The sequence below is a fragment of the Musa acuminata genome, chromosome BXJ2-10 (assembly GCF_036884655.1).
Source record: "Musa acuminata AAA Group cultivar baxijiao chromosome BXJ2-10, Cavendish_Baxijiao_AAA, whole genome shotgun sequence".
In the NCBI taxonomy this organism is placed as follows: Eukaryota; Viridiplantae; Streptophyta; class Magnoliopsida; order Zingiberales; family Musaceae; genus Musa; species Musa acuminata.
Genome location: NC_088347.1, coordinates 9791616 through 9863704, shown reverse-complemented (window position 1 = coordinate 9863704; position 72089 = coordinate 9791616). Strand labels below are relative to the sequence as shown.

General features: G+C 38.6%; 1 protein-coding gene across 3 annotated transcripts; it reads right to left on the bottom strand.

The window, feature by feature from the left end:
- Positions 1-30521: 30521 nt before the first annotated feature.
- On the bottom strand, positions 30522-66625 carry LOC135585557 (uncharacterized). 3 transcript variants are annotated; one of them, XM_065127729.1, is made up of 13 exons: positions 66409-66614; positions 64182-64229; positions 64028-64076; positions 63855-63903; positions 62136-62206; positions 60423-60481; positions 60060-60158; positions 42469-42526; positions 34733-34869; positions 34606-34662; positions 32473-32570; positions 31036-31235; positions 30522-30947 (listed from the first exon to the last, which is right to left on the bottom strand). In XM_065127729.1, exons 1-13 carry the CDS (start codon positions 66502-66504, stop codon positions 30877-30879), a joined length of 1092 nt encoding a protein of 363 aa, XP_064983801.1. In that variant the 5' UTR covers positions 66505-66614; the 3' UTR covers positions 30522-30876. The 3 variants fall into 3 exon arrangements, with proteins under 3 accessions (XP_064983801.1, XP_064983802.1, XP_064983803.1); XM_065127730.1 differs by lacking the exon at positions 34606-34662 and having other exon boundaries at positions 66409-66615; XM_065127731.1 differs by lacking the exons at positions 30522-30947; positions 31036-31235; positions 32473-32570; positions 34606-34662; positions 34733-34869 and adding an exon at positions 39332-40035 and having other exon boundaries at positions 66409-66625.
- Between the last annotated feature and the right edge of the window lie 5464 nt (positions 66626-72089).

Sequence of the window (72089 nt, the reverse complement as noted above, 5' to 3'; positions counted from 1 at the left end):
GGCTTCAAGCCCTCAATGAAGGTCCTCAATAGCTATTTTTGAGACCAATCATGAGTTTGATTAGATAACCTTTCAAACCTGGTTTGATACTCCTGAATGGTAAAGGTTTGTCGGATCTTTGCTAGTTGTCTGTCAATATTCTCGTAATCGGTTGGTTTGAAGCGGATCAGCAGTCCTTGTTTGAATTGTCGCCATGAAAGGACTCCATAAGTATGTTCAAACTAGTCAAACCACTGTATAGCATCCCCTTCAAGATGTATAGCTATAATTTTCACCATAGATGCATCCGCAGTTTTATAGTACCGAAAATATCACTCCACGCGTGAGCTCCAACCAATCGGGTCTCCTTCTTCCCATCTAGGGAAGTCCGGTCTCATGAATGGATAGTTGGGGTTGGTCATAGAGCTTCCCCTCTCTTGGAAGTCATATCTTTGGGCTTGGTACGATTAGGCAAAGCTCTCTCCTTGATATGATTTCTTCGGGCTTAGTGGTCGGCCCAATCTGAGTTCGGTAAAGAGCGTCAGAATCTTATCCTCCATTCGCGCCTCGAAGGCTTCGAATTTAGCATTGATTACCTCCTCATATGCCATACTATATGCCATCAAATCTGTGATGTTAAGATCTCTCTTTTATTGTCGGGTTAAAGGCATGTATTGGTTGAGAGAGGTGATGGTCGAAATGGTTGGTAGATTGGTGAATGTAGGCTATGGTTAAGCTTGTTTTGTGGCTATTTTGGGTGCAGTTTGAGGGTGTGGTTTGGTGGAGTTTAAGGGCTGTAGATGAAAGTTTTGGATCTATGGTAGATGGTAGCAAAGGTTTGATAGAAATAAGTGGAAGTTACAGCAAGTATGTGCTATCTTGTAAGAGTAGAATTGTCGTCGAAGAAACAACGGTTTCTCGACGTAATTTCCACCAAAAACTTAAGAGAATTGAGGAGGGAATTGATAGCAAAATCACAGTTTATATGACAGCAAGGATATCTAATTTAATCAAGAAAATTTTGGCAGTATAATAGGAAGGAAATTGGTGCAAGTTGCGATTGCAGAATTCTCGTCGGAAATTTCAGTGGGTTACGACGAAAATTTACAGCAACACATAATCATTTTTAGAGATGAATTTCTAAATATACCAATCTTAGATGGAAGCCAAGATGATCTATAAAGTGTATAAGAAAATTTTATTCAAAAAATATTACAAATAGATGAGTTAAGGCAACAATATGCGGCTAAAATTTTCTGCAGCACAGATTTTTAAGTATAGCAGATTGGACATAAAAGATTAGTGGTTTATATTGAGAATTTTTTGATGAAACTAAAGGAAATTCTACTGTTAGGAAGTGTCAAATCTATCATAAAAATTTCGTAGAAATTTGGATAGAAACAACATAGTATCAAGATCAAACAAACAGTGTTATACGGCTGAAATTTTATAGTGCAGATTTTCAAGTATAGCAGATTAGATGTAAAATATCAATGGTTTATATTGAGAATTTTTTGACAAAACCAAAGGAAATCTGCTGTTAGGAAATGTCAAAGATGTCATAAAAATTTCGTAGAGATTTGAATAGAAAAAACACAGTAGCAAGATCAAACAGACGGTGCTATATGTTTGGAATTCTGCAATGTATCTTTCGTCGTAGAGATGAAAACTTTATGACGAAAAGTTTATGCAGCAATATAGGAATAATTTTTTTGAAATTTTTAAATAAGGATAACTAAATTGCAGCAGCAGTAAGGTAGAAAACTAGAACCTCTTGCAATTCACGGGGAGATCAAAGGATGATCCGTGGTGGTGGAGATGACGGCAGAATTTGGCAACGATCTCTTAAGCAATTGTGGGAATTGCTTTGGGCGGTTGTGGAGGGTTGATGGATGGCTGTGGAAGGGCAGCGAGATGCCAAGAATGCTACTCTAATACCAGGTGTTAGAACACTTGCAGATTCTAAACTTGGGGTTGATCTCTTTAGGGGATCGGCCTCCTTGGAACTCTATAGGGGTTCCTCCCTCCAAGTTGCTGCTCAAAGGCTGCAGAAAAGATTCATCTATTGCTTATCAAAAGAGAAGGAATACATAGCTATTTATAGGGTTTCTAAACCCTAACTCCTAATAGGACTCCTACTCAAGACTCCTACTTCTAACCAACTCCTAATATGACTTCTACTCAAGACTCCTATTCCTTTACAACTTCTAATTCATCTCTAAGAAACAACCTCCTAACCCTAGCTGACCTATTCACCTCTTTAATAGGGGTCGGCTTAGGTAGGTTTTACATGAATGTCCCTCTCAATTAGGACTCTCATAGCTAGAGTCCTAACATTTTCCTTTTGGATAGTTTATAGATTATGGCATTTTATACAAGAACCTAAACTATCATGATATTCAGTTTTTAACTTATCAAAATTACAAGTAAGACTATCATGCTCCTTTTCTAACAATTTGTATTTTCTACTAATAATCTTGCATTCATCAAATAAGTCATGGAAGGCATTTAATAACTCATCAAATGATAAATCTGCATCAATTAAATTTGTTACCACCTCTCTGATAGCCATTAAAGCGTAATGAGCAACTTGCTCGGTGTTGGACTCCTCTTCTTTGGACGCGCTCGAGTTATCTCATGTTACTTTGAACGCCTTCTTCTTTGATGTTCTCTTCTTGGCTTTGGGACAATCACTTTTGTAGTGTCCTGACTTTTTGCACTCGTAGTAAATAACTTGGTCCTTTTTGGGTTCAAGTTTATTTTTTGTGTCATTTTTAAACTTGTTTCTCTTAATGAATTTTTTGAATTTCCTTGTTAGAAGTGCCAAGTCATCGTCACAGTCCTCATCACTTGAGTTTTCTCTCAAGTGGTCATCTAAAGTTCTAAGTGTCATATCCTTCCTGTTCTTTGGAAGGATGTCTTCTTGCTCTTCATGAGCCTTGCATGTCATTTCATAGGTCATTAATGACCCGATTAGTTCTTCAAGAGGGAAGTTGTTTAAATCTTCAACCTCTTGAATAGCAGTGACTTTAGGGTCCCAACTTTTAGGAAGGGATCTTAGAATTTTATTTACGAGCTAAAAATTCGAAAAACTTTTGCCGAGTCCTTTTAGACCATTGACGACATCCGTGAAACGGGAGTACATGTCGTCAATAGTCTCGCTTGGTTTCATTCAAAAAAGTTCGAAAGAGTGTATCAAAAGATTGATTTTTGACTTTTTCACTCTTCTTGTGTCTTCGTGAGTCACTTCGAGTGTATGTCAAATATCAAATGCGGTTTCACAAATCGAAACACGATTAAACTCATTTTTATCAAGCGCACAAAATAAGGCATTCATAGCCTTTGTATTAAGAGTGAAAGTCTTCTTCTCCAATTCATTCTGATCGATCATTGGAAGAGAAGACTTCGAAAATCCATTTTCGACAAGATTCCAAAGTTCAAAATCCATTGAAATAAAGAAGATCCTCATTCGATTCTTCCAATAGGTGTAGTCCGTCCCATTGAACATGGGTGGACGTGTAATAGAATGGCAGTCTTGGTTTTCGGCGTATGCCATCTCTCTTGGGTTTTAATCCATTTGAGAGTTAACCCCACTATGATACCAATTGTTAGGATCAAGAGCACTAAGAGGGGGGAGGTGAATTAGTGCAGCGGAAAATTTTTGACGATTAAAACTACGTTCATATGATAAGAGTGATTTCGGAAGAAAAGCCGATTCGTAAATCACTTTAACTTGTGATCAAGCAAGATGCAGTTAAAGCGAATCGATAAAGGTAATTTGCAGTTATGATGGAAATCATTATGTAAGCGCAAACTGAAATATGATGTTCATATGATAAAACTAATTTTGGTCTAAACACCGATTCGAAAAATACTGAACTTTGAAACACGATCGTAAATGCGCAAAAGGCAGTAAGCTATTGAGGAGGTTTGCAGTAAAGATAATATGCTCAAAGTAAAAGCAAACCAAAGAGCACCGCGATTTTAGAGTGGTTCGGTCAATCTTGACCTACATCCACTTCTGGCTTCCTCCACCGACGTCCACTAGAGGCCTTCCTTCAATAGGCGAAGGCCAATCACCCTTTTACGGTTTCATTCCTTTTGACGGGCTTAGGAGACAACCCTTACAGAATTTTCTCTCCTCTCTTGAAAGATCAGAACTTAGAAGAACAGAGAGAGGAGAACTTCTAACTCATACAACATTTTTTAGCTCTAAAAATCACAGAGTAAGATCAGGATTTTGGTGTTTTTTGTTACCCTTTTATTACTAAAAGAGTGGGGTATTTATAGGCTCCAACCTAGTTTGAATTCCGAGCTCAAAACTGTCAATTCCTGGAATTCCGAGGTCTGGCGGTTGCACCGCTTGACTGGGGCGGTTGCACCGCTTGGCAGAGCTCGAAGACTGAGCCTCTGGGTGGTGCCACCTCCTGTTAGGGGTGGTTCCACCTCCAGCCAGAGCTCGGAGACCGAGCTCAGGAGGTGCCACCGCCTGACTGGGGCGGTTGCACCGCCCAGCCAGAGCTTAGAGACCGAGCTCAGGCGGTTGCACCTCTATCAGAGGCGACTGCACAGCCCAACCAAAGCTCGGAGACTGAGCCCTGGGCGGTGCCACCGCCGACCCAAGCGGTGCCACCTCTGGCCAAGAAATCTAGGTCCGAATGGGCTGATCCATTCGGCCCAATTTGGGTCTATTAAGGGCCCAATTGCCCCAAGATTAATTTAATGGGATCACCTCCCATTTCTATCTTAATCATTGTTCTAACTATGATTTTTCTTAAGACATTTACTGCAACTTGCTCCGGTGCATCAATCGCTTCTTCCAGTGAGCTTCCGGCGAACTTCCGTCGATCATCCGATGAACCCTCGGTGATGCTCCTGCGGACTTCCAGCAAACTCCTGGACTTGCGACGATCCACTTGGCGAGTTCCAATGAGCTTCTTTTGGCAAGCTCCTAGACTTCTCAGATTTGTTCCCGCAGAACCTACGATGACCATCCGGATTTCCGTTGAACTCTCGAACTCCCACCGTGATCATAGTCTTGACTCCGGCGCAACTCCTGCTGCATGTCTTACTTTCATCGTAGTTAATCCTGCACACTTATCTCAACATATGGATTAGATAATAAATGACAATTTATGTCATCATCAAAATCCGAGATTCAATAGAAAGAAGATTGTTAGTGGATGCCGATGGCCTCGACGGAAGAGGAATCGGTGGAGTAGATGTAGGTCACAACGACCAAACCACTATAAATTGGTTTGTATTCTTGTTTTGCTTTTAATTCTCATATTGCAAACTGATTTAATTATTTTATTTGCTCATTACATTTTTGCAAATGCTTTAAAGTTCAACAATTTCCGAGATCGGTTTTCGACGAATGAAGATTTTACAAAACTGACATTTTTATCCGCTACACTAATTCACCCCCCCCCCCCCCCCCTCTCTTAGTGCCGACTCGTTCCTATTGGGAAATCATGGGGGCAACATCACATGTGCAACGAAAAAACAAGAAAACAAAATCCCTAATTTTCAAAAAATGTTCGTCATCGTACAAAGATTGGTGCACAAAAATCCGTGAAACAAACTATGTATAGATTAGATTGTGTTACTTAGGGAGATCATATATCCCTATTTCCTTGCAGATCTCTAGGAGAGGGTGAAGGAGGTCAAGCGTCCTCCTCTCTAGCGGTGATCCACACAGTAGGGCTACAACGACGCTCCTCAAAACTTCAGGCCTACTCTAAGGTGAAGAGGGGGAGGAGAATAGGAGAGGCAAGCAAAGGCTCTAGCTTATGAGCCACTAAATTCCTCCTATTTATAGAGGTCTCCTGTCAAACCCTAATGGATCCTCCCCTAGTGGGTATTTGATCTGCATCCAATTACCCAAGCCTTTTAGATTAGTGGATCTCTATTCAATAATCTCTCATGGGCTCTTATTGGATCTCGTCCATGGGATCCAATAATTCAGGGGCTTATTAGATATCCAATAAGATAGGGGCTCCGGCGGATATCTTATATCCGAACCTCTATTCATCGCAATGCCTACCATATGTGTGTGACCCTCTAGGCCCAATATCGACCTAGCCGTGAGTCATACTTGTCAGAACTCCTTCTAACTTAGTGAATTATTATCTCTATAATATTTCACTCGACTCATCGACTACGGACGTACTAGGCCACTATGCTGTAGTCCCTAAACAATATAGGGAAATCTAATCCATTGAACATGTTTGTCCTCAATTACCGTATACATATAGTCCCTCATCCATCTAATATCCCAGAGACTGTATATCGACCATGGTACTATCAGACCCATACGGTTTCTTCTCGAGTCTCGCTCTAATCGAATTCTCCTGGAGAACTCTTTATCTCTCAATTCGAATGACCATGGCCAGGGATTTGTCTAAGCAAGAACACATGGGATATTTCTCTCATGATGTCGAGAGTGGATGATCCTCTATCGATACTCAATAGCCCTCTTAAGGTCGACTACCACTCCCAATGACCAGCTGTACTAGATCTGGGACATCCAAACCTATAAGTCTTATATCAAAGAGTAGAGCACTCATACAGGACATCCTTAGTGTCTCAAGTCTAAGGATTAGATACACCACTAGGACTACGGAATCATTGTCTAACAATAAGGCATCATCAACCATCTAGTATTCCATAAGCGGATCAATCAGTAAACTCATTCTCCAATGAGCACTTGTATTGTATCCCTAGTGTCCCCATATGAGCAGCTATGAGACCAACTACATCCATCATATGGATGGGTATATAGCACACCAGTTTGTCCGGTTATCACGATGTCCCTCTCGAGTAACCTATGACCGGGATTATTTAGGATCTGTGTTTAAAGGTGAATTGATCTCATTATCATAATCTCGTCATGATTTGATTCCCATTGCACAGATCCAAGGACATTACAATACATATATGCATATATCTAATAGTTAATATAAAGTGATAAATGCCAAAATATAATAAGCAAAAAATATTCCATGTCAAGTCACACGTGCCATCACTTACGTGATTGGCTTGTTGGGCACCTATGACTAGCAGTTTATAACATAGCTTAGATCAAAAAAGGTAAATCGATTAAAGTAAGAGGAATCGGACATTAGGCCGGAGGAAACATGTAAGAAGATTAGATGTTGGGCCGGAGGATCGGTCGACGTGTTAGTAGAAGGCTTCGGTCCATGAATTTGAGCATCGGACCAAGAAGATCGGACATTGCACTAAGGAGAACGGATGTTGCGTGAAGATAACATGCTGATTGGACAATATGCCAAAGGAGAGTATAATGCACCGAAGGATCGGACGAAGTGCTAGAAGAACCAATGATATGCCAAATAACATAGTATTCACTTGTAATCGATTATGTCTAGATCGAGTTAGTTTAGAGTCTAATTGAGTTAGTTTATAATATATATAATTAGGCCAACTCAATTAGGGACCAATTGTGCCCAAGTTTGGGCTGTGTTGGGCTAAGTGAAAGGCCCAAACAATAACCCAACAAGTGGAACCATCGGTGGCATAGTCTCTGAGATTGTGTCAAGCGATAGTACCGCTAGTCTGGGTGATGGTACCACCCGACTATGTCTTTGAGACTGTTAGGCAGTGGTACCGCCAGTACCCTGAAAACCAAGGTTGATACTCTTTTAGACTCCAGGTTTGAATCCACTTGAGGCCTATAAATAACCCTCTCATCCCTGGTTAACACACATAAGCACAGAGAGCTTAAAAGTTAGAAAACACTATAGCAATCACTTGAGAGATCCCCTCCTCTAGTTCTAAGTTTCGAATTCTGTTTAGGGAGGAGTGAGTACTTGTAAAAGGTTGTCTCCTAAACCTGTGAAAAGGAGAAGAGGGGTATAAAAGGGTAGTTGATCTTCGCCCGTTGAAAGAAGATCGGTAGTGGAAGCTGGTGGCCTTGAGTGACGAGGAATCGAGAGTGGATGTAAGTCACGATGACCGAACCACTATAACAATATGGTTTGTATTTTCTTCATACTTTTTCCTTATATTGCAAATTGAATTCTTACTTTCACTACGCTTCCATATGCTTTCAAGTTAAGCATCTTTCCGATACGTTTTTATCGTATGAAGATTTCTAACTCAACGTAATTTTATCACTACACTAATTCAACCCCCCTCTCTTAGTGCCGACTCGATCCTAATAGGGTGGAGTTCTTATAATCTTATAACTTTACAATCAAGCACAAATCTAGTGTTCAAAATGTAGTTGCTGACGCATTGAGCAAAAAATATTCTTTATTATTAGCAATAGAAGTCAAAGTGGTTGGATTTGAGACATTCAAAGATCTATATCAGAATGATGTGGATTTTGGCTCAATATGGTAGAATTACAAATCAGGTTCCTTTTATTAATTTTCTATCTTTGATGGGTTTCTTTTTCGAGCTAATACCTTATGTGTTCTATCTTGTTCTTTGAGATAAGTAATTCCAATTGAAGCTCATGGTGGTGTTTTGGGAGGACATTTCGGTAGGGACAAGACTCTAGCTCTTGTTCAATCAAATTTCTATTAGCCTATGATGTTCAGAGATATGGAGAGACATGTAAAGCAATGTCGAGTGTGTCATTTGGTAAAAATAAGAAGTCAAAATTCTGGTTTGTACACTTCATTGCTAGTGCCAAATGCTCCATGGGAGGATGTGAGTCTTGATTTCGTTTTGGGAATGCCAAGAACTGTAAGGAATAAGGATTCTATCATGGTTGTTGACAAATTTTCAAAAATGTCTCACTTTGTTCCTTGCAATAAATCAAATGATGCATCTCATATTACTTATTTGTATTTTAAGGAGATTGTTAAATTACATGGTATTCTAAGAACTATAGTATTTGATCGAGATTCATAATTTCTTAGTCATTTTTAGAGAACTCTTTGGAGGAAGTTGGGTACTTCTTTGAATTTCAGTAGCTCGCATCATCCATAAACCGATGGGTAAACTAAAGTAATAAACAGAAGCTTCGGAAACTTACTTAGAAGCTATGTTGGTCAAAATATTAAGCATTGGGATCTCATTCTTCCACAAATTGAGTTTGCCTATAATCGTTCTATGCATCATAGCATTGGTAAGAGTCCTTTTGAGGTTGTTTATGATGCTAATCTTACTGGTCCTTTAGACTTGGTCCCTCATTCGACAACTAAGCAATTTAGTGGAGATGCTGATGAGAGAGTTAAGTAGATAAAGAAGCTGCATAAGGGTGTTAAAGCAACCATAGAAATGCAAAATGAGAGGTATATGCAAGCTGCCAACAAACACATAAAACATGTAGAGTTTAATGCAGGTGATTTAGTCTGGATTCATCTAAGGAGGGAGAGGTTTCCACAGGGCAAATTTGGATAATTGAAACTAAAGGAAGGAGAGGTTTCAATTGGAAAATTGAAACCAAATTTGGAAAATTCAAGGTGTTTAAAAGAATTGGCAAAAATGCTTATGAGATCGAGTTACTTGAAGATTACGGAGTGTCCCTAATATTTAATGTGGTTGATTTAAGTCTTTTTCTTAATCAAATTGATGAAACAAACAAGGATTAAGGACAAGACTTTTTCAACCAGGAGAGATTGACACAGGACTACCTAATTTGCTACAATCTTCTCATATGGACCTTTCTGATGCTATGATATTTTTTTCAGCTCATAATGTTGCCTCATAATTGTCAACTCAGCCCACTCAAATAGGTTAACTCATAAGCACATTCCTTAGATAAAGTTACAGCTGTTTCAAGGGGCTTTTCTTTATGACCAAGGAATGCATTAAAGAAGTTGGTTACTAGCTATAAAATACTTAATTTCAAAATTTCCTATGCATGAAGGGTTGTTTCATGCACTAGTACTTATTTTGGTGTTTAAGGGTTAGAAAGGGGTTTTTAGAAACTGATAATATTAGCATAAGCTCTCTTGGAGTTCTCTCTTAAACTCTGTATCTCTTGGATGCTTTCTTGAGTTGTGAGTCTTTTATTTTTAGTTCTGAATCCTTATTTAATTTCCTTGGGGTGGTAAACTTTGTGTATCCCTTTGTGATTATAAACTTGGTGGTGAGTTAATTTTCGATCTTATTGAAGTATTATCGTGAGTTCGTTTATTTTTTATCTAAAAACTTATTCTAGCAAATACAATTGTACTATCGATTTTTCTTTCGAAATCCATTCTACATTTACCCTCCAGTATTAGTCCTATATTTTTATATGTTTATTTATTCAAAAATTATTTTTATTTTTTATAATTTTTGAAATACCTTCTGACTAAATACCATGAAATATGCTGTAAAACAAGTCATATTAGTAGTTGACTCACCTACAAGCAGAAAGAATGTAATCGATTTCACAATAAAAATTAGAAAAATTACATATTCCTTTATGTAGTTAATGTTGAATCTCAGATTTTGATGATGAAGTCAATTGTCAATTGTTATCTAATCCATATGTTGAGATAAGTGTGCTGGATTAACTACAATGGGAGTAAAACATGCAGTAAAAGTTGCGCTGGAGTCAAGACCATGATCACGTTGGGGGTTCAAGAGTTTGACGGAAGTCCAAACGGTCGTCGGAGGTTCTACGGGAAAAAATCCGAGAAGTCCAGGAGCTTGCCAAAGAAGCTCATCAGAACTCGCTAAGTGGATCGTCGCAAGTCCAGGAGTTTGCTTGAAGTCCACCAAAGCATCGCCGAAGGTTCATCAGATGTTCACCGGAAGTTCGCCGAAAGCTCACCGAAAGAAGCGGTGGCAATTGGGCCCTTGATAGACCCAAATCTTGATGGCACGTGTGAGTGATGGCACGTGTGACTTGATACAGAATCTTTTTTCTTATTATATTTTGGCGTATATCACTTTATAACTATTGCATAAATGCATATATATATATTGTGATGTCCTTGGATTTGTGCAATGGGAATCGAATCGTGATGAGATCACGATAATGAGATCGATTCACCTTTAAACACATATCCTAAATAATCCCGGTCATAGGTTACTCGAGAGGGACATCGTGATAACCAGATAGACTGGTGTGCTGTATACCCATCCATATGATGGATGCAGCTGGTCTCATAGCGGCTCGTGTAGGGACACTAGGGATACAGTACAGGTGCTCATTGGAGAATGAGTTCACTGATTGATCCGCTTACGAAATGCTGGATGGTTAATGATGCCTTATTGTCAGACAGCAATTCTATAGTCCTAGTGGTGTATCTGGTCCTTAGACTTGAGACACCAAGGTTGTCCTGTATGAGTGCTCCACTCTTTGATACCAGACTTATAGGTTTGGCTGTCCCAGATCTAGTACAGCTGGTCATTGGGTGTGGTAGTCGACCTTACGAGGGCTATTGAGTGTCGACAGAGGATCATCCACTCTCGGCATCATGAGAGGAATATCCCATGTGTTCTTGCTCAAACAAATCCCTGGTTAGGGTCATTCGGGTTGAGAGAGAAAGAGTTCTCCGGGAGAATCCGATTAGAGCGAGACTTGAGTAGAAACCGTATGGGTCTGACAGCACCATGCTCGATATACGATCTCTGGGATATTAGATGGATGAGGGACTATAGGTACATGGTAACTGAGGACAGACAGGTCCAATGGATTGGATTCCCCTGTATCGTCTGGGGACTACGGCGTAGTGGCCTAGTACGTCCGTAGTCGATGAGTCGAGTGAATTATTACAGAGATAATAATTCACTGAGTTAGAAGGAGTTCTGACAGGTATGACTCACGGCCAGCTCGATATTGGGCCTAGAGGGTCACACACATATGGTAGGAATTGCGATGAGTAGAGGTTCGGATATGAGATATCCGACGGAGCCCTTGTCTTATTGGATGCAGATCCAATACCCACTAGGGAAGGACCCATTAGGGTTTGACATGGGATCTCTATAAATAGGAGGGATTCACAGCCTCATAGGCTAGAGTCATTGCTTGCCCTTCCTATTCTCCTCTCCCTCTCCACCTCAGAGTAGGCCTGGAGTTTTGAGGAGCGTCGTCGCAACCCTGCTGTGTGGATCACCACTAGAGAGGAGGACGCTTGACCTCCTTCACCCTCTCCTAAGGATCTGCAAGGAAACAGGGATATACGATCTCCCTAGGTAACACAATCTCTATACGCAGTTTTGTGTTTTGCGGACTTTTTGCGCACCAATCTTCGCACGACGACGAACATCTTTTTGGGAATCGGGGATTTTTGTTTTCTTTTTCTTCCGCTGCACATATGATGTCGCCCCCCATGATTTCCCAACAGCGGTGGCACCGCCTAGAGGCTCAGTCTCCGAGCTGCCAAGCGATTGTACCACCCCAGTCAAGAGGTAGTACCGCCAGGACCCCGGAAATCCGAGAAAAGATATTTTTGAGCTCCAAATTCAATCCATTTTGGGGCCTATATATACCCCACCCTTTCCTACATGAAAGGGCACCGAAAATCCAATCTTACTCTATGATTTTTAAAGCTTAAAAGTGTTGTAAAGGCTAGAAGTTCTCCTCCCTCTTTTCTTCCAAGTTTTGATCTTTCAAGAAAGGAGAGAAAAGTTTGTAAGGGTTGTCTCCTAAGCCTGTCAAAAGGAGTGAAACTGTAAAAGGGTGGTTGGCCTTCGCCTATTGAAGGAAGGCCTCTAGTGGACGTCGGTGACCTCATCGAAAGAGGAAGCCAAAAGTGGATGTAGGTCAAGATTGACTGAACCACTCTAAATCTCAATTTGCATTTACTTTCTATTTTCTATCTTAACTGCAAACTGCCTTCATAGCTTTACTTTAACTGCACTTCGCCTAATCTAAGTTAAAGCAACTACCGAATCGGCTTTCATGCCGAAATCGCTTTTATCGTACGAACGTCGTATTTCAGTTTACAATTACATTATATTCTCTATCTTAACCGCAAACTGCCTCTATATCTTTACTTTAACTGCATCTCGCTTGATCATAAGTTAAAGTGATTTTTGAATCGGCTTTCTTACCGAAATCGTTTTTATCATACAAACGTCGTTTTAAATCGTCGAAAGTTTTCCGCTGCACTAATTCACCCCCCCCCCCCCCCCCCCTCTCTTAGTGCTCTTGATCCTAACAATTAGTATTAGAGCGGGGTTAACTCTCAAACGGATTAAAACCCAAGAGAGATAGCATACGCCGGAAACCAAGAGGGCCACTCTATTACACGTCCACCCATGTTCAATGGGACGGACTACACCTATTGGAAGATCCGAATGAGGATCTTCCTTATTTCAATGGATTTTGAACTTTGGAATCTTATCGAAAATGGATTTTCGAAGTCTTCTCTTCCGATGATCGATTGGAATGAATTGGAGAAGAAGACTTTTGTGTTGAATCTCGGGTTTTGATAATGAAGTCAATTGTCATTTGTTATCTAATCTATGTGTTGAGATAAGTGTGCAGGATTAACTACGATAAGAGTAAGACAAGCAGCAGGTGTTGCGCCGGAGTCAAGATCAGGATCACGTTGGGAGTTCGAGAGTTCGACGGAAGTTCGGACGGTCGTCGGAGGTTCAGAGAGAACAGATCCGAGAAGTCCAAAAGCTTGCCAAGCGAAGCTCATCGGAACTCGCCAAGTGGATCGTCGCAAAGTCCAGGAGTATGCCGGATGTCCGCAGAAGGATCACCGAGGGTTATCGGTTGATCGACGGAAGTTGGCCGGAAACTCGCCGGAAGAAGCGATTGACGCATCGGAGCAAAGCTGCAGAAGTTGTCTTAGAGTTAATCGTAGTTAGCATGATGATTAAGCATGAAAATGGGAGGTGATCCCATTAGCTTAATCTTGGGGCAATTGGGCCCCTGAAAAGATTCAAAGTGGGCCGAATGGAGTGAACCATTCGGACCCAGATTGCACCAGGAGGTGCAACCGCCCCAGCCAGGAGGTGCAACCGCCTGGGCTGTGGGGTTGGGAGGTGCAACCGCCCCAGCCAGGAGGTGCAACCGCCTGGGCTGTGGGGTTGGGAGGTGCAACCGCCCCAGCCAGGAGGTGCAACCGCCTGGGCTGTGGGGTTGAGAGGTGCAACCGCCCCAGCCAAGAGGTTGCACCGCCAGAGCTCAAGTTCCGAGCTCTGCCAGGCGATGCAACCACCGAGCTCAGTCTTCGAGCTCTGGCAGAGAGGTGCATCAGCCTGAGCTAAGTCTCGAGCTCTGCCAGGTGATGGATTCACCAAGCTCAGTCTTCGAGCTCTGGCAGAGAGGTGCATCAGCCTGAGCTCAGTTTGGAGCTCTCCCAGGTGATGCAACCACCGAGCTCAGATTTCGAGCTCTGCCAGGTGATGCAACCACCAAGCTCAGTCTTCGAGCTCTGCCAGGTGATGCAACCATCGAGCTCAGTCTTCGAGCTCTGGCAGAGAAGAGCAATCGGCTGAGCTCAGTCTTCGAGCTCTACCAGGCGGTGCCACCTCTCCAGTTGAGAGGTGCAACCGCCTGATCCCAGAATTCTGGGATTTGATCGATTTGATCGTTTTGAGCTCGAATTTTGAATTGGGTTGGGGCCTATAAATACCCCACCCATTCAGCACTGAAAAGATACAGACCAATACCGAAATCTTGATCTTTTCTGTGATTCTAAGAGCTCAAAAGTGTTGTAAAGCCTTTAAGTCTCCTCCTTCTGTTCTTCAAGTTTTCAATTGTAAAGTGAGGAGAGAAAGGTCTGTAAAGGTTGTCTCCTAAGCCTGTCAAAAGGAGAAGAAATTGTAAGAGGGAAGTTTGGCCTTCGCCCATTGAAGGAAGGCACCTAGTTGATGTCGGCAACCTCATCGGTGGAGGAAGCCAAAAGTGGAGTAGGTCAAGGCTGACCGAACCACTCTAAATCTCTGGTTTGCGTTTATTTTCGAGCACTTTATCATTACTGCAAACCTCCCTCATCACTACTGCTCTCTGCGCTTTCACGAACAAATTCTAAGTGCTGTTCTTCCAAATCTGCATTCAGACGTAAACTCGTGTTTTCATACAGTACAGTTTACGTTTACGTTTGATTCTGCAGAACTGTTTTTCGTGCTTTTACGAACGAGCCGTTTTTGCAGTTTACGCTTACATTTTAATCCTATTAATAACTGCAATCTGTCCTCTGTGATTTTACGAACGAGTTTCAACATTTAGACGCAAAACTGCATTCAGACGTAAATCGGCTTTCCTCGCTCAATCGTCAGATTTCAGTTCATGTTTACATCTTGATTTCAACTGCATACTGCCTTCTGCGAGTATACAAACGAGTTTCAACGTTTAGACGTAAATCTGCGTTTAGACGTAAAACTACGTTTAGACGTAAATCTGCGTTTAGACGTAAAATTGCGTTTAGACGTAAAACTGCGTTTAGACGTAAAACTGCGTTTAGACGTAAATCTACGTTTAGACGTAAATCTGCGTTTAGACGTAAATCTGAGTTTAGACGCAAAACTGCGCTTAGACGCAAAACTGCGCTTAGACGCAAAACTGCGCTTAAACGCAATCTGCGCTTAGACACAAACTGCACCTAGATACAAACTGCGAATTTGCTTTTGGATCATAATAGTTTTTGAACGAACGCAGCTTTTGGTTTTTAAATTAATATAAGATTTCCGCTGCACTAATTCACCCCCCCCCTCTTAGTGCTCTTGATCCTAACAATTGGTATCAGAGCAAGGTTAACTCTCTAAAGGATTAAAACCCAAGAGAGATGGCATACGCCGGAAACCAAGAGGGGCATTCGATTACACGTCCACCCATGTTCAGTGGAACGGACTACACTTACTGGAAGACCCGAATGAGGATCTTTCTTATTTCTATGGATTTTGAACTGTGGAACCTTGTTGAAAATGGATTTTTAAAATCTTCTCTTCCAATGATCGATTGGAACGATTTGGAGAAGAAGGCTTTCGCTCTTAATGCAAAGGCTATGAATGCCTTATTTTGCGCACTTGATAAAAACGAGTTTAATCGTGTTTCAACTTGCGAAACTGCTTTTGATATTTGGCACACACTTGAAGTGACCCACGAGGGCACAAGTAGAGTGAAAGAGTCAAAAATCAATCTGTTGCTGCATTCTTTTGAACTTTTCCGAATGAAACCGAGTGAAACCATTGGCGACATGTTTACCCGTTTCACGGATGTCGTCAACGGTCTAAAAGGACTCGGAAAGAGTTTTTCGGATTTTGAGCTTGTTAATAAGATACTAAGATCCCTTCCTAAGAGTTGGGATCCTAAAGTCACCGCCATTCAAGAGGCAAAAGATCTGCGAAATTTCCCTCTTGAAGAACTAATCGGGTCATTAATGACCTACGAAATGACCTGCAAAGCTCATGAAGAGCAAGAAGACATCCTTCCAAAGAACAGGAAGGATATGGCACTTAAAACTTCTGAATGCCACTTGAGAGAAAACTCAAGTGATGAGGACTGTGATGATGACTTAGCATTTTTGACAAGAAAGTTTAAGAAGTTCTTCAAAAGAAACAAGTTTAAAAACGATGTGAAAAATAAACTTGAACCTAAGAAGGACCAAGTGATCTGCTACGAATGTAAAAAGCCGGGACATTACAAAAGTGATTGTCCCCAAGTCAAGAAAAGAACAACAAAGAAGAAGGCGCTCCAAGCAACATGGGATGATTCGAGCGCATCTGAGGAAGAAGAATCCAACACCGAGCAAGTTGCTCATTACGCCTTTATGGCTATCGAAGAGGAGGTAACGAATTTATTAGATGCTGATTTATCTTTCGATGAATTATTAAATGCCTTCCATGATTTATTTGATGAATGCAAAGTTATAAATAGAAAATACAAGTTGCTAAAAAAGGTACATGATAATCTTACTTATGAGTTTGATAAATTAAAAGTCGAACATCATGATAGTTTAAAGTCATGTATCAAATGTCATGATTTAGAAACTATACAAAAAGAAAACTTGCTACTTAAGGACACCTTGAAGAAATTCGAGGTTGGTAGCAAGTCATTAAACATGATCCTTACAAACAAGGGTCATGCTCCCAAAAGAAGTGGGATTGGATTTGTGAGAGGTCCTCACCGAAATCCAACTACCTTTGTAAAAGGCCCCATCTTACACATTCATCACCAAACCAAGTGCAACTTTTGTTGCAAATCTGGACACAAGACACATTGTTGTCCATTCAAGAAAATAAGTCCAAACAAATTAATTTGGGTTCCTAAAGGAACCATGATAAACTCTATGCAACATGATAGAAAATGTAGATCTATTTATGAGGCACCCAAAAGCAAATGGGTTCCTAAAGATCATCCGTTCCTATGAAAACATTAAAAGTCTAGGCCGGAGCAAGAAATAATGTTCTGCTCCTTGACTCTCAATGGTCAGAAACCAAGAATCAAAAAGGAACTCGCAACGCTTAAGTAACAAGTGAAAGCTGTGAAATCACAAATACGATACAATTACAAACATATGATATCCAAATTCACATACCCCCCCTGATCTTCAAAACCTGTTCATCTACAAATTAATTCTTGCAGAAACCAAATATGTCATGATCTAAAAAGGGACACCAAACAAACATACATATACACGTTAAAAGATCTATCTTACAAAGAGCTTCTTCCTTAAATAAAAACTCATACAAAATCATGTAACAAACATCAATTGCTCTGAAACTCTCCTCAAGGCAAAGGCTCCCTAATCAAATCATCCTAAGTACTCACCTGCTGCCGGCGGTGGCACCTCTCCAGCTGGCGGTTGCACCTCCAGCCATCACGGGTTGCCAGAGGTTGCACCGCTCCAGCCAGAGGTGCAACCGCCAGCAGCTCTGCCCTTTAAAATCACGCTAGGGCCGGCTAAGGAACCGACCCCAACTCACCCCCATTTCCTCCTCTACTCTTCCAAGTCTCCTCCATTCCCATTTCACTCCTCTAAGCCTTCCAAATACCTCCTATTTCGGAGCAAAACATCAAGAATCCTTCCTTCTCTTGAAGATTTCACAAAGGTACTCTCTAAGAAGCTCTTAAATTCTGCTTTGTTCTTTATTTACTTTAGCTCATCATCATCCCTCTAAACAGCAGTAGTAATGGGATCTAGAAGATCCTCAAGGGACAAGGGAAAGAGGAGAGTAGTAGAAGAGTTTGATCTCACTCTTTTTTATTCCAAAAACCATGCTGAAAAATTTCTCTCCTTCGAACTAAGAAGCATCAATAAGGGAAAATACGTAGATCTGAATGAACTAAGAGATGTAGAGACTATCCATTGGTTTGCAAACCTAAATCTACTTCCCATCTTGCAGATCAACGAACCCATTTATCCTAGACTAGTTAGATTGTTTTACAACAACATGCAAAAAGATGATGAAGAAAGGATATCAACCTATCTCTTAGGACAACACATCTCAATCACTGATAGATTCATTTGTGATATGATAGGTATTCCCATGAAAAGCATAGGACTTTATTTCAAAGGATCATGGGATGAAAAAACTATTGAAACATCCTACGTTGAAGCCTTAGGAACAATCCTTGCCAATCCTAACATAGAATCTATTCCTAAAAGTTGTGAACATCTAATGCCCTTCAACACTAAGATACTTCATCATATCATGACTAGTATAATTCTTCCTAAGAATACCATCATGATGAAGTGAGTCAATTGGAATTAGGAATTATGTACCTAATCATGAAACAACGTGACATTTGTCTTGGCTATCTGATCCAACAAAACATGTTGGAATTATCTACGAAAGATATGATGCTCCCATATGGTGGAATTATTACTAGAATAATGAAAGCTTACGACATTCAAATACCACTAGAAGAAGAAGTAATGAAATCAGATAGATTCAGCATAATAAACAAAAATCTACTTCACCGACTAAGATGTCACTATAGAAACGGTAACTGGGTTAGAATGCCTAGAAGAACTGATCCTCCTCAGCCTGAACCTGAACCTGAACCAGAGCCGGAAACCCCAGTCTTTAGGAGTACCCACTCTCCTCCGATCTGTCCCTTTGAGGAAATACATCCGGTTGAGCAAACTCACACATCATCCATCGAAGATATCGGGATTCGGATGGACCGATTTGAACAAAGACAAGAAAGGCTTGAACTTCGACAAGATCAAATCCTAACCGAGCTGCAGCAAATCCATCGACAATTTAACTCTTTACTTAGGCACTTTAATCTTCCACCTCATGAATAAGCTTGTATGAACATATGATGTTTTTGATATGACATGTTGTAAACTCCTTATGATATTCATGAAAGACTTTGTCTTTATGGTTACCTGATATGCTGTACATATGTTACCCTGATATGGTTATCCTTGTTTGTGTAAGCATATTTGCAAACATCTCTTGTTGTTTATCTCGGTTTTTGCACTGAAACTAAAAAGGTTTTAAAAGCCTATGCCTTGAAAATATGAAGCAACATACCAATGAAAGTTGATAAGTCAGCAGTATGACATTGATATGGTTGCTATTGCTAATATGATTGCTATCATGCTATGTATCAAGATATCAAACAAAAATTTGCATCATACGAGCTGATATCTTACCATGTGATGCAATGCTATACTTGCTGAAATAAAAATCTTGCTATATGATACAATGCTGAAATAAAAATCTTGCTATGCAATATGGTAGAATACTGCACTTGAAATGATTGTGTTGCTATATCAAAAGCTTAACACTCAAAAATCAAACACATTGATATTAGACCTTACTCTATACGAGATCATGTCACTAATCATGATGTAACCATAGAGTTTATTGATACCAAACATCAACTGGCTGATATCTTCACAAAACCCCTATGTGAAGAACAATTTGATTACATAAGAAGAGAATTAGGAATGTTGATGTGTCCGAATACTTAAACTAGTTAAAATTATTTTTCGGATGTTATTACTATTACATGCCTTGACAACGCTTGATCAAATAACATTTTGCAATTTATGTGACAAACCAAATGCATGTAAGAAGTTCATTTTTCGGGTTGTATGCTAAAAATGGGATGTTCCCGTACACTCTTATGAAAACTCTTTGAAAAATGACTTTCCTCCGTCAAGCAAAAACAATAAAGAGATATATGTGTCATGACTTCCTTTATATGCTTGATAATGCTATCATGCTTTTTGTTGATGACAAAGGGGGAGAAAACATATGAATTGATAAACATATGAATTGATAAACTTGCTATGTCATAACTAAACTGCCATAATCATATGTCATAGTTGCAAATACTTGAGTGATGCTATAAACAATGTTATGCCATCCTTGCATCACCAAGAGATATGTGAACATGTGCTATAGTTTGCATCATATCTTGATTTGATATTCTATAGAAAATGCAAACTTGCTAAAAAATCTCAAATGTGAGCATCATGTAAAAAGTCCTTTGTAGCTTTATATGATTACATGATGAATGGTTACAAACACAATCATACAAACTTGATGATGTATGTCATGCCTTGACATAATTCTTGAAGAGATACATCATGATGGGCATCATGATGGGAGCATTGATAAGTTTAACTGATCTAACTTATCAATACGTCACTTGAATTCTCGGTCTTGAATTCAAGGTTGACTTATCTCAACTATGGCATATAGATAGGGGGAGTTAAGGACAACTCCTTTATCAATTGATTGTCATCATCAAAAAGGGGGAGATTGTTGAATCTCGGGTTTTGATGATGAAGTCAATTGTCATTTGTTATCTAATCTATGTGTTGAGATAAGTGTGCAGGATTAACTACGATAAGAGTAAGACAAGCAGCAGGTGTTGCGCCGGAGTCAAGATCAGGATCACGTTGGGAGTTCGAGAGTTCGACGGAAGTTCGGACGGTCGTCGGAGGTTCAGAGAGAACAGATCCGAGAAGTCCAGAAGCTTGCCAAGCGAAACTCATCGGAACTCGCCAAGTGGATCGTCGCAAAGTCCAGGAGTATGCCGGATGTCCGCAGAAGGATCACCGAGGGTTATCGGTTGATCGACGGAAGTTGGCCGGAAACTCGCCGGAAGAAGCGATTGACGCATCGGAGCAAAGCTGCAGAAGTTGTCTTAGAGTTAATCGTAGTTAGCATGATGATTAAGCATGAAAATGGGAGGTGATCCCATTAGCTTAATCTTGGGGCAATTGGGCCCCTGAAAAGATTCAAAGTGGGCCGAATGGAGTGAACCATTCGGACCCAGATTGCACCAGGAGGTGCAACCGCCCCAGCCAGGAGGTGCAACCGCCTGGGCTGTGGGGTTGGGAGGTGCAACCGCCCCAGCCAGGAGGTGCAACCGCCTGGGCTGTGGGGTTGGGAGGTGCAACCGCCCCAGCCAGGAGGTGCAACCGCCTGGGCTGTGGGGTTGAGAGGTGCAACCGCCCCAGCCAAGAGGTTGCACCGCCAGAGCTCAAGTTCCGAGCTCTGCCAGGCGATGCAACCACCGAGCTCAGTCTTCGAGCTCTGGCAGAGAGGTGCATCAGCCTGAGCTAAGTCTCGAGCTCTGCCAGGTGATGGATTCACCAAGCTCAGTCTTCGAGCTCTGGCAGAGAGGTGCATCAGCCTGAGCTCAGTTTGGAGCTCTCCCAGGTGATGCAACCACCGAGCTCAGATTTCGAGCTCTGCCAGGTGATGCAACCACCAAGCTCAGTCTTCGAGCTCTGCCAGGTGATGCAACCATCGAGCTCAGTCTTCGAGCTCTGGCAGAGAAGAGCAATCGGCTGAGCTCAGTCTTCAAGCTCTACCAGGTGGTGCCACCTCTCCAGTTGAGAGGTGCAACCGCCTGATCCCAGAATTCTGGGATTTGATCGATTTGATCGTTTTGAGCTCGAATTTTGAATTGGGTTGGGGCCTATAAATACCCCACCCATTCAGCACTGAAAAGATACAGACCAATACCGAAATCTTGATCTTTTCTGTGATTCTAAGAGCTCAAAAGTGTTGTAAAGCCTTTAAGTCTCCTCCTTCTGTTCTTCAAGTTTTCAATTGTAAAGTGAGGAGAGAAAGGTCTGTAAAGGTTGTCTCCTAAGCCTGTCAAAAGGAGAAGAAATTGTAAGAGGGAAGTTTGGCCTTCGCCCATTGAAGGAAGGCACCTAGTTGACGTCGGCAACCTCATCGGTGGAGGAAGCCAAAAGTGGAGTAGGTCAAGGCTGACCGAACCACTCTAAATCTCTGGTTTGCGTTTATTTTCGAGCACTTTATCATTACTGCAAACCTCCCTCATCACTACTGCTCTCTGCGCTTTCACGAACAAATTCTAAGTGCTGTTCTTCCAAATCTGCATTCAGACGTAAACTCGTGTTTTCATACAGTACAGTTTACGTTTACGTTTGATTCTGCAGAACTGTTTTTCGTGCTTTTGCGAACGAGCCGTTTTTGCAGTTTACGCTTACATTTTAATCCTATTAATAACTGCAATCTGTCCTCTGTGATTTTACGAACGAGTTTCAACATTTAGACGCAAAACTGCATTCAGACGTAAATCGGCTTTCCTCGCTCAATCGTCAGATTTCAGTTCATGTTTACATCTTGATTTCAACTGCATACTGCCTTCTGCGAGTATACAAACGAGTTTCAACGTTTAGACGTAAATCTGCGTTTAGACGTAAAACTACGTTTAGACGTAAATCTGCGTTTAGACGTAAAATTGCGTTTAGACGTAAAACTGCGTTTAGACGTAAAACTGCGTTTAGACGTAAATCTACGTTTAGACGTAAATCTGCGTTTAGACGTAAATCTGCATTTAGACGTAAATCTGAGTTTAGACGCAAAACTGCGCTTAGACGCAAAACTGCGCTTAGACGCAAACTGCGCTTAAACGCAATCTGCGCTTAGACACAAACTGCACCTAGATACAAACTGCGAATTTGCTTTTGGATCATAATAGTTTTTGAACGAACGCAGCTTTTGGTTTTTAAATTAATATAAGATTTCCGCTGCACTAATTCACCCCCCCCCTCTTAGTGCTCTTGATCCTAACATTTTGCTCTTAATGCAAAGGCTATGAATGCCTTATTTTGTGCGGTTGATAAAAATGAGTTCAATCGTGTTTCGGTTTGTGAAACTGCGTTTGATATTTGGTATACACTCGAAGTGACTCACGAAGGCACAAGTAGAGTGAAAGAGTCAAAAATCAACCGTTTCATACATTCTTTTGAACTTTTTCGAATGAAACCGAGTGAGACTATTGGCGACATGTACACCCGTTTCACGGATGTTGTCAATGGTCTAAAAGGACTCGGCAAAAGTTTTTCAAATTTTGAGCTCGTAAATAAGATTCTAAGATCCCTTCCTAAGAGTTGGGACCCTAAAGTCACTGCTATTCAAGAGGCTAAAGATTTAAACAGCTTCCCTCTTGAAGAATTAATCGGGTCATTAATGACCTATGAAATGACTTGCAAGGCTCATGAAAAGCAAGAAGACATCCTTCCAAAGAAATGGAATGATATGACACTTAGAACTTTAGATGACCACTTGAGAGAAAACTCAAGTGATAAGGACTGTGACGATTACTTGGCACTTCTAACAAGGAAATTCAAAAAATTCATTAAAAAAAATAAGTTTAAAAATGACAAAAAATAAATTTGAACCCAAAAAGGACCAAGTAATTTGCTACGAGTGCAAAAAGCCGGGACACTACAAAAGTGATTGTCCCCAAGTTAAGCAGAGAACATCAAAGAAGAAGGTACTCAAAGCAACGTAGGATGACTAAAGCGCATCCGAAGAAGAGAAGTCCAACACCGAGCAAGTTGCTCATTATGCCCTAATAGCCATCGGAGAGGAGAGACATACACCATCACAAGCTAGGAGCAAGAGATGGTACCTTGATAGTGGATGCTCAAGGCATATGACCGGAGATCCATCTCCGAAGGCTATGTCACCTTCGGAGACAACAACAAGGGTAAAATCAATGGCAAAGGAACCATAGGTAACAAATCCAACTTCTTTATTGAAGATGTTTTGTTAGTTGATGGTTTAAAATACAACCTCTTGAGTATTAGTCAATTATGTGATAAAGGATATATCATTAAATTCAAATCTAATGCTTGCATCATTAAAAAACCACACAAAAATATATCTATGATTGCATTAAAACATAATAACGTATACACCATTGACATCAATGATCTTTGCAATGAAATGTGTTTCTCGGTTTTGAATAAGGATGCTTGGCTTTGGCATAGGAGATTAGGTCATGCTAGCATGAAACTAATTACTCAAATATTATCCAAAAAACTTGTACAAGGAATTCCTCATGTCAAGTTCATCAAAGATAATGTGTGTGATGCTTGTCAATTAGGAAAACAAATTAAGGGTAGTTTCAAATCTAAGAATCAAATAAGCACCTCTAGGCCCTTACAATTGATCCATATGGACTTGTTCGGACCAATCTCTACATCAAGCCTAGGAGGTAGCAAATACGCCTTCGTCATTGTAGATGACTATAGTAGATACACATTGACTTATTTCTTGAAACACTAAAATGAATGCTTTAGATATTTCACCAAGTTTTGTAAACTTGTTCAAAATGAAAAGGGTTTTATGATTTCATCAATTCGAAGTGATCACGGTGGTGAATTTCAAAATCATGATTTCCAAGAATTTTGTGAATCTAATGGATACAACCATAACTTCTCTACTCTAAGAAATCATCAACAAAATGGAGTAGTAGAAAGAAAGAATAGAAATTTACAAGAAATGGCAAGAACCATGTTAAATGAACATAGCCTACCCAAATATTTTTTGGCCGAAGCCGTAAACACTGCATGCTATATTTTGAATAGAGTTCTAGTAAGACCCTTACTCACCAAAACTCCTTATGAGTTGTGGAATAATAAAAGACCTAATGTTTTATATTTTAAAGTTTTTGGGTGTAAATGTTTTATCTTGAATGAAAAAGATGCCTTAGGAAAATTTGATGTTAAATCCGATGAAAAATTTTTTCTTGCTTATTCTTTGGTTTCTAAAGCTTTTTGTATGTTCAATAAAAAAACTTTAATTATAGAAGAATCCATTCATGTTGTTTTCAATGAGATTTTCGAAATCAAGAAAAATGATTTTGATGATGATGTTAATTTCGATTCTTTGAATTTAAATGAAACCCTTTCTCCAACTAGCAACTTGGATGCATCCACTTTCGAAATACCCTTACCTAAGGATTGGAAGAATTTAAAAGCGATTTTCTTAACGGCTTTATTTCTGAAGAAGTTTATGTTGAACAACCTCCCAGATTTAAAAATAATAGCCTCCCTAATCATGTATTTAAATTAACTAAAACTTTGTATGGTTTAAAAAAAGCTCCAAGGGCTTGGTATGATAGACTTAGTACTTTTCTTATTGAAAATAATTTCACAAAAGGTAAGTTCGATACTACATTGTTTATCAAGAATTTTAAAAATAATTTTCTCATTGTTCATATTTATGTTGATGATATTATCTTCGGTTCTATGAATGAATCTCTTTGTGAATCTTTTGCTGAAACCATGAGTCTCGAATTTGAAATGAGTTTGATGGAAGAATTAACCTTTTTCTTAGGCTTATAAATTAAGCAACTAAGCAATGGCATCTTTATTAGTCAAACTAAATATGCCTTAGATTTGCTAAAAATATTTAATATGAATAGCTCAAAAGCTATTAACACTCCTATGAGCACCTCCACTAAGTTAAAAGTTGATGAAAGTGGAGAAAGCTTCGATAAAAAACTTATAGGGGTATGATAGGAAGTTTACTTTACCTCATTGCAACTAGACCAGATATCATGTTCAGTGTAGGACTTTGTGCTAGGTTTTAATCGAACCCTAAGATATCTCATCTCAAAGCGGTTAAAAGAATACTTAGATATCTTAAAGATACCACAAATCTAGGATTATGGTATCTAAAATCCGAAAACTTTGAGTTAATTACATATGCCGATGCAAATTTTGCTGGGTGTAGATTAGATAGAAAAAGTGCATCAGGATCATGTCAATTTTTGGGACATTCCCTTGTTTCCTGATCATCTCAGAAACAAAACTCGGTTGCACTATCAACAACCGAAGCTGAGTATATTGCAGCTAGTGCATGCTGTGCACAAGTTGTGTAGATGAAAAATACCTTAGAAGATTATAAAGTCCATCTTAAAAATATTCTCATTAAATGTGATAACACAAGTGTAATATATTTAGCAAAGAATCTCATTCAACACTCAAGAATAAAACATATTGATATTAGACATCACTTTATACGAGATCATGTCACTAATCATGATGTAATCATAGAGTTCATTGATACTAAGCATCAACTAGCTGATATTTTTACAAAACCTCTAAGTGAAGAACAATTTGATTTCATTAGAAGAGAATTAGGAATGTTAATATGTCCGAATGAATAAACTTGTTACGATTATTTTTTGGATTTTTTTTAATGATCAAATCACTTAATTACCATGATGATTTTATACAGTTACATGCCTTAATTACATGTTGGAAATTATGTATTTTGAATACAAAAATTTTCATGATAATAAGCATGTTTTATCTTTATAATTGAATTAGAAAATCTATAGTAAAACCTCGTCCGAATGCATGAAAGTGTTAAATTTCATTTTCGAATCTTCTTGATCCTAACAATCAGATTTTCTTGATACATTATACTCTTCCGGACTTAATAAACATATGTCATATCGAGTTTTTAGATTCACATCATTGATTTTTGACATATGGAATCAACTAGCAAATGCATCTCTCATAGACTTATCATGTAAAAAATATCTTTCGAGAAATGGATTTGATGATTCCTTCTTATATCTTTTGAGAAATAGTTTTACATACAAGGATTTGATTCACCTACATATCTTAATCTTTGCAAGAATGAAGCGTTCTTTAATATCTTATCAATTTTAACTTCATTCGAGTAAGCTCATAAATGACTTTCCTCCTTCATGCAAAAAGATAATAGTAAATAAAAAGAAAAAAGTAATGAAAGCTATCTTCATGTCATGTTTTTCTTGAGATGTTTGTATAATTGTTATCCTATCACTCATTATTGAAAAATGACATAAACCTAGTTAAAATTTGTTAATATCGTTCTCCTTTTTGTTGATGACAAAGGGGGAGAAATATATGAATTGATACTATGAGTGCCATATTTGAATTGAGAAATATATGAATTGATGCTATGAGTGCCATATTTGAATTTAATGCTATATAAATTGATGCCATGAGTTCCATATTTGAATTTGAATTATGTTAAGCTTGCATCGAAATATATGATAAATTGGTGATAGAATTGCTATGATTGTCATATTTGCACTATGTTTTTGTCATATTTGTACTATGTTATTGCCATATCATGATAAGATATCAAGAACTTGCATAGCAATTTTACTTGTTGATATCTTGCCATGTGATGCTACGATTGCTAAACACTTGAAATGTTTGCTTTACGTTAAGATATCAAAAGCTTAAATTGTAAATTTACATGTTAATATCTTATGTTGAACTACTACCATCATTCATATTTGAAATGTAAAAATTGAGAATGGATGTCAAGTCTTGACATCATTTTCAGTAAGATACATCGTGATAGGAATCATGATGGGAGTAATTGATAAGGTTAAGAGTTCTTAACTTATCAATAAGTCTATTGAATTCAAAGGCCTTGAATTCAAGAATGACTTATCTCAAGTATGGCATATAGATAGGGGGAGTTAAGGTTAACTCCGTTATCAATTGATTGTCATCATAAAAAAGGGGGAGATTGTTGAATCTCAGATTTTGATGATGAAGTCAATTGTCATTTGTTATCTAATCCATATGTTGAGATAAGTGTGCAGGATTAACTACGATGGAAGTAAAACATGCAGCAGAAGTTGCGCCGGAGTCAAGACCATTATCACGTTGGGGATTCGAGAGTTCGACGGAAGTCCGGACGGTTGTCGGAGGTTCTGCGGGAACAAATCCGAGAAGTCTAGGAGCTTGCCAAAGAAGCTCATCAGAACTCGCCAAGTGGATTGCCGCAAGTCCAGGAGTTTGCTTGAGGTCCGCCGGAGCATCGCCGAAGGTTCGTCGGATATTCGCCAGAAGTTCACCGGAAGAAGCGATTGACTTACCGGAGCAAGTTGTAGTAAATGTTTTAAGAAATATCATTGTTAGCATGTAGATTAAGTTAGGAATGGGAGGTGATCCCATTAACTTAATCTGGGGGCAATTAGACCCTTGATAGACCCAAATTGGGCCGAATGGATCAACCCATTCGGACCAGAATTCCTGCTAGGCGGTGGCACCGCTAGGGTCGATGGTGGCACCGCCCAAGAGATGGTCTCTCAAGAAAGCTGAGCAGTGCAACCGCCCAGGTTAGGCGGTGGCACCGCCTGGGCTCAATCTCCGAGCGAGACTAGGTGGTGCAACCGCCCCTATCAAGCGGTGGTATCGCCCAAAGGCTCAGTCTCTGAGATACCAGGCAGTTGTACCGCCCCGGTCAGGAGGTAGTACCGCCAGGACCACGGAAATCCGAGAAAAAACATTTTTGAGCTCCAAATTCAGTTTGGGGCCTATATATATCCCAACCTTTCCTACATGAAAGGGCACCGAAAATCCAATCTTACTCTATAATTTTTAGAGCTCAAAAATGTTGTAAAGGCTAGAAGTTCTCCTCCCTCTTTTCTTCCAAGTTTTGATCTTTCGAGAGAGGAGAGAAAAGTTTGTAAGGGTTGTCTCCTAAATCTGTCAAAAGGAGTGAAACTGTAAAAGGGTGGTTGGCCTTCGCCTATTGAAGGAATGCCTCTAGTGGACGTCGGTGACCTCATCAAAGGAGGAAGCCAAAAGTGGATGTAGGTCAAGATTGACCGAACCACTCTAAATCTCGGTTTGCATTTACTTTCTGTTCTCTATCTTAACTGTAAACTACCTCCATAGCTTTACTTTAACTGCACTTCGCTTAATCTAAGTTAAAGCAACTTTCGAATCGACTTTCATGTCGAAATCATTTTTATCGTACGAACGTCGTATTTCGGTTTGCAATTACATTATGTTCTTTATCTTAACTGCAAACTGCCTCTATATCTTTACTTTAACTGCATCTCGCTTAATCATAAGTTAAAGTGATTTTCGAATCGGCTTTCTTACCAAAATCGTTTTTATCGTACGAACGTCGTTTTAAATCATCGAAAGTTTTCCGCTGCACTAATTCACCCCCCCCCCCCCCCCCCTTCTCCTATTAGTACTCTTGATCCTAACAGTTAATTGTTCGTTGATTCTCGTGGCATTTGGATCGCTAGAGCTTTGAAAATGATACAAATTGGTTCATTTCATTGCTAACGTTGTCGTATAACTCTGACGAAAAAGCACTGCCTCGGGTAGCAGGGACCCTCCTCTCTGCCTTCCCTCCCATCTCCTTCCCAACTCCCTCTCTCCCGTCTACCCATCGTTTCCTTCTCTCACTCACTATCACTCCTCAACTTCCACCTTCATTTTATCTTCTTTAGCTTAGCATCCACGGCGGCCCACTTTCTCCATCTACGCCACGAAGAAGAAGAACTCGTGGCTCGATCCCTTCGACGATGATGAAGACCCCCAACATGCAGTACGACTTCCTCTTCACTGACGACAAACAAGAGGAGGACCCGAGGGCCCCTACAACTCATACAGCTTCCTCAAGTTCCCCATGGGCTTCGACATGGAGCTCGCTGCCATGGTGCGAGGCAACGTGCAACGCTGCTGCTGCATCGTGTCCGATGGCATATACAAGAACTTGCTACTCTTCTCCGCCATCAAGGATTGTTATCCGAGCGTTGGGCAAACACCTACTTTAGTACGACAATGCTTCTCGTCAAAGAGTCGCACGATAGAGTTAGTAATGGACTAACTTGCATCATTTTTCTACATTATAGAGACCCAAATGTGACTTGAAAGTTTAGAGACGCGGATGTAATAAGGAGATAACTAAGAGGGTATATGTGATTTTTCCCAACCCCAACCCCAACCCGAAACTGCTGTTTAAACCATCCAACTCGTTACTTTGTCATCTAATATTTAAGTGACAGATCACACGCAAGTCATTTTTAATACATCGTAGTCTATCACTTAAATAAGAGACAGCTTTTTAAAATATAAACTGATTTCATTCCAAGCCCCGTCAAATCCACCAGAAACATTGAAGCGTCAGATCAACCTCATCTCATTCATCAAACTGCTTGATGATCAAACCATTCATCAAGCGTCAGATGCTATAATTAAAATTCATTTTAATTAATAGCATCTAGTGTCAACCCAGTGTGGAAATGGACAACGAGATGTCAGACCCAACACAGCTTTCGGTATGTCAAAGTTCATAGGTTTTGCACTTGTACAACTTAAGTTTTAGTTGCCAAATTTCTCTAGAAAGCAATAAGGCCCATCATTGAATTTTGTAAAAAATAATAATATCTTTAGTTGACTCAAACATATTAATTTATTTTATTTATAATAGCTAATAAAGTCTCTCTCTCTACCTCTCCTGGCATCACTATAACTAATTTCCCTACCTCTTCTAATCTCTAGATCTTCCTGGCATTCGGTCGATCATTTATCCATATAACTGCATTAAAGTCCCATCTTCAGATTTAAATGGATCTAGAAAAACAAAAACAAGACTTCAAATCTGGCAATAAAAACTTGCAAAAGCCTAAGTAGCATCGCTCATATAATAATTAGCAGTCCTCTTTACAGGTCTCATAGAAAAGTTAGTTATCAGTTCTAAGAAACACAACAAGACCTTTCATCCATGGTAACTTCAACAGACCCAAGTCAAAATTAGTGTATCAAAATCTATCTACATGCAGAATGAAATGGACTGCTTATCAGATTGTGCTGGTCTGTAGTTTCCCGTAAAACATTCTTAAGCAGTGAGAAATGGTGCAGGAAGACTAGCATCCTTTGCTGTGAGCCAAGGTTTCTTTGCATTATTTTGGTCATGATAGAGAACCATATAGCTTTGATATTTGTTCCGAATGCAAGCGCTCACCTAAACTTAAGCACCACCAAGATGTGGGAACATCTGTTGCAGCACCCGGGGGAGATTCAACACTATCTCTGCATATGCTGAAAATATAGAAGGGAAAATAAGCAAGCAAGAATATGAAGCATTCACGGTGTTCAGAAAAAGTCGAAGCACTCGGTTACAACATACCTTCTGGCAAGCTCATAGTTCTGAGAGCATCCTCAGCATAGGAAAGACGAGATGGAATAGATTGAGCTAGTGCAGGCCCACTTTCTTTTCTATCCACCGCTAAAATCTTCTTAGAAGGGTGTACAGGCCATGCCAAAACCCTGATCCTACTTGGCAATATAGAAACAAGGTCGGCATATCTGAGACTGACAGTCACCTTGCTGCACAAGAAAAAGAAAAATAACTGATAAAAAATTTCTACAATTTGATCAACAACGACAAAGCATAGTTACATCAGAGCATCACGTATTCCTTCACAAGGGACATAAAAAGAAAAACCACAATTTGCCACAATGAGGTCCAATTTATGATACTTGCCAAATATGGATGATCAGGAAACAGAACTGTGAAAAAAAGGCTAAAACCCTCTCATCCTGTGATTCTGCACTTCTGATAGCCTGAGCAAGCATTTTTAGTCAATGACCATCCTCAACCTGAACCAAAGCTGCCACAAATCCAGTGCTCAAAAAATTTGAAAATAAACACATATATTGATGACCTTCAATGTTTCTTCTAATGTAGCTCTGCCCTCATTTATGCTCCAGCAGATGCTTTTTCACTTTCATTATCAATTGATTATGTGATGGCCATCTAATCTAATTGTAAGACATGGTTTTCCAAAATGTGAATAGACAGAGTAGAAATAATGATATCAATTTCAAGTGCTAAAGCTACATTATATGAATAGATGTATGCACAACTTTCTTTGGATTTGACATGGTCATCTGCATGCTTGTGACCTGTCAGTATATTTCCTCTCTGCACCAACTAAATTGGTGAATTGGCATCTCATTGTGATAGGGCAGTCAACTGAACAAGTATCGGGGGAACTCATGTTCAAAAAGTTTCATCTTCATATTAGCTTCTCATATCGGCAAGTTATCTGAGCTTGAAGACTTGAACTATGAACTTGGGTTTAATACAAAAAATAGCCAAACAGAAATCAACCTAGCTCTCATGAGTGCTCATTTTAGGTAAAAGAAATATGGTATTAGAGTTCTGTAGATACGCTTGTCATCTTTGGGAGCATATTTCAAAGACAAGGCTTTGGATTCCATAGAACAGGGACTAAATTTTGTAGTACTGCAGATCTTAATAACTCCTTTTCTCCATCAACACATCTTTCTCTAGGTTGTAAGAGACTAAGTGGGTACTGGGCGTGCAGGATTTATTAGCAAGGATAATTCAGACAAATTTTGAAGGCATGCTTTACAGTCTTATTAGGCACAATGAGATTAGTAATTTTCATCATATAATTAGTCATAACACATGATGATTAACAACTTCAAAGTGATTCAATGCACTTGGTTGGCATACTGCATAAAGAAAATCACAAAACAAAGTCTATGAGGTTGCTTGTAAAACTATGCATAAATTGAAGAGTTATTTGGCACGTACCAATCAAAGTCCTCCAATACAAATTCAATTAAGTTGTAAGAAAGGCTATGAAATAGTTCCCCAATTTGGTTTCCATATAGCTCCTTGATAAGGCGAACCTAACAAATCCAGAAATTTTAAACACAGAGGAAATTCTTTATTAATAAAAGGTTTACAGCATGTGAAGAAGAGTTAAACTTAGCACATATAATTTGGGAGGAAATAGCATCAACAAGAAACATAAAATTTGCATGAGTACTCGGCATGAAACCTGACAATGACTATTATCCAATAATTCTTATAAATTATAATACACTCTCAAAGTGAATATGTACAGATACTACACATGACTGGCTGGTTCCACCATGATAAAAACAATAAGGTAATAAGTTTAGCTTAGATACATCAAGAACAAAAGATAAATTGCAAGTTATTAGACCAATTTGCTGCCACATCCAGATAGTAAAATCAGAATCTTAACACAACATATATTGTTCCTTTGTTCCATATTAGAAAACACCAAACAGATTTTCATGATTAACTTTGAAGTATAATGTAAATCTAAAGAGAATATCACACAGAGAGGAAGCAAATTTTGCAAGTGTTTCTGGTGCTCAAACTTCTTTTTACACTAAATAGTGACTGCATTACAAATAATGATTTCCTAGAGAAAGGCAATCAACATTTATTGCTTCAATAGTGTACAATGCTTGTGTCAAGTCAGAAATTAAAAACCAAGATACGGTTTCAAAAAATCTTGCCTTATGAGTTAAAGGATCTTAAAATATTAAGTTGGGCCACAAGTGATACAGATAAATAACCAAGTGGTCATGGAACTTGATGCTCAGTCATAAAAAATAAACCTAGAAGTGAACATCTAATAACATGAACAAGTATCACCATTGTGGTGCAAAATATCAAACAACTGCCAACACAATCTATTGAGTTTCTTCAATAGGGTCATTTAAACAGAGAGAAAAGGGATTATCACAGCAGTAAATAAGGGATATTTCAATCTTTTAAGGTTTCTTGTGAGTTTTGCTAGGTGGTAGAATACTTTGACAAGAAAGCCCACAAGACCCAGAGCAGGTCTCGACTGATATTTTTAATTTTTTGCAGTTTTACCCTACAATTTGACCAGGGAAGGTCTTGAGTGCTCTTTCTAATTTTCTGCTGTTTTTCCATAAAATTTTCAGCAATATAATTAATTATTTTTTGCAGTTTTACCCTACAATTTGACCCAGAAAGGTCTTGAGTTCTCTTTCTAATTTTCTGCTGTTTTTCCCTAAAATTCTCAGCAATATAATTAATTGGTTTCCATTTGTTTTGATCCTTGGGAGGCTTATACTCTTTCTCGAACTATGGAAGCACCAATTTGGAGCACATTCCTAGAACCTGAGATAAAATCTTCTTATAAAACCAGTCCACATCTAAGAATCTCTCAAGAAAAGATATAATGAAAAACTAACCTAAAATTGCCCAGCACAGAGAAGTTGTAAGTCTACTGGTAGCATAGCTTTTTTGTCCTTGCAGTTCTCTCTTTACCATCATTTGTAGATACATTTCAGATGAAAAATGAAGTTTTTCTGATTCAAAATTGTAGTAGATAATGCAATTTAGTTTTCTGTTCCATGACAGTTGGTTAAATTCAATCAGCAAAAGGAAAGATAAAACATGCCCCAACACAAAAGTGCAGTGTCTGCCACCTGTCAGCACCTTTTTGAGAAGGATGAATGATATATCATATCCAATGAGGAATCCTATGGCAAAGCATATTAATACTTAGTATACCTAGATCTCAACACTTTGGAACCTTAACATATTTCCATCTTTGTGGAAATTCTCTAAAACATTAACTCATGATGATAATCTAAGCTTCTCCTCTGGGAAAAAACACATCTCGAAGTTTCTTTTTAGTATAAATATTGTTAGAGAAAAGAAACAACAAACTTATTGGCACTTTCTATACAAAGAACTCTTATCCTGACATAAATAAAAAAATGAATGGGTTAAAACCAAAAATATATAAATGAAGACAACAAACAACATAAAAGACAGTTAAACAAGAAACATTCTGAATTAATTACTAATTGGACATATATTGAAGTTCTGAAGATTCTGGCTTGTCAATTAATTTAATCAACATAATCTTACCTGTTCTCTCCTCTCAACATACGACTGCAGAATTTCTCCAACATAATCTATGAATTTCTAGTCATGAATAACAAATATCAGTAGACAAATTCAATAAAAGATAAGCTAAACCAGTAGCTAAACCCACAATTGCATTAGAAGAGAGAAGGTCATTTTCTGCTTCCCGTATTGGGAGAAAGAAAGGAACTGTGTGCTCAATCACTGACATCTTTTCAAGAAATGATTTGCTTTCAAGCACACAATGGTATATTTCACAAGGTTCTCCTGCAAACGAGAAGTACAGGAATTAGTATTCCCAATTCTTCAAAAGATCATAAGAAATAAAAATTTATACAGTAAAATTAAAGACCTAATGAAAAAATTATAGCCATCACCAAGTGCATACTTCAAATTACTTTATATTCTAAATAATATTGCTATGTAAACTTAAATCTAGTTCTTCAAAAGATCCTAGACAAACAATGCCATCAAAATACAAGGGTCCAATAAACAAAATAATATGCATATGTAGCTACAGTAGCTGATTGTTATATCTAAATTTCTAAATTACAAAGTTACGTCAACATCACAAATGCCTAGCTACAATGATATAGCTTAGTAATCAAAGCAACTAGTCTATTACACTCCTACCTCAATTTATTCTCCTCTCCAAGGACAATCTCCTTCGCCAGCCACACTCCTGATATACAGCATTGAGAAAAGTTAACGAAAAGGCTTAGAGGAAAGGGGACCATTGGGAATTTTATTTTAGGTGATGTGACTAAATCCTACAGGACCCGAAGAAGGTAGGGGAGGTGGTAGGATACACATCAGACTTTTCTTTTAAGAAAATTCGGTATGTCAAATCGGGAACCCATTCCACTATAAGATTAAAGTCAATTTAGAGGCTCTGATTCTATTATTTCCACATTATTTAAGACAAATCTAATACCCTTTTAATTGCAAAATCAACCCAGGCTTCCTACCTAGATTTCCAAAATCAAGCTATGCAATTTTGTACCATACCGGAGTTTCGACATTTGCTCGATATGGTACGAAACCGTATATATATATATTTATATATAAATATTTATATATAAAATATTTTTATAAAAGGTGACGTCGTGTCGCCTCGGCAACGTCCGACGCGACGTCGCCTTTTCCTTCTCCCACGCGGGGCGACATTGCCTCGTTTATATATAATATATATATATAATATTATATATTTATATATAAATATTCTTATAAAAAGCGACGTCGCCGAAAAAGGGATGTGGCGTCACCTCGGCGACATCGCCGAAAAAGGCGACGCCACATCACCTTTTATAACATATTTATATATAAATATATATATAATTAATATATATATATATTTATCGTTCCGTCCGGTAAGGGGCGATCCGTGTACCGGTAAGCTGACGGACCGGTAAGTACCACCCGTACCAGACGATATTATTCGAAATTGCTTACCTTACCCAAAATACCCCTAGTGAAATCCAATGAATATAGTGGCATAACATAGCCCACGTGGTAAATATCAGTGAAGTCATATTTTAAATAGCCCAGAAGGTTATTTTAAATAAAGGTCATAACATAGCCATGGCATAAACTTTGCCCAGCAAAATAATAATAATTACAATATGGCTACAGCAAGATCTGCAAAGATTTCTCATTTTCGACAATGTTAAAAGTACAATACCTGATATTTTCCAAGTGGCTACAAAGGAATCTCATCTCTAAACTATGCAAAACAAAAGTAGTGAAATCTATACAAATTAAACAAGATCTACAAAGTATTTTCAATTTTTAACAACAATAACAATAGAAATACCTCATATTTCCCAAGTACTCTCGTGACTTAACTATATAAAAGTAGTGAGACACCTTTGAATCACCAAAAGCATACACCAAACTGATTTTACAAACAAATATTATTGCGAGATGAACCCTACAGTGATGTCCTGTTTACTAGACAGTTGCCCATCATTGTTTCCTAGAAATCAGCTGAAGAAACGTTATTTACTATCTAATGCATTCAGGCCAAATACATAATGCATCCATGCTAATTGAGTAATGTGGACATTCACCTCTTTCCACTATCTCCTGCACAACTTGTTAAGTGAATCTAGCTTCATCATTTGTTCCCATATAAAATTTAAACTAATAAAAAATGTTAGGTTTATGACAAGATGGAGTGAAAAGAGACAATGCAGCTAAATCCAATGAAAAACTAGAGACAAAGATAGGCAGTCAATGATTTTATATGACTGGGAATTTAGTTAAGGAACATAAACAACCTAAGCGTACCTCAAGCTAGAACCCAAATCCAGTGTATAACCATGCCATAACAAACTAAAATAATAAGAAGAAATATGCAGTTTAGCACTTTGTAGTTTGTAAAAACCTAGATTAAAGAATTCATAACAGCCTTCATTTTGCATTCTGAGCAGTCACTAGTACCCTTTAAAAGACTTTGTTGATTGCTAATAACAACATCCAAATGCATCTATTGCCCGATATTGACGAAACTGTATCAGATACTTTTCACCCATATGACTGTCATGCATCCACTTATTCAGAGGTTCAACAAGACTTGTGGTCCTTGTGAACAAGGATTTTAATTTTGAATAATACCGCCCGTACCGAACGGTACATACCGGTCCACCAACAGACCGGTTCACGGACTCACGGACTGTCCGCTACCGAGTGGTACCGTTGAAAGAAGAAGAGAACCTGGAGATCAACGCCACTCTCTCCTCATCTATCGGCAACTTTTCATCCACGCGGGGAGAAGAATCCTCGACGTCGTAGGGAGAAGAGAGGCGACGTCGCAGAAAAGGATTATATATATATATATATATATATATATATATATATATAAAGGCGACATCACCTCGTTTTTCTACCCGCGTGGGGAGAAGGGAGGCGATGTTGCCTCGACGACATCGACCCGCGTGGGGAGAAGAGGCGACGTTGCAGAAATCAATTTTTCTTTTTTTTTACTTATATATATATAACAAGGCAATGTTGCCTCGGTTTTCTACCCAAGTGGGGAGAAGAAACCGAGGTTTTTTCTCCCCACACACCAAAAAGGGCGACGAGGCAGTCGCCCCTTTTTTTCACTTATATATATATATATATATATATATATATATATATATATACTAAGCGGTATACCGAAATGTATCGCTCGGTATACAGTACCGTACCCTACCGAGCGAATCTCGTAACTCCAGTACAATACGAAATTAAAATCTTTACTTGTGAAAACAATTGATTCAGTTGACATTCTGTTACAATCATTCTTTTAAAGACCACAATGACTAAACTTTTCTAAGCATGACAAAGGCATCCTCAATGTTGACCAACTATTTACAATTATCAAATTGGAACTTAATTAGCCACAAAGTGCAACCACTCTTTCAACTAATGCAGGAAGGATGCACCAAAGGCATAAGTTTGCTTTTAGCTGAAGGATACTTAGACTTTTAATAGAATTTTGAAAATGATGATCCAGAACTTCCCTTTCAGAAAAAAGGAATCCCGTGGCCAACCCTAGATAGAGAAAGCTCCATCAGGGATTAAAAGCCTCACTTGGCTGTAACAACTATATTATGTTCTAAGTGATGTTACAGGCAACAGAAGAGAAATAGATAAAGAGAAGTGATAAGAGCAAGAACATAAGTGAAGAGAAGAAAAAAAGGGTTAGAAATTATTTAAAGTAGTTAAACATAGTATTAGTTTAAAAAATAAAATAAATATACACAACAATTGAATTTGAAATATATAAAAATGATTCTTTATCATATTTTAAACACAGTTTTTTATTTAACCCATATTTCCACTCTTATTACAAATTTTGGATCCTTTACCTGTATCCTAAATTAGAAACAGTCATTTCACACATCAATCCTTATGTGTACCCAACAATTAAACAGTCATTTCACACACCAAGTCCAAGAAACTTACTCCAAGTCTGCGTTGTCTTCATAAAAAAATTTGGCAGCCATAAAAAAGTTAAATTGCAAAATGATAACAATTAAAGAACCACTGGTCTTAGATCATTCTAGATAAACTAAACTTTTTTTTTTAAATGTCCCACTTGCCTATGTCTGCAAAAAGAATATTTTCTTTTTTCCTTTAAATTATAAATATAGTGTTATTTTATCTTCTTCTCATGTACCAAGTCTGCTCGAACTAGTCTCTGAAATATTGCTGACCAAGTTTTATCCAGAAAAAGAAATATATATCCTTTGCTTCAGTGGGACAAAGGTTAGGACAAATAGGATAAAAGACAACAAAAATCAGTATAATTACTAGAAGAACTATGAATTAAAGTTTATCCTAGAATGGAGAATGTGCAAGCCTACTGATAGGGAATTTGACATGTAGGCACTTGGATGCTATATAACCACAAGCCTGACACCAATTGCATTTGGAAACACATTTCAAATGTGCATTGGTGATTGGTAAATTTTTTTCAAATCACATCTGGCTTGGATACTGCATTGAAAATGCAAAAATGCTGATACTACCTTAGGGTAGCATTAGCATTTCAATATTTACATGATGCTAATGTAATTTTTTAAATTCCTAAAGTACCCTATGACTTTATTTAAAAATTAAAATTACAGTAAAGTCAAGGTGATTTAGTGAGAAAATAATATGATTTATATTTTCTATAACATGAAATTTTATTTATTTATTTGTAAAGATCATTTTATATTTATTTATATGATTATTTTTTTATTTGTTATATATTTGGGTCATACAATTTTTTTTTTACAAGATTATATACATTCATTTATTTATTTTATTTATTTACTTATTAATTTAAATAAAAAAATGTATTCACTTTAAATAAATATTAAAAATATTAGAAGGGAAAATTTGTCACAAAAAATTCAATGGACTTTTGAAATGCAATTTTACCGAACAATATGTATATTAATGCACATTTAAAATACAGTTTTCGTCTATTGTTAACCAAACATTCAAAGCATTTCATAACTATGCATTCACTTAAACTTCTTACTCCAACTGCACATTAAAAATACAAATGAGTTCCCAAATACAGCCACCTACTCAAATGCCACATCGGGCGAGTGGCCCACATGGTCAGCATGAGTCCTGCAGAATACCTCCCCACTTGATCTCGACAATTACAAACTTCTTCACGAGTTTCGCCTCCTTTTACTATCGCCAACCTCCTCTCATTCCTCATCCTCTGTCGCCACCTCTTCTTCCTTTCTCTTCGTCCTTTTGCTTCCTCCTCTTCCTCCACCACTTCTTTTTCTTCCTCCTTTTCCTCCACCGTCGCCCCTTCCTCTTCTCCTTCCTTTGAGTCACCCATACAAACCAGTGTACCGGGTTCATCGTTATTCACCAACACATATGTGTCCGATGTGCGGCACGTTGAACAACCAAAATCTGTTTTGATGCTACTATTGCCTTCATCACATTGAACTTGGTATAAGCAACCAAATCTGATAGCTACTTTGGAAGTATATTTTAGCTAAAAGCATGAGGATGAACATAGAAATACATTATTGATAAAAATTGCTACTATAATAATTGCTACAGTACTAATGCTATTGTAGTACTTGAGTCTCACACACATTCAATTACAACTAGCATGCTAATAGAAATATAAATAATATGTATATATTACCCTCACATAGTGATATGATTTGTGATGTCTATGCATCATAAATATGATAAATGTCATGCTCATGTTTTCGACTTTTAAAATTGAAGTACATACTTTCTAAAAATATTATTCTCAGTGTTCTATGAATTGTTGGTTGAGCATGCATAAGAATCAATGTTTATTTTAAGTAAGGTTCGCAATACCGTACCGTACCGATATTTCGACCTGGGCTCGGTACCGGTACGATACGATATACCGAGCGGTACACCCAAGCGTGCCAAGTACAATGTACTGCTATAGTGCTACAGTGCACTCGGACCGATAACAAGCGGTCCGCGTACCGGCAACCGGTCGAACAGGTACATACCGCCCGTACCGGGCGGTATAGTTCGGTACTGCAGACCCTGATTTTAAGTATATTTTACAACGAAAAAAATATGGCCCTACGACATAACAAGCTTAAGTGTTCTACCAGATTTGAGTATGAGGTTAAGTTATGATAATAAACATGCATATAGTGTAGTGATTTAAAAAATGCCAAGAGCCAGAAAGCGCCAAGTTCTGAAAATGCCAAAAGCGCTAAGCAAGCACTCACCTAGGCGCCCGCCCGAACGATGCGAGGCACTCTAAAATATTAAAATATAAAAAATATAAAATATAATAAATAAATATGATTATATAAATAAAAATATGACATTAAATTGAACGGATGCTTTAGATAATTGTATTTCCAAGCAGGATCCTTTTTTAAATTTTTTGATGAATCTTCTAAATTGCTTTATACACTTGCCATTAATCTTGAAACCCTAATAACAATTCTAAATAAATAGATATTAGTAGTGCTAAAATCTAATTAGGGACTATTTTCTCTGTATAGTGTTTTCTAAATTGCTTTGTAGGGTATGGATGGGACTCGTAGGAAGTTACAGCTACAGTATACAAGAACAAGTTTTAAAATATGCAATAGGGTTTACAAGAGATTACTTACAAGTGTACAAGTTCTATGATAGAAGGTCTCTTGAACTTGAACTTACAGAACTTAAGTCTTAGGATTCTAAGGTCCTTGTCCACTTTGCACATTAGGTGGAAGAAAAACTAACAAGGCTGAACTTAGGCTGGAAATCCCTCCCCTTCTGTCTTCAGGCTTTTTATAGGCAGTGGATGATATTTTTGGATCTTGTTTCTACTCAGTTTGTGAGTTCATTTCTTGTCCTCCCGTGCTGTCTTTATGAAGGGCTTCACTGTTCCTATCTCATATGATAGAGGTGATGTGTTGTTTTTTTCATCACTCATCGGAGTTCCTAGTCATGTCATCCATCATATTTTGTTAGATAATAACATATTTTGTCTGACTTTTGAAAGAATCTATCTCACCTGGATTTTAGACTTTTAGATATGTCTCATCTTTTTGATTGACTCGATCCTTATGACTTGTATAAGATTTCTTTTCTGGTGTATGACTGTAGTTTTTCTGACAAAGATCATCTTGTTGCTAACTCAGGGTTGTGGAGTCCCTTCCATGATTATGATCTTTTTTTTGTAAACCTACCTCTCGATCTTTTTCGGGTAAGATTGAATTTTTTTCTTACTCCTGCAATTTTCACTTTTAGTTCAGAAATACTTGTGGTAGCAATTACTGTAGTATGCTTATAAGCAATCTCTTCCATGCCCTCTTGTATATTTCTAAACTTGTTCTTGTATGTTTAATATTGCATCTTCCAAAGTTAGTACTATAGCACTGGTACTATAATACTATAGCAATTACTACAGCAGCAGTTATTATCAATAATATATTCCTATATTGATGTTCATATTTTTGTAAATTAGCTAAAATAGGCTTTTCAAAGTTGCTATCAAATGTCATACGTAACCTTTGAACATCTAAACTATTATGGTCCATTGGTCTTATATTAGTTCAAAGTACCTAAGAGTTTCTTTATGAAGTTATATTCACGTAAATTTATAAAAAAGGATCATCAGTTTGATGATTTCTTATGCAAAGGCTTAAAAAACTCCATATTACATTTTATGGATATTTTTCCCCTCTAAAACAGTAAAGTAGTCTCAATTTCATGCTCAGTTGCCAAGTTCCAAGTATGCTTGACTATACGATGATGAAAGATAGTTGCTGACAAATTCTTTTAAGACTAATAAAAGAGAACAAGGCAAGTTGAAGTATATCAAAGATGAGAATAAAAAATATAAAAAATCAGAAATAATATTATTCTAGTTACCAGCAAAAATGGTCTCAAATTGTATGCCAATTCTTGCACCTTCCAGACAACATATCACCTACTAACAAAGATGAACAAGATGCCAATTCATTTAGCAAGTCAACAGTCATACACAGTCACAAATAAGCATATAAATTTACAACCTTGTTCTGTAGCAAAAGATTAATACTGTAACATAGTTATTGAAATCTCTAAGTGATATTCAACTGTTAGATGCATAAGAACAATAGCATGACAATCTCACAAGAGTATTACTTTCAGGATGTCACCACCCAAGTTTATCCTTTAATATATTTACATAAAAACTTCAATATACAAAAAGCAAAGCTAGTTCAGTAACCAACTATCACAATTTTCATTAGAATGACAATGATGAAACTGAAGTATTAAATTGCCATATGATCCATGGATATATTTAACTTGACAAACAGTGGTGTTAGCGAAAAAAAAAAACATTTCAACAACACAACAACTGATAATTGTCAAAAACTGTATATTCAAGCACAGGAAATATGCTAAGCTAACTGGTGGAGTTCAGTGGGCACCTTCTCCCCACTATACCACCGAAGAAAAGGATGTCATTCCAACTATCCACCAATTCAAAATCTAATGACAATGGAGTGAGATCCCATTTCAGCCTTTACTGATGGACATTTGTGATATTAAAGCTTTCTATTTTACCAACCTCACGGTAAAAATCATCATGAAGCACTAAGATTGTCAAAGGTTATTTCCTATATCTAAAACTTCATTCATGACAAATAATACAAGAACCTGATTGACAATGTGTTCATTGCCAAAAAGTTAAAAAAAAGAAAGAAAGAGAGAGAAATTAAAAAAAAGTGCATTGTTACTTAATGGTGCAAAAAAATTGCAGACGAGACCAGTGATTTAAAAAACGCTAGGCGCCAAGGTCTAAAAACGCCCGAGGCACTAGGCGCTCGCCCGAACACAGTGAGACGCTAAAATATAAAAATATATAATATAATTAATAAATATAATTATTTAAACTTTTAAATAAAAATATGCTATTAAATTAGGAAAATCTAAGGTATAAAATCATAATGTCACATTAACAAAAAGTCTCAAAATTCAAAACAATAAAATTTTACATCAAAGTCATTCATCATAATCAATATTATCGTCATTTTCACACAAATCATCTTCATTGAATTCGTGCTCTTCCTCTTGTCCTTCCTTTTTATCAAAATATGTTTCATTCTCTATGTCTTCAACAATAACAGGAGCCGAGTTTGATGCTTTTGCACTCATTTTTCTCTTTGTCATCTGTCTTATATATGTTTGTAATTCTCCAGCACTGAAGCTCTTGCCACATCTCCCCATGTCAATCTATATCTTTAAATACAAGCTGGTCTTCGGCATCTTGCAAGTTAGCACTCATTTCTCCCACCAACCACTTATTTAAATCATCAATATCTTGCAGAAAAGATCTTAGACATCAAGAAAACCTTAGAAAAGGCAATTTTTGTTGTTAGATTTCTTTATAATCATATTAAGGCTTTGAATATGATGAGAGAATTTACAGGGAACAAAGAATTAGTGAGATATGGTGTCACTCGATTTGCTACTTCATTCTTAACATTACATAGTGTGCATCGTCAAAAACATAATCTGAGAAACATGTTTACCTCTGAGAAATGGATGACAAGCAAATGGGCAAAAGAAGCAAAAGACAAGAGAGCTATTGATATCATCTTAATGCCATCATTTTGGAATCATGTAGTTTATATATTAAAGGTAATGGGCCCTCTTGTTCGAGTCCTTTGGTTGGTAGCTAATGAAAACAAGCCTGCAATGAGATATATTTATGAGGTTATGGATAGAGCAAATGAGACAATTAAAAAGTCTTTTAATAAAAATAAAAAAAATATGAGAAAATTTTTACAATCAACGAAAGATGAAATTGTCAACTTCATCGTCCCTTACATGTAGCAGGATATTATTTGAACCCTGAATTCTTTTATAAGATTAAATCTGTTGGGTTTGATGTAGAAGTTTTGGATGAGTTATATCAGTGCGTTGCAAGATTAATTCCAAGTCTTGAGGTGCAAGATAAGATTATTCGTGAATTATCTTTATATAAGAATGCTGAAGGTCTTTGGAATTCCAATGACCGTTCGATCCAGGACAACTACGTCTCCAGGTTGTAATAATTTGATATAATTATCCTCCAACATTAAATCAATACAATATGCCGCACAGAGTCCAATATAAGTGGTCTTTTTGTTTCAAGCAATTTACTTGAGAGTCGAGAAAAAAGATAACAAAAATGATAAGACTTGAAAGTTTAACACATTTAATTGAAGATAAAATAATTCAAAAATTCAAAAGATGAATATTACCGGCTAATACATAGTTGCTTTTGTTGTCGATTATGATTTGAACAACATTTTGTTCTCCAATTTCTTCCACGAACTTGTCAAGTAAATTATATATCGTCTCTAGATTTTACAAAAGATGAAGCATCTATTGACTTCACAAACATAATCTCTAAAGAACAATTAACTATAAAATTAATTATACTCATGCGCCTCCTATCAATCCAAACATCTGGTATAATAGAGCAAACCATGTGTTGCCCATGATTCTTTATGACCCTTTAGTAAGTCATTTGTATAATTCAACTCTTTTTACAAAATGAAACTTGCATCTCATAATAACTTGGAGGTTTTAATCCCGCACCATATCTTCCAATAGCTTCGATCATTACCTTAAAATTGTCTAAACGAGTTGTACTAAGGGGAAGACCAGCCTGATAGAAGAAGCAAGCAATGTGCTGAATTATTCTTCCTCTTATTTCTTTATCACAAGCATCACTTATATTTGTTTGTCTAAATTTTGAGCCTCCTGCTTGTCCTTGTTGCTTCTGTGATCCTTGAAACATATATAGATCCAACGGTCCTTTTTTACCCTTCTTAGTACTCATAACTTCTTTTCCTTTTTTGTCATATATTTTTTTCCCACTTGGGTTAATACTCATAGAATAATCTTCTTCTTCATCCCTGAGATTTTAACATTGTCTTCTGGTAAATTCCCATAAGATTCATTTTTTTGCATCTTATTTTCATTCATATAACTCAGCAACTCTTCTTTTATCTCAGGTGGACACTTTTTGCAAGCTGTTGCATTCTTGAAATTTCCTACTAGATATTGTTTTGTACGAAAAATACCACCTTTAGTAGTCTTATCGCAGAATATGCAAGTCACTACATTAGGATTTTTCGAATCCTTTAGATAATTATACTTCCATGCAGGATCTTTTTTTGATGTCATTGAAGACTCTATTGAGTTGCTCTGTACACTTACCATTTATCCTGAAACCCAACAATAATTTCAAATAAATAAAAATTAGTAGTATTAAAATTAAAATAATATATTATTACTCGAATAAATATAAATACTATTACTAGTATACAATTAACAGTATACTGTATACTTTTAATAGTATACTGTATACTGTTAATAGTATACTATCGAATGCGAAGAGAAGAGAAGAGTGTAAGGGAAGACAGAGGGTGCTGATTGAGAAAAGCGGGAGCGAGAGCGGCGAGCGACGACAGTGGCAATGGTAGCAGCGAGGAGCAGGAGCGCGAGCGGCGAGCAGCGACAGTGTCAATGGCAACAGTAGCAGCGAGCAGTAGCAGCGACAACGGGAGCGGCAAGCAACGACAGCGGCAACGACAGCGATAGCGACGAGCAGTGGGAGGGGGAGCAGTGAGCGAAAACAGTGGCAACAGTAGCAACGAGCAACGGTAGCGACAACAGGAGTGGGAGCGGCGAGCGGCAAGCGGCGACAGTGGCAGTGGCACGGCAACGATAGCAGCAAGCAACGGCAGCGACGAGAGTGGCGATAGTGGCAACGACGGCGGTAGCAGCGAGCAGCGGCAAAGGCAACGAGAGCGACGAGTGATGGCAGTGGTAGTGGCAACGGCAGCAGCGAGCAACGGGGGCGGGAGCGGGAGCGGGAGCGGCGAGCGACAACGGCAGCGAGCAGCGGGAGCGGCAACGTGAACGACGAGTAGGGTTAGGATTGAACCAACTAAAGCACCGGAGACCGAACCAAACCTAAAACGCTGGTTCGGTCGCCTGGTTTAACCCAGGTGCTCGCCTAAAGCGCTCGGTGCCTGGGCTCAAGCGAGCGCCCAGGCGACGCCTCTTTGAAACACGTCGCCTGGAAATGAAGCAAGGCGCTCAAGCCTCGCCTTGCCTTGCCCGAGCGCCTATTGAAATCACTGGATGAGACTAAGGAACATGGATTCATATACCAATCTATATAGTGTGTATCTATAGGTATTTTCTAATCGGACCAAGTACTAGTATCAAACATTATAGTCTAGTAACGATTGGTATTATTTTTATATTAATACTTTTTTGGATGATACAATGCAGTGGCATGCTGATACCATCAATCTAGCAGATTACTATATCCAGTCCTGGACCAAGATTTAAGTCCTTGCTAAAATAGTTTATGCAATACAAGGCGGCATTTCGGGACAAATAACAACCTAATTTGGTTTGTAGCATCAATAACAAATTGAAGGGGAAAAGAAGAACAAAGAATACATAACAGAACTTTACAAGGAAGAAAATAAAAGGTTATAAGCCAGATAAGGGCCTACCAGCCATGAAATTGTCCTTTTTATTAAGTACATGCTTCATACGTTCTAAGCAAAAAAAAAAGAAAAAGTAGAAGAAAAATCCCTTAGATGTATGTCACACAGTCATAGCCTACTCATCAGATCATAGTGTGGTTGATTCATCCTTTCTTAGTCGCAACCTTCCTACCATCTCCGGTCCACCGCAGAAGATATTGGAAAAGCAACCGCTAGAAGATAAAGAGAAGTCACTTCTCTCTCAAGTATATGATCACATTTCTTATCGTTTTGTACTGCCAATACTATCAAGTATCAACATAACTTTGGAGGCATAGTTTAGGTGGTTCATGCCATCGCTAATTTTTACCGTCCAATATGCATGCATCAAGCAAATTCTTGTTTACAACATCAATATCTCACCAACGAACTGATTGCCAATGTTTTGTAAAAACCTTTGTATAAATATGATACCATGGTTTGATGTTTCAGGTACCAGACCCATGTGGATTACCAGCAGGACTAGTATGGGTCCAACATGTACCGACATATCGACACACGAGCACATGCAGCTTAACTTTAGTATACATGGTATTGGTTATACATGGTATTGGGAGGCACGTGTCATGGTCCGTATTGCCAATCTGACAATAAGTGGCAATTTCTACCATTTCACTATTTGCTTTTGACAAGGTGATTGAACAAAAACCGTAAACTTCAACCAATTGGAAGTATAATTACTGGTAGCTACACTGTGGTCATCAGCTAGCTAAAAATCTATAGTAGGCAATGATTAGTGCCAACAAAAGGATGATCTGCCAGCAAATGCAATGCATTGTGGATTAACACATGATTGACAAAAAATACTTATGAATCTCTGGTTACAATACACCACTAGACCTACTAGCAGATCAAATATCACCAATAGACAACCAATGACTGACACATGAATGTTGCTTGCCAATAGTTTGCTGAATGTTGAAACCAAGGATTTAAATTTCGATTTGTACCACCCGTACAGGACGGAACACTTGATATAGCACCATACTGGATGATACGGGACTGTATCGAGCGGTAATGGTCGATTTCGATTGACCGTTACTGACCTATAACAGTGTTCCAAAGGTCAAATTGACCGTTGGAGCCCTTTCTCATTGATTTTTAAACTCATCCTCCCCCTTATTTCACTCTCACACTATCTTAAACTACCTCAAACTCATTTTTCTCACATTCTCTTTCTTATTCTCACATTTGCACTCTCTTAAACTCTACAAAGCAACGATTTGTGAATTAAATCGAAACTAATTTTGGAATATTAATAAGAAGAATATTTTAATTAAGAGGTATGTATTCTCTTTCTTTAATTAGAGAATAATTAAGATCTTTAAAATTATGATTAGTGTGTTTAATATTGATTAATTCAAAATTAGACACTTAATAAGTCAAATGTTTATATTTCATGCATATTAAATATTGAAAGATATTTATGATAATAAAATATGTTTAATTAGATTTTATTAAAGTTATTTAATGCTGCGATTAGTGATTTTATTATAATTTAATCAAAATTTGATCGATTTTAGATCAATTCAATGTCTTTAATACCTATTATGATGTTTGACATGTTTATAATGTTGAAACAGAAGTAATTAATAGGTAATTAACTATGTTAATCATGTTATTAGTGTTTTTAATGATGATTTCATCGTAATTTGATGTATATTGGATCAAAATTACGTATTTAATATTTCTTTTATATATTTCACATATTTATGATGGTAAAATAGATTATATTTTATTAAAGTTATTTAATACTGTGATTAGTTATTTTAATGATGATTTAATCAAAATTTGATTGATTTTAGGTCAATTCAATATCTTTAATACCTATTAGGGTGTTTGACATGTTTATATTATTGAAAGAGAAGTAATTAATGATAATTAACTATATTAATCGTGTAATTAGTATATTTAATGATGATTTCATCATAATTTGATGTATATTGGATCAAAATTACGTATTTAATATTTTTTTTATGTGTTTCATATATTTATGATTGTAAAATAGGATTAGTTATGTTTTAGTAAAATTATTTAATACTGCGATTAGTGGTTTTTTATCGATATTAGGTCAATTCAACATATTTATAGTTTATTTGATTTAAATTTGATAGGATCATGATACCGAAGGAATAGTCACATGATGATGTATGGATTCATGATGGATGAAAACCGTCATCATTGGCAATGTATTTATTGTGACTACATTGGCAAAAGTGAAGGAATAACTCAGGTGAAGATGCATTTGGCCGGCGGATAACTCGATGTTGTAAAATGCAAGAAGGTTCCGACGGAAATCCATAAATTATTTTAAAGAAAGCTACAACAAGCAAAGAAAGATATATTAAGGACTAAGACGAGTTGAGGAAGAATACTGTAGGGCAACGCAGGAACCAATTTATGATCAATATGAGGGTCGCAACGATGAAGTCGACCCGGATCTCACAGCTAGAATTCGTGCATCATTGGAGCATCAGTATATGATCGATGAAACAATAAGGCATCGACGACTTGACTCACAATTGGAGCATGGCGGTGGCAATGGAATCCAGAGGTCAACCAACATGAGGCAGCCAACTACTCCTCAATTAGGCCGAATTAGTAGCATGAGGCATGGTAGACTCCGTGGTTTTATGAGAGGTCTTGGCAGGAGATCCGCATAAGATATTGTTGATATTGATCTGCAAGCCTATCCCCCACAAACAGCGAAATAGACACGGATTGACGATGCATATACAAAACAAAAGAAGCGAGATATTGGAAAGGCAATTTCAAAATGATTCAACTTTCATAGGATTCCAACCAACATAGCCTAAGGTCTATATTATTATAGCATGGTCTCCTCTATTCAAAAGTCTGGCACGATGATCCAACCTCTGACATCGAGAGAGGTTCATGACGTGTACTTAGATGAAGAGGTGACAGAACTAAAGGATTGGATTAAATCATTTAAGAGGCAATGAGACGAATATGGGGTGACACTGATGTGTAACGGTTGGACAAGGCCAACAAAAATGAGTATCATCAACTTTCTTGTTTATTGCAACAGAAGGGTGATGTTTCATAAGTCGGTTAATGCTTCTAAAAAGATCCAAGATGTAGACTATAATGAGAGCTTGATGGACACCATAATAAAGGAGATCGAACCACAGTATATTATTTAAATAGCAACTGACAATGGAGCGAATTTCAAGAAGGCCAATTTGCAATTGCTGGAAAAAAGAAAAACATTGTTTTGGACTCCATGTGCAGCTCATTGCATGGATCTAATGCTGAAGGATATCGGTGAGCTGGACGCGGTCAAGAAGTGTGTAGCTCGAGCACAATCACTTACAAAGTTTATATATAATCATCATTGGGTCCACTTTTTAATGCAAAAGTATGTAAATGGTGAGATACTCCAATCTGGAGTCACTCGATTTGCTACCAATTTCATTACATTAAAGCCATTATGGCAAAAGAGGCATGGCTTGAAGGCAATGGTCACCTCACAAGAGTGGTCTAATTTTAGATATTCGAGATCGAGCGATAGAAAGAAGATAGAAAACGCTATTCTTTCCTCTAGATTTAGAAGACCACGATTGAAATCATAAAAGATGTGGAACCACTTTATGTTGTTCTTTGTAAGGTCAATATGAATAATCGTCCACAGATTTCGTATCTTAAATATATATTGATTTTAGCAAGAGAGGAGGTCAGAAAATCATTCAAAGATGATTTTAAGACCGACCAATACGTACAAATCATTGATTACCGAACTGAAATTCATATGGATCAAGATATCCATATTGGAAGTAAATTCATATTCAAAAAAAAAATTTATACAATAAAAAATCATACTAATAAAATTATATCTTATAGCGTATTATCTAAACCCAACAATTCAATATCGGTATGCTCTCGAAACGCAAATTTACTAATGGCACTATGAAATATTATATATCGACTCTAGTCAAGCACTACTAATGCAACCAATGCTCTTACGGAGGGTCAACTATTCCAAGAAACAGATGATTCATTCTCCAACGTTGTAGCTGTATCGTGTCTTTACACTATGGACCATAGTGAGGAAAAGTTATACATTGATTATCAATTATATTTGATATTAATTATTTGTTATGATAATAAAGTCTTATTTATATTTTTTTTTAGTCGAGTGGTGGCTACAATTTGGAGGGGATGCACCACATTTAAGGAAGGTTGTCACTCATGTACTTCCACGGACGACGACATCTAGTGGTTACGAACATAATTAGTCAACGTTCACATTAGTTCACACGAAGGTCTACAATACTCTTGTATAGACGGCTAGAGAAACCAGTATATGTCCATTATAACATGCGGCTAAGGTTGCGGTGTGCCAAGCTCCCATCGACCTCCAATTCTACAACGAAGATTTAGAGCCGATGTTTGAGTGGGTCGAAGTGGTAGAGAACCAAGAGGATCCTCTAGTTAATGAGGTGGAAGATCCTCAATGTCCTTCGTATTTTATCATTGAGGCAATAGAAGAAGAGGAAGCACAACCCTAGTAGGTGGAAAATCCCCTCGGTCACAACGTGGCAGAAGGAGTCAAACAACATCGAGTCAGACTACTCAAGGAATTACAAACACCCAATTGTCACAATCGTCCACCCAGCGTACAAAGGCAAAGGCAAAGGCAAAGGGGAAGGCAGTAGCATCAGTCGCATCGTTGGAAAGAATCGAGTTGGGCGACAAGACACCTTCACAATCACATTCAGCAACTCGCTCGGTCCAGAGACATGACCGCAACACGGACAGCAGTGCCTCAATGGATGATGGCGACAACGTCGGGCAGTCGTTGGTCTTATCTACGCAACTTGAGGGTGGTGCATGGATCGAGGAGCAATATTTTATACATACCACCGAAGATTCAAATCATAGAACTCGACAAGGTACTACTACTAGTCAAGTTTATACGTGGAAAGGGAAGGAGAAGGGGAAGGCAGTGGATGAATTTAAGCAAACGTGACAGAGCCAAAACGATGTAGACACGGAATAAAGCTCATTGTATTCACAACCGTCATATTATAGATAATCTTACGGCCAACAATAGTACGATGATAATTGGTCATAGTTCTCCGAGCAACAATATGATACGGAGCAGTAGACCAATAACGAAAGTAGAAGATCTGACATTCACCAATACATGCCTCAGGAGCCGCCTCGATCACATGTGATTCATGACGATCAACTTACAATCATCACCACATTGATGCACCAATGACATACAGTGTATAAATACACTATGTCATTGGATCAATTTCAAGATTAGGTCCAACAAACATATCATATTGATATGCAGATACATAGGATCGAGGACCTCAATTCACCACCTGTGGAGGCCCGTCATTCGTTTCGATAGTAGAATCAACAATCAAGTATATCTATATATGTGATTATTTAATTCATTTTAATCGTAAAGTTTATATTGTAACAAAATAATCTAACAATTAAAATGATTTTCTTGTTAGATATTTTAATATTTACAGAAAGACGATATGTAACGAACCAAAATTATGAACCTTGCATAAGGTTATTCCTCAAAGCCCAAAAAAGATATATGACACTATTCTTACCTAATTTATATTGATTTTGCTAAGCCTATACTAAATCTATATTTATTTCTAGCTTAAAAACTCTATCCTCACCTTTTTTTTTTTTCAGGTATTTTCGGAAGATTTTACACCTAAATTAGGCATACCGCTCGGTACGTCATATAATACCGAGCTCACCAATATGGTACAAAATTTCAATCCTTGGTTGAAACCATGGTTCGTATTACCGATCCATACCAATGTACCGATCAATTGTTAGTACGATATGTACCAAGTTGTACCAAACATACCAACACATTGTCACGGACTTAGTTGGTTTTGCCTAAGTCGTGCGGTACCTTTGTGTGTCCGTCCGCAAAGATCAGCCTCCCCGAAACCTCCTAGGGTCCCTTAGGATCTACAAAAGAGAAAACGGGTTAGAGAAAGCATCTCACTCGGGATCCACAAGTAATGATTTCAATAAATACTTCATAACCAATTCAAATTACAAACGGACTTCACAAGCTCTGAACGGTTGCACAACAAAGGATCCAAAATGATCCACTACAGACCGAGATCTCCCTCAAGTGTCCACATGATACAACCTTTATTTACAAGCCTAAAATGGCCACCAAACCCAACTAAATTGGGGTTGTTAAGCCTTTGACCGTCCCTCTACATATTGTGCAAAGCATGAACAAACCAAAAGACACGGACATACAAGAGCATTACATTAAACTCCTTGTTTACAGTTTTGTCCGTGACATTCTCCCCCACTTATTCCTTTGACGTCCTCATCGAAGCCTTTACCGACATTACAACTCCTCGCCTTTGCTAAGTCTTTAATCTTCTGCTCCAGCTGCAATGCGCCTCTTGGCTCCCAACTGCTCTCCACTGTTGTTGTTGAGTAGAACTTTTGATCCGCCATGTTGCTTCAACTCGCCAATGACTCTGACTCTAGTATGGGGTTGGCTAAGTTGTGTTGATCCCTGTTGATTCCTGTGGATCCTTCAAATGAAGGAAAAGACCATCCTTACTATGTGCCCATCTCTCAAATGCCTCATGCTGCTTGAACTAGATGGATGCTTGTTGGAGCTTTAACGAGCATCACCTCACAAACTTTTGAAGTTTTTGGGTCTTTCCTCCAAAAAATTTGCTCGACTCTTCTTTCACTTAGTTGTCACTTCCAAGTAGGTTCGCATCACTTCCGCTTTCGATTGACATTCTATTAGGAAATGAAGCGAAAAATCTACTCTCAGTAGCATTGATCACCATTGGTAAAGATTTTACAACTATTGTCTTCCATTTGGTTTCTTCGAAGGGTCTTTGAACATGTGCAGAGTTCCTCTGCTAGATAGATAACAGAATTGGGGTACTTGGTTTTGCCCATTCTCTTAAGAGTTGAGAAGGCAAAGGTTACTTGACTTCGCCCACCTCCCCGAGGGTTGTACTCCATGCATCGAGCTGGTTACTGGCCTTTGCTTGCTCTTTGCTCACACTTCTGAAGCACTTGAAGTGTTTGCACTCCTTGCGTTGAGTTAGTTACTGTAATTCACCATCTCAATGCCATCGAACTTCTGAAATGCAGGAAGTTTTCACCCCAACTTGGAGTAACTCTAATAGTTTTGGTCACCTCTGGGATTGTACCGTCTTCTCCATCAGCAGCCACCTACTCCACTGAGTAGCAAAGGTATAGCACCGTATACTGCCTGCTTTGTTCCATGGTCGTGCACTCTTACATTGACCAGAAGTCCTCCACTTTCAGCTATCTTAATGAGAAGCTCATTGACACTGGTCTTATGAAGTTCCCTAGCCTCTGCCCTTCAGCCTTGTCTCGGCACTTGGAGTTTGCCTCTGCATTCTCCACCTCCTCGGCCCCTTTCACGACCAAGCGCTCTCCCTTTGTGAGAGCAAGGGATAGATGACTTCACGGAAGTCCCGCCTTTGCGGTACCATGGTGCTACCATGCCCATGGCCCTACTATCCGTCGCCTCACATCTGCATACCGTTCTTTACGATCAATAGATCTACCTCTGTGGCACTATGACACTCCTCCGAGTCCATCTCCATTTTAACTGATGCTTGGTTTTAGGTAGCTAAGTCCCTCTGGACTCGTCGTCGCTTCCTCGCCCCTTTCAACCCCCTACTTCAACACCTCTGTGTTCTCCAAGCAATTCCCCTTGGTCTTATGAAGTTCTCTAGCCTCTACCCTTCAGCCTTGTCTCGGTACTTGGAGTTTGCCTCTACATTCACCACCACCTCGGCCCCTTTCACGACCAAGCGCTCTCCCTCTGTGAAAGCAAGGGATCGATGACTTCACGAAAGTCCCGTCTCTGTGGTACCATGGTGCTACCATGCCCATGGCCCTACTATCAGTCGCCTCACATCTGCATCCCTTTCTTCACGATCGGTAGATCTGCCTCTGTGGTACTGTGACACTCCTTCGAGTCCACCTCCATTTTAACCGATGCTTGGTTTTAGGTAGCTAAGTCCCTCTAGACTCGTCGTCACTTCCTCGCCCCTTTCGACCCCCTACTTCAACACCTCTGTGTTCTCCAAACAGTTCCCCTTGATCGATGGAAAGACAGACTGCCACTCTCATGCATGGCCTCTACCATCATGTTGCAAGGTCCGCACCGATTCTGTTCTCCTTAGCTTCCTAAGTAGCAACGTTCGCTTACTCGGCCTTGTCCTCTAACTTGCCGGGCTCCCTTAAGCGAATATGGGCTCTGGAGCAGTCCAACTCTCCAGCCTGTCACGAACTTAGCTGGAATTGCCTAAGTCGTGAGGCACCCTTGCGACCAAGACGCGAACTTAGCTTGAGTTGCCTAAGTTGCGACGCATACTTACGCCAACTTCTCGGACTTAGCTGGGATTGCCTAAATCTTGAGGCGTCCTTGCGTCCGCAAAGGTTCAGCCTAAGTGCAACCTCGTACAGGTCCCGAAGGACCTGTAAAACAGAAAGTTGATTAGATTGAAAACGAGTGACGGACAAGTCCCGACGTTTCGCAAAGAGGGAAGCTTTACAAGCAATTCAACAAGCACCTTATGTGCACAAGAGAAAAGAGAGAAAGGAGGAAAACAAGGACTTTAGAAGGTAGAACGAATAGTTGCAAGTCCACAAACAACTGCTCACCGGGTACCAGGTGCGAAGGCAAGTTCCTGTCAAAAAAATGTGTGAACTTGTAAAGATTGTTCAACACCCGACAATATACCAAAGCCCCATGGAGCCCTATGCCACCCGGGGGGTTCCAAGGTGCTGAGATGGCTGATATTTCGCGCTCTGCAGCGGGCTACAGAAAACAACCCGCGGCATGCAAAAACGAAGCCATTTTAGGGCTTTTTTGCTCGACGCGGTGAGCGATCGCACTATGCGCTGCAACCTGTTCGAACATGTATTTTTACAAGCAAAAACACATAAAACCAAGGCAAAACAGGTTGTCATGTCTTTGTTCAAGCATGCAAAAGCGATGAACGGTTCGTTGAACGAAGTTGTTATGAGTGTGCGACGACCGTTCGTGACAAGCCGCTCTAATCATACCTCTGCATGATCAAGTCCCTCCCATGGGACTCACTGGTACTTGCATTCGAACTTTTCCCTCAGTGGTACACAGCCCCCATATGTTGATGACGAAGGCTTTCATCCGATGCAAAATTCAATGCACGCATGGAAGACCCGCCTCTACGATACCATGGTTTTCACTCCTTGAATCTATAACCCTTCTTGCCATCATGTTGTTCACCGAAGTGGAGCTCCCAATAGCTCCCGATCATATCTCCATTTGATATAGTCCCTCACGAGACTATATTCGTGTGTATCGCATTGCCACGAATTGTTCCACCATGATCCGCTGCACCATGTCGCCTCCTGGTGACATCTCCATTGCATTCTGATCCTTGCGGGATGAACTCGGATTGTGATACCTCCATGTGTGGCATCTACCAACACATCGCAGAGCCTTTTCCACCTTCGATTGTGTTCGCTTATTTGGCAATCGACCTTCGTCCACCCGCTCTCGGGTCACACTTAGATGAAACACCGCTCTAGGACAGTCCGTCGCCTAGTAGCTACCAAAATCCACCGACTTCGCTGAAATTGGTGCACCATTGTCTGGATCCTAGGCCTCTGCCCCTACCAGCACAATCTCCGCTGCGCACCGCATCCTTCATGGCAACTTGAATGGCAGCACTGTGGCATATTCTTCAAGAGTACCCGCCTCTTGCCCCATGCCAAGGTCTTCTGAACCCAACTTCGCCTCTACAAGTTGAGTCACCTTAATTCCTCTATCAAATGCTTCTCTGAGGTAAGGTGCATATTCCTCGAAGCTCCCTTCGTCTTTGGCACCATGCAAGATGAGCCCGCTCCATCAGACTAAGAGACCCATGGAACGACATGATCTCGCTCTTGCCTCTGTAAGAGTTAATGTCCTTGACCTCTGTCCAAGGAAAGCTCTATGCCTCCGCTCCATATTTTATCTTCTATGTTGGCTCCCTTCATGCGGCTTGGGTACTTCGCCAAGTTACACCCAAGTTGCTCCGCTCCTCGTTTTGCATTGAGTTAATGATGGTCCTCACGCCTACCATTACACAGGTCAGCCCTCCATTAAGTCCGATCTCCATATCGACTCTAAGTGTGCCTTCATTTATGTTGCCTCAGATCGCTCCCCCACTTGATCTCGCAATGCATCCCCCCAAATGCATTATTTCAAGCGAGATCATACAACGACTCCTCGCCGCTCGCTCGGTCCGTTGAGCTTTGTGAAGTTGTTTTTGAGGTACTCCTCAACATGTGCGATCTGTTGCACATGGTTCTCCCTCTGAAAAGTCGAGAGTTATCCATCCTGGATATTTGTCCCGTTGGAGCAACTTCTCTCTTCGCTTCCTTCTCTCTGAAAGTTTTGGAGACCACCATCCCCTTGGACGACTCCGCCTTGCTGAACAAACTGTGCATTGTTCTGCCTCCCGCAAACGCACTTGCTAGATTGCGATTCTACATCAATACAGTCCCCGCTGCACCCCTCAAGGCCTAGCAACATGCTGAACTCGCTGCACACTTTAGCCTCCTACGGACGTATCCTTCTCATGTTGAAGAGAATGTTTCAATGCTTCATGGCACCGAGTTTCGATCTCCTTTGGATGGCCACGAACACTTCATCGTTCGCATACAAGTCTTTGCATGAGTACCGAATTCTTCGAGTTAGCAATTCCCCTCACCTTTGTGAGCTTTGCATAACTCTTTCGGTCGCTGAACAACCCATTCCACCTTACATTGTCTCATCCTTTACCAAGCGCCTCACTTGCCTTGAGCACCATCAAGTATAGTTGCCAATGTCAAGCTGTAACTCAAACTCAGCCATCCCAACCTTTGTGCGCTATGCATTTTTCCCAGTTTACTTGTCCTCATGGTGCCTCTTGCGCGAAGGGTTGGTCATTCCTCTAAATGTCAATCTTAGATGTCCTCTCCTCTGAGTGACTCATTTTCCCCACATCTCCATGCCCGTTTTCCCTCAAACGGTCGCGCGTGCTGGCTGCCCTCAACACAGCCCCGCTAGGTCCCCCACGTTTGCATGTCAAGTATTTTTATGAGTGCTTATTCCGCTCTGATACCATCTGTCATGCTTATTCCGCTCTGATACCATCTGTCATGGACTTAGCTGGTTTTTCCTAAGTCGTGCGGCACCCTTGCGTGTCCGTCCGCAATGGTCAGCCTCTTAGGACCTACAAATGAGAAATGGGTTAGAGAAAGCACCTCACTCGGGATCCACAAGCAATTATTTCAGGAAACACTTCATAACCAATGCAAATTACAAACATACTTCACAAGCTCTGAACGGTTGCACAACAAAGGATCCAAAATGGTCTAATACAGACCGAGATCTCCCACAAGTGTTCACATGACACAACCTTTATTTACAAGCCTAAAATGGCCACCAAACCCAACTAAATTGGGGTTATTAAGCCTTTGACCGTCCCTCTACATGCTGTGCAAAACATGAACAAACCGAAAGACACGGACATTCATGAGCATTACATTAAACACCCTGTTTACCGTTGTCCGTGACAACATGGTGCACTGAGGTGTACTGATGTATTGCCCATACTAGTCCTCTATCGAACCGATACATACCACAGTACACTTCAGTACGTCAAACCTTGGTTGAAACAATATGTCATGATCGAAAGCTTCGATGAACCATCACTAAGTAATCAAATAGCTTAAAAAACACACTTTTAGTTGAAAAGTGATTCATTTCCACAATTTGGTTACGAGTGACTTTCAAGCTGACTGATGATAAAACTAAATGATTCAAAGTAAGCCATCTTTAGAAACCATTCTCCTATTGTCCAAATTAAATGATCCAAGGACCTACTCACCAACATCTAAATTAATTAAATTAGTCTTCAAAGGTTATACCCAAATTTTATATCATAATGGCCGCAAAATGTACTGTATGTACATCTGTATAAGATGAAGACAAGTTTCTAGCATAATGACAGCTTTTTGTTACTCCAGAAAACACAAGAATTAGATTTACATATGCTAAATGTTCTAAGTTGCACTTAGCCACATAAGGTTCTTACTAGAAGTGGAACACATTTATCAGCCAATGACTTAAGCTTCAAAACTAGTCCTACAGCAAGGGGAACTTAAGGAATGAAGTTCAAACTAAAGGCACAAGATACTCAAGGTCATGCTATACAGAGAGAGAAAGAATGAGGAAAAGGAGGAGTTATATGATACCATGCAATAAAGGAGAGACAGTGATGAATCAGAACAGATGAGGAGTGCAGCAGTGGTGAGGAGGCAATGATAAAGCAAGGCGGAGAAGCAGAAGCAAAAAGAGAGGAAGAAGAGAAAAAAAAAAAAAGGTACAACAAGTAGCGAGCGGTACAGGGGAGTATAATTTGGTACCGGTTAGCTTACACCCCATAAAACCCCGCGCAAAAAAAAAAAAAAAAAATCTATAAACTCTAACAGGCAATAATCCCGTCACGAACTAGACCAGGGAACCAATTAGACTGGTAAAAACCAGCCTGTACCCACTGATACTACCACTTTTTTAAATACTTGACGTTACAACAGAAGGTTTTGCAAAGAGGTTCATCTCAGTCTTCATAATAATCCCTCCAAAATCTGAAATGTGGATGTATTTCAAAATTAATGGCATGTTACAGAATAAGCCTGCCAAAACCTCTTAGGAAACCTTATCACCTGCTTGTGGTTCTGTATATTAACAACAGACGATGTCATAGCCAGGTTTGACGACAGCAATCAATATAATGCAACAATATTGAAAACAGTAAAAGAATTGAAGTAAACTTTTGCCAACAATAAGACATGGTAACCTAAATAGAGAAATACCTTATTTTTTATTTTGTATGTTATTTTTGCATGGATCGGTGGATCCAGCGGAGTACTTGTTTGACTTGATATTGCCTTTCTATCAGCTTCCATGTGAACCTGGAGTATGAGGTTCAGAAAAAGGGCAACTTAGGGACATTAATAACATCCAAGCCAAAGTTGAGATGATATAGAAAACAGCTGAGAGCACCTCACAACTAAATGAAATCTATATGATTTTCAATGATATGTATGACTAAGAAACAAAGTCTGCATAATATCCTTTACAGCCAAAGAATCATGAAGCTCCACCATAGATAAGTTTAAACTTATCTTGGATGTACCGAAGTAGATTAAAACAGATAGAAAAGGAAAATTAAATACTCTTTCACGGATCGTAGCTAGTAGTCCATCATTCCACTGCTCACCATCCAAGGAGATCTCTGCAAAAGAATGATTTCTGGATGAGTAGTGTCTATATCATATAGTATACTAGCACACCAAAAAAAATAATGCTTGCCAACATTTGTGATGTCTTCAAGATATCCAGAATTAGAAAAGAAATACTAGTAACAAGATGGTATATACAGTAATTGATGGTCGAAAACTATTAGTCTATAAGAGCTGAACATAACCAGAGTGCCATAGTAAGAACAAAGAGTCTATATAAGTGAGCATAAGCATAATGATGTAGGACAACCTTTACTACCAAATCTGATTTAGGATGAGTACTTTTACTGATTTGATGTAGGACAAGTATTGACACAGAAGAACTGTTTTTTTGTGTCTGACAATTGGAGGATGACAAAAAGAGAGGAAGAACAGATAATTACAGAAAGATAATAGGAAAAATAGAATAACTACCAAGCTTGCGCTTTAAAAGAACCCTTCAAGGGATGAAAGTATTACACCTCATGTCTTAAATGTGAACAATGAAATCTTACTATCGAAAAAAAATATATGGCCTCACACCATCCACGTGTATATAATGTGGGGAAAAACTATTCATTCATTGAAAAATTCATTTATATCCCAATTATGGATTGCAAAACCAATTGGTTGATACAATTTGATAGGTATTTACTGTCTAACTGCCGGAGCAGCCCAAACCAAATGGTCAAGTACGGTTCACTACATAGTATACACAATATCCTCTTTTTTTTTCTTTCAACCTCATTCTAGGGCTCGGTTAGCAACACAAATCCTCGAGAGGAGTCATGAGAAGCAGCCTAGATGCCCACTCTAGCACATTTTCTCCTCCTCTTCTTCCTTCATCTTTATCTTCCTTCTTCTTCTTACTCCTCATTCTTTCTTTTCGTACTTCCTCCCCTCCTCTCGTTCCCCAAACACTACCATAGTCAAGTCCAATCACTGAATTGCATTCCTTGATTCTAATTACAATCTCTTTTCATCGCTTATAGACCCAGGTTCATCACCGAAAAACAAAAATAAAAGAGAAAGAATACAATTACATCAAAGCAAAAAAATCATCGAATTTTTTTTTTCTTTGAAGAAGATAGGTTTATGTATTTGATTTGAAATTAATCTTCTTTTTTGATAATATATCTAAACGAAAGGCTTTCATCTTTGTGGGACAATGAAACTTCCTGATATCGATGAAATCTTCAATTAAACCAAGCCTTGATTTCTTCTGTCTTTTTCTTTTTAGACTTCTTTTTTCTTATCTTTGGAAAATTTAGAAAACTAAAATATAAATATTAGAGATGTTGTGTGACAAGTTCTGGCATTTATGAAAGATCCTCTAAACTAATTAAACTCATTCAAATAAGAAATAAGTTAAAATGATACTCGTATAACAGAATACGATAGTTTTCTTTGTGGATTTATGTGTCTAGCATGAACTTTAGAAGAGGACACATATGAGTTGGTTCCCAGGTCGAAACCAAAGTATTTCCACTAAAAGTATATGCATACAAACCTACAACATATACACAAATGCATAAAAGATGCAAATACATAATTAATGATGAAACCCAAAAGAAACATTACAAGATGCTGCCATACTATGAATGCCAGTGGTAAATATTAAGAGATAAGTCAATAAGCTTTAGTGAAACTATGACATGAAAAGGAGACCTTCAGATTGAGCAGCTCGTGCAGCTTCAAATTCTTTCTGCAAACGCTCAAATATCATCTTATCAGAGTCCCTGTGGGAAAATAAGACAGACTATAGTCTCCAAACAATGTCAAAATCGAGTATAAGCAACTTACATGGAATATAACAAGGGATATCTTATAATTAGACATCAACTGACAAGCATCAGGACCTAGGAATTCATGACTTTCTCATGCTTGACATAAATATGCATGCAACAAAAGAAAAAAAACGCAAATCCATCTGGAAGCAACTACCATTATGTATGCTTGTGCAGCATCTACTCAAGTGAAAAAGCAAAAAGCAGTCTGAGCTTCATTTTCCATAAAACATGACCAATTGTAAGTAAAACAGGAATTTACATTATTACGCATTTCTATCCATCAAAAGTAGATTATAAATTATTAGTTAAGGATTTAAATGCCAGTCTATGTCTTGGCACATCATGGTATACCACTAGTGGAATAGCATGCAAGAATATTTGATGTGTAGGTACTACTTCTGATTGGGACTTTACGGCTTTGTTGTTGTATTACTTCTGGTAAACTAGTACGGGGTCAGATGGTAACAAGTTTAGTATTTGAAAACTTGATTGTCATACAACTTTGGGTTGCCATTAGTCATAAATAGCCAGTATTTACTAGTAAGAACTTATACTAAATGTGATAATACTTTGGAGCACCTTCCAGAACCATCTGACAACACCACCTTCAACCACTCACATCTTTGCTCTGAGGTGACACATATGCTGTAGCGACACTACAAAAGGTTGATCACTTCTTAACACTTTCTTATTATAACTCAACCTAATTCATTTTCATTTTTCCATTTTTGGTTCTTAGCAGCACCTAATGGTTCCTCATATTGGAAATATCTTGGCAGACACAGGTTGAAACTATGGATGTTGTCATACTTAAATCCTTCATTAGGCAAGTGTCCAAAGGTGTCTTGACAAACATATAACACACCTTGTACCTATATACCAAAAACTCGTTGGGCTAAATTGGGGAAAGGATCATCAAAAAAAAAACATTTAACTAGTTAAGAGTTAAATTTTGACTGACCAACACTCAAAGAAAGCAAACACTTCATGATCCAAAAAGTGGACCTTAGCTCTATAAAATTCTCCTATTAAAAATATGCTTTCAGAGAACGGCAAATTGAGAAGGTTCATAACATAAACCATAGTGATTTCATAATAATCTGTTAACTGCCTCATAAAAATGTGTTAGCAATGAAAACTTAACAAGTTACTCAAGGCAACGGTAGAAAGTTAATTGTTCAACTACAGGAGTCAACTTGACGTAGGACAAGAAATTTAAGGATATAAAAGTGGATGAATTATGACTCAAGAGTCTGTCACAGAAGTATTGGATAGTTGGCTAAATCACAATAATATATAGCATTATGGTAGCCCTAAAGGATCTTCCCTTGTCTATTCACAGTTTAATAAAGATATAAACTAAATCTAGTACTTAATAAAAACTGCCCTAGTAAATTGGACCCAACATTATGACCAAAATCATTTTACTCCAAAAATGATTATTTGGAGAGAGAGAGAGAGAGAGAGGTTACATTCTCTTACAGTATGAAAAACATGCAGTAGATGGAGAGTCTAACTACCGCATGAAAAGGTGAATTTAATGCCAGATCCACCAATAAAAAGTATCAATTGTTGGTAATCCCCAAAAAATGTTTACCTTGATAACCGCTCCTTCAACTCTTCATGCCTTTTGAGCACATTTGACACTGAAAAAAGCCAACAGATGCCTCACATCTCCATCACACTTTTACTTTAGAAACAGCTTTTTCATTCTCCTCTAGGAAAGAAAAAAAAATCATGGACACAAATTGCACAAAACAGATGGCTTACATCGAGCACGTGTCGTCTCTAGTCGAATATCCTCCTCCTGTGCAAATTTCTAAAAGATAACTGAATTATTAGATGGCTCTTATATATCTCCCAATAGAGTTATATCTCGTAAATAATCACACTGAGAAAGACATTCGAAATAAAATTTGTATACCACTTCCCCAGTTAGTGCATACGACCTTCTCCTCAATTGCTCTATTTGCTACAGAATAGGAATGAATGTAGTTAGTGCATTGTACCAATAATATTCTTTCATTATGTATAGACTTTTATAAAACACTACAAGGATTAAAAAAACAAGGATAATTATTAACCATTTAACAAGAAAAAAATAAACTAAGACGCTCCAGAATAGAGAACAAAGAATACGAACTTCAACGAGATAGTAGTTTATATGAACTTGGATTCTGGATATCTAGAGATTCGTTTGGAAGGTTTTTTTCTATACTTCTTTGACAGGCAATATGGCATATTGATTTGATTCAGTTAAACTTTTCTTTTTTGGGTCATGTGCATATCCAAAAAAGACAAAGACAAAGATAAACATTGCCAATCACAGGCTTTAGGCAACTAACCATGGTCTCATATTTAGCAGGCAAGGAAGATACAAGCTCCATACATTTGTCTTGGGATGGTATATATCTGCAACCTAAACCTTCCAAAAACAACATATAATAACCACGTTCTACTAAAAATTTGTATGTGGCACTAGAAAATTAAAATTTGTTCATAGAGGCCTCATAGTCCTCCAATGGTGGCAAAGCAGCACATCCACCAGATCTCAAGAACAACTCAGCAAATATCGAGCAAACCCCCTATAAACAGTTAATGGCTTAGAGATAACAAAGATATTGCAGTACAATTTGGGCAAAACTAACCAGCTAATGGCTCGAGCTTCATCAATATCACTCTTTTTTTACCAATTGGTGAGACATATTCGAAAGAATTATAATACAACAACAAGGCCGTAAAGTCTCAACTATTTAAGTCAGCTACATAGATACATTGCTGCCATTGAGATCCATAAAGAAACATATCTTTAATTAACATCATTTTTGGTCTTCCACTATCTCTCCTCGAAACACTAATTTTAATCATCTAAACTCTTCTAACTACCACATCTATAGGTTTTCTTAACACATGTCCATACCAATATAAACAATTCTCCTATTCTCTACTGAGACAATACCTAATGGGTTATGAATGAAAATATTTCCTTTCATATCTTTCCTGATAGCTCCACAAACCCACCTCAACATTTTTATCTCAGTAGCACAAACATTTATATACATTATTTCTTAACTATCCAACAATCAGATCTATAAAGTGTCGAACTGTATCATAAAATTTTTCTATTAGTCATAAAGGTACCGATGATCATACGAAATTTATAGTGCCCTTTGCCAATTTAACCATCATACTTTTACTCTACAAATAATATCTTTGCAGTGTGATATAAGAACTGATAATATAAGAATATAATAAATAACAGTTTGATTGGCTGTAATTAAGCCCAATTCCTTTTGTCTTAGTTGTAGAATTTCTTATGATACTTAACCTACTTAAATATGTCTCCATTATCCACTCAAATTCTGTCATTAGCTCTCCCCTGAAAAAGAAAAATGGTAATATAACTCAATCTAAATCCCGGAGGCAGGCAGTGACATCAGTTGGCCTCACTCATTCAGATTTCCATTTGCTAGCCACAGTCACTTCTAATATCATCCCATGATTTCTTGTTTGGATCTGTCTATACAGCTTTCTGATTGAGTTCAAGCCTTCACATGGTAAAGAAACTTCAGTAGAGTACTAAATAGAGTCCAATGTAAGGACTGACATTCTGACAACAGGATCTGGCTGGGTAACAGAGACATCCTAGATCAGGTTAAGTGATAACAAGAAGTGGGAAACCATATTTTGACTAAGAATAAATATTTGGTTGGCATCATTGCATGACGGAGTGAGTGACACAAATCTTAAGATGGTTTGCTCATATCTTAAGACCACGGACATAAGTATGTAAATCATCAAAAAATGGGGACTCTTGTTATCTTCTCTCAGAGACTTGCATGGACTGCAGTAAATACTACTAAAGAATGCCGAGGTACATCCCATCTTCAATTATGTATCCAAATTCTAAAAAACAAATTCAATAGAGATAATTAACTGAACCATTCAAAGCTCAAAGCATGCCGCACGACGCCTAAAGAACCTGATCAAGGAAAAGGTCGAGAAAGACTAAGAGGGCATCATCATATGCAAGATTATCGAATTTGAACCGAAATCGTATAGCAATCATCAACACCAAGACATCATAAAGGAACAACAAGAACGAATATTCGTTCGATTCAGAGAAGGACGAAAGGAGAGATCGATCGTGCCTCCGCCGAGCTCCCGCGGGCGTCTCTGAGCGCGACGACCTTGTCGAGGTCATTGACGCCCTTGCATATCTCTAACGGTGGCTTCTCGCCAGCCATCGCCCAAACCCCACAAATCGAAACCCTAACGCCGTCTCTCTCCCGCCCACTTGTTTCTTTGCCTTCCCGCGAACCACCGGCAAGAACGATGAAACCCTGCTTTAAGAGCACAAATGAAAGAGGGAGGAACAGCCCTCGGAGTACCTTTGGAGGCAGGAGGTCACGTGACGTCGGCTCCTACAGTGCGGCGCATTAGCAGCGAGATCACGCCGTCCATGAGATCCAGCGGTAATCCTGAAGACGCCAATCATCTCTACACGCATTTGGAAGTACGATGGAGATATTTTCTAGCCGTGGCCATCACGAAGTGGCAAACGCTTCTTCTCCGTCCGATTCACACGCATGCAGAATCTTGCGCAGGATTAACGTTAACTGCCAATCCAATGTGAGACCTCAGCAGGAATAGCAGGTGCATTACACACTATTTAGTAAAAATAAGAGGGCTCTTCACATATATTAACAAATATTAATGTTATATACATATATATATATATATATATATATATGGATTGATGGTTTCGAGATTGATTGAACACCACTTTGAGCATCGATCAACACCTTCTAGCCTGTGATGATAGCTTTCCTGTAAAAAAAATCGTCATCGGATCTTTTCCAAATTTGGTCCCTCCGACGATCAAGTTAGTGGTGGATTAGAGTTTTTTTTCTCCTCTCCCTGGCCGGATACCGGTCAGGTGCTTTTATGCTACTGTATAAGGGTCGATGTAATATCTCTCATTTTTAAAATTTATTAATAAGTTTTTATTTGTAAATTGGAGGACCTATATGTAAATATAAAAATTTTAAGGACTAAAATGTTAAGTTACAAAAAAAAATCAAAAATTTCGATTTTATTCCACCGCTTCCCACGCTTGAAACAGAAAGAGGTGCTTTGGGGGGGGTGGGGAGAAGAAGAAGAGAAATAGAGGGAGAAGAGAAGAAAAGGGAAAAGAGAGGGAAGAGGGAGAGGAGAGAGAGGTGGTTGTAGTAGCTAGGGCTGCAGCACCTCTGTTTCCCGCAAAACAGAGGAGAGGTTGTGTGAGGCGTCGGGGATGAGAAGGGAAGAAGAAGAAAAAGAAGAGAAGAAGAAGAAGAAGGAGGAGGAGAAGAGAGGGAAGAGGGAGATGAGAGAGAGGTAGCTGCAGTAGCTAGGGTTGCAGCACCTCTGTTTCCTCTAGGAGGAAACAGAGGAGTGCATGTGTGGGGCGTCAAGGAGGAGAAGAGAAGAAGAAGAAGAAAAGAGGAGGGTGGCTGCGGCAAGGGCTGCAGCGAGGAGCTGTGGGGCGTTGGGGAGGAGAAAGGAAGAAGAGGAGAAGAAGAGAAGAAGAAGAAGAGAGAGGAGGGTGGCTGCGGCAAGGGCTGCAATGAGGAGGTGTTGGGCGTCGGGGAGGAGAAGGGAAGAAGAGGAGAAGAAGAAAAGGAGAAGAGGAAGAGAAGAAGGAGAAGAGGGAGAAGAGGGAGAAGAGGTTGTGACACCTCTGTTTCCTACAGGAGGAAACATAGAGGAGGAAACAGAGGAGAGGGTGTGTGTGGCGCCGGGGAGGAGAAGGGAAGGAGAGGAGAAGAAGAGAAGAAGAAGAGAAGGGAAAGAAGAAGGGGCTGCGGCTGCGGTGGTGGCAGCTGCAGCTAGAAGAGAAGAAGGAGAGGAAGAAGAGCAGGGGAGGAAGAAGAGGCTGGTCGCAGTTGCAGCTGAAAGAGACGAACGAGAGGGAAGAAGAGGAAGAGGGGAAGGTGGCTGTGGAAGCTGCGGCAGCGGTGGTGGCTGCAGTAGCTGCTTTTGGGAATGAGAAAGAAAGGAAAGGGAAAAAAAAGGGGCTACGACCATGATTATAGCTGCGGTGGTGGCGGCGACTACTGCGTTTGCAGCAGCTGTGTCTGCAAAAGAAGAGTAGGAAGAAGGCAATGCGGTGGAAGGGGCTGCCATTATGGCAACGACAGTGGCGGTGGCTACAGCAGCTGTATTTGGAAAAGAAAAAAAAGAAGGAACGAGAGTAAGGGAGAGCAGGTGAATGTGCCCCTATGTTCTGCACGAGCTACAGTTGTGGAGGAAGAAAGTTATGGAGGAAGAAAGAAGATTGGTGCAGAAAATAAAAATAGGGAGATGAGACAGAGGAAAAATAGAAGAAGGATTCGGGCGTACACCTTCTTCGGATCTTCGGATCAAAATCTTCGAAAGGCAAGTGTTTCGATCCTTTCTATTGCAAATGTTTCGATCCTTTCTATTGCAAGTGTCCCGATCTTTTCTCCTACAAGTGTCCTAAATCTTTTCTTCTGCAAGTGTTTGATTCTTCCTATTACAAGTGATGTGATCTTTCCTGTTGCAAGTGTTCCGATCCTTCCAATTGTAAGTGCTCCGATCCTTCATATTGCAAGTGCTCCGATCCTTCCTATTGCAAGAGTTCTGATCCTTCCTATTGCAAGCTTTCTAATCTTTCTAATCTTTCCTATTGCAAGTGTCCTGATCTTTCCTTACTATAATTTTATTTCTACATTTGCTTTGAATATGAGAAACTTTGAATTGTTCTAGTCTTGCATTTGATATATCTCATGTTTAGACGTAACGATTTGAGTATGTGAAACTTTCGAGATTTTGACTTTTCTACCTTGTTATGGTTATAACTTTATGCACTGACCTCTGATTTGGACAAAACTTATTTGATATGAATATAGACTTATAAACCTTTATTTCGATAGTTTATTTTAAGAATTCGGAGTAAGCTTGCTTGTCCAAACTTCTATTTCAAATGAACCTATAAATTCTGCAAAACAGGGATCGTAATTTCTGACCTTTTGTTACTGAACTGCCTATAAGTCCCTTTTGGAAACTTTGATTTATTCGAAACTTATTTCATTTTAAACTAGACTCGTAGATCTTTCATTTGATACCTAGATTGAAAGATTTAGAGTCCAAATGGCTGCCCAATTTTCTGTTGAAACCGACCTTGTGAATCTTGTAAAATTGAGATTTGTTATTTGATCTTGGGTTACTAAATCTATTGTAACTCTTTGTTGGAAACTTCAATTCATACAAAATTTATTTTATTTGAAAATAGATTGAAATATCTTTCATAATAGCTTTCTTGAGTATATTAGAGCATGACTGATAGTTTGAATCATTTGTTCAATTTGCCTCTCGAATTCCGCAAGAAATCGAGCTTTGGTCGATTTTGTATATTCTTGTTTCATTCCTTTGGAAATTGATTTCATTTAGCTTCTTGTTCAATTGAGCTTTATATTATTGCTTTGAATTCTTGTATGCTCTTGTCCTTCAAATTATTTTTATTCTTAAAAACTATTGTATAACGTTTATGCTATATCGTATTAACTCATATAGGCACATGTATATCCCATTGTTCCGCATTTACTTTCAATATGTGCCTATTCCAGTTTCATTCCTTTGGACATTGAATTTATCTAACCTTCTTATTTGAATTGAGTTATATGTGATTGCTTGGAATCCTTGAATGCTATTGCTTTCATTTTCCTTTCAAATCTGAATACATTTGTGAAAGATTATACTTGCATCGTATTGACTCATAAAGGCACATGTACGTTTTGTTATTCCGCGTGTGCTTCTGATATGTGCTATTTATTATTTATACTATCATTTTGTACTCTGGTGTTTATAGGATACTGTGAATCTTTGCCAGAAATGGTAAATTGAGTTATGCATAGAGCCTTGGATGCTCTGCCGGCCCCCTCTGACTTCATCTAGACGTGGGTGGATGGAGCTCTCAGACGTGGAAGACTTCTGTCTAGTGGTCATTCAGAAATGGATGAATCACATTTTTGTCTATGGTCCCACTACACCTTTTATATGTTTGATATGATATCCAGAGCTTTGGTTATGTATTTATATATGCGCTTTGGATAAGAAAGATATGAATGCAACGTCAAATACGACGTTTCAGCTTCTGTTTCGTATTCAGTCTTTGATATGCTCTGAAATGGTTCATATGCCGTTGATATGCTATAAAATATTTCCTACGCTATTGATATATTCCAAAATGCTCTTTATGCCTCTGAAATGTTCCTACGCCATTGATATGCTTTGAAATATTCCATATGCCATTGATATGTTCCGAAATGTTTCATTTGTTATTGATATACTCTGAAACATTTTATATCCCGTTGTTAAGCTCCAAAATATTTCATTCATTATTGATATGCTCCGAAATGTTTAATTTGTTATTAGGATGCTTTGAAATGTTCCATATGTCGTTGATATGCTCCAGAACATTTCATACGCTATTGATATGCTCCAATTACTCTATGCTTCATTTGTTATGAGTCAAATATGTTTCGATTGAAATGACACATATGATTTTGTATCTAATGAGATGATATCATTGAGAATTCTTGTATTCTGTCTTGCATTATCATACCTTACTTGTTTGAAATCGTTCTTTTTGTTCTGAATATGCTTTGACACTTGCTGAGCTGTTTTTAGCTTACTTCGTTGTTATATAAATCTTTCAGGTCAGCTTGTTACTCTTTGAGATATTTGAATTGGACTGAGGTAGTGGAGAGCTATTCAGAATTATGGGCAAGTCTTGTTGGTTATTATGTTATTGTTGTATAAGCATATTTTGTATGTAATGAAATGTTATCGATGAATTGAAATGGATATATCATGTAAAAGTGTTAGAAGATCTCTCTTATTTGGAATATTGGAATATTAAGTCTAGTTTACGATGATATAAACTTATGGTAAATGGTTGAAGTTTTGATTGTATAAATTACTTAGCTTGTGGATTTATAAATGTTGTTCATGTTTGTTAAGTTGGCTTGAGTTGACATAAATGTGAATTATCGAATGATGTGATATATGATTATAAACTGCACAGGTTTTAAATATGTGAATTTGATATAATATTTTTTAGTGTCCTTAAATGTTAGTTTGAATCCTGGATTGGTTTGTGATGAAAATTTTAATATTATTAATATTTTTTAGGGGCGTGACAATCGGTCGTACGCGGGCGTAGCGGTCGATCCTCGGGAGATGAGACGATACCTTTGTGCGGTCACCGCTCCAGGATACGCGAAACGGCATCATGCGACGTCGTCTCGAGCTTTCCGGGACGGGATGTATCGAGCCACGCCTTGATACGGTCTCTGGCTCGACGTGTGGGGGTGCTCCTGGCTGTAGCGCTACGTGGCATTGCTCGTGATGCGATGTGGACCCAAAATATACCGTATCACTTCTCCCCCCCTCCCCCCATCGAGGCGTGCCATGGGGTCTTCGAGAGGGCAAGAGGCGCGCTTGGGTCGAAATGCCGTTGATGTGGACTGCTTACGAGGGGAAGTTAGATCGGCTCGTCGTGGGGCGGTTCTAGGCAGTGCGTTGTTAAGGCGATATTGGTAGGGCGTCGGTCAGAGGACCGAGCAGTGTGATTCGAGTTAGAGACTAGCACCGTAGGCTAAGTAACTGATCTTGGGCTCAGGCTTGGCGCCGGCGAGTCGTGGGTCGGGGATCGGTATTGAGTGATTTGGCCGAAGAGCTGGGCCGACGAGTCGCAAGTTGGGAACCGATTTGGAGCGACTCGGGCAATGAACTGGGCCGGTGAGTCGCAAGTCGAGAATCGACC

Excerpts from the sequence above, each read along its gene's own strand:
- LOC135585557 (XM_065127729.1), bottom strand. The coding sequence starts at position 66,504 with ATGGCTGGCGAGAAGCCACCGTTAGAGATATGCAAGGGCGTCAATGAC. Across the intron at positions 60,482-62,135 it reads ACGAGCTGCTCAATCTGAAG|AGATCTCCTTGGATGGTGAG; the intron begins GTCTCCTTTTCA and ends ATTCTTTTGCAG. Across the intron at positions 60,159-60,422 it reads TAGCTACGATCCGTGAAAGA|GTTCACATGGAAGCTGATAG; the intron begins GTATTTAATTTT and ends CTCATACTCCAG.